The sequence below is a fragment of the Nerophis ophidion genome, linkage group LG17 (assembly GCF_033978795.1).
Source record: "Nerophis ophidion isolate RoL-2023_Sa linkage group LG17, RoL_Noph_v1.0, whole genome shotgun sequence".
NCBI classification, from domain to species: Eukaryota; Metazoa; Chordata; class Actinopteri; order Syngnathiformes; family Syngnathidae; genus Nerophis; species Nerophis ophidion.
In genome coordinates this window covers 33,913,397-33,980,838 of record NC_084627.1, presented here as the reverse complement: position 1 = coordinate 33,980,838, position 67,442 = coordinate 33,913,397, and the positions used below count along the sequence as shown (strand labels likewise).

General features: G+C 39.8%; 1 protein-coding gene across 2 annotated transcripts; it reads left to right on the top strand.

The window, feature by feature from the left end:
* Positions 1-7,533: 7,533 nt before the first annotated feature.
* On the top strand, positions 7,534-64,886 carry lrsam1 (leucine rich repeat and sterile alpha motif containing 1). Of its 2 annotated transcripts, XM_061876782.1 has the most exons (25): positions 7,534-7,781; positions 12,693-12,860; positions 17,783-17,839; positions 21,886-21,930; positions 24,341-24,418; positions 24,978-25,046; positions 25,132-25,216; positions 25,295-25,416; positions 25,507-25,597; positions 29,858-29,967; positions 30,507-30,536; positions 35,427-35,549; positions 35,702-35,841; positions 35,912-35,956; positions 37,961-38,031; positions 38,778-38,877; positions 39,075-39,162; positions 39,252-39,326; positions 41,573-41,653; positions 47,944-48,039; positions 49,652-49,750; positions 49,827-49,958; positions 51,821-51,887; positions 54,930-55,132; positions 58,380-64,886. In XM_061876782.1, exons 2-25 carry the CDS (start codon positions 12,789-12,791, stop codon positions 58,500-58,502), a joined length of 2,202 nt encoding a protein of 733 aa, XP_061732766.1. In that variant the 5' UTR covers positions 7,534-7,781; positions 12,693-12,788; the 3' UTR covers positions 58,503-64,886. The 2 variants fall into 2 exon arrangements, with proteins under 2 accessions (XP_061732766.1, XP_061732767.1); XM_061876783.1 differs by lacking the exon at positions 24,341-24,418.
* The last annotated feature ends 2,556 nt before the right edge of the window (positions 64,887-67,442 follow it).

Below are 67,442 nucleotides of genomic sequence, written 5' to 3'. Positions count from 1 at the left end.
TTCAAAGTCCTCATGTGTCCAGGGACATATTTCCAGAGTTTATAAAGATATAATAAATTTAAAAAAAAAAAACGAAAGAAGATTTTATGATGTTAAAAATTATCGTTGTAATCATAGTAGTATCGACTAGATACGCTATTGTACGTAGTATCATTACAGTGAGTGTTAGGTGTAGATCCACCAATGCCGTTTCTTTATATTGTAGCGTCCCAGAAGAGTTGATGCTGCAGGGAATTCTGCAAATTTGTTCTGTAGTGTTAATGTTGTGTTGCGGGGCAAATATTCTTCCAAAATGTGTTTGTCGTTGTTGTTTACTTTGGTTTCACTATATGGCACATATTTATGACAGTGGCATTTATGGCATTGTTCATACTGCCACCCTTAGTGTGACATGTATGGCTGTTGATTAACTATGCACTTCATTCGCTCGGGCGCAATATGTTCAAGATCACAATAGTTGCGGCATAAGTTCCTTGTAGTGTATATCGATACCTTGGTTAGGCTTTATTAAATAGAGCCAACAAGGTGTGTGACCTAACCAATATGTAAAACGGGTTAAGTTGGTCGCTGAAGTAGCAATAAAGAGAATACCATCTATCCATCCGTTTGTCCCGTTTGGGGTGGCGGGGGTGCTGGAGCCTATCTCAGCTGCAGTTGGGTGGAGGACGGAGTACACCCTGGACAAGTCGCCATATCATCGCAAGGTCAACACAAAAAGACAGACAGCATTCACACTCACATTCACACACAAGGGCCAATTTAGTGTTGCCAATCAACCTATTCCCAGGTGCATGTCTTTGGAAGTGGGAGAAAGCTGGAGAAAACCCACACAGTAACGGGTAGTACATGCAAACTCCACACAGAAAGATACTGAGCCCAGGATTGAACCCAGGACCTTCGTATTGTGAGGCATATGCACTAACTCCTGTGCCACCCTAACGCCTATAGATGTAGTGCAAACAACATGGAGGAATACCGTATTTTTCGGATTATAAATCGCTCCGGAGTATACCTCGCACCGGGCGAAAATGCATAATAAAGAAGGAAAAAAACATATATACGTCGCACTGGAGTATAAGTCGCATTTTGGGGGGAAATTTATTTGATAAAATCCAACACCAAGAATAGACATTTGAAAGGCAATCTAAAATAAATAACGAATAGTGAACAACAGGCTGAAAAAGTGTACGTTATATGACGTATGTATAACTAACTAGAAGGTGCCTCATATGTGAACGTATCATATTATGGTAAGAGTCATTCAAATAACTATAACATATAGAACATGCTATACGTTTACCAAACGATCTGTCACTCCTAATCGATAAATCCCATGAAATCTAACCTCGATGTCGCTTCTAAACAACTCTGCCAACTCCAAAGGTATGCACCGCTTCCTCTTGTCGTTTTCTGCTGCATATTTCACTACGTCCAGCTTGTAATCTGCAGTGCATGATTTCCTTTTCGGTCCAATTTTTGTTCAGCCCTTCTCAGTTTTTATAAGTTACTGCCAATGTTGAAATGATCCATTTTAATAGCTAGGGCAGTAGCATATAGCATATAGCAGTTAGCATCCCATGACCCACAATGCACTTCTGCCATGACCCTCCCCAGCCGAATTCTTATTGGTTAACGTGGGTGTGACGATTGCTGACATTTTCTACGTCTCTTCCGCGAATGAGATAGATAATATTATGTAATATTTTACGGTAATGTGTTAATAATTTCACACATAAGTTGCCTCGGAGTATACTGTATGTCGCACCCCCAATAAAACTAGTAAAAAAACTGCGATTTATAATCCGAAAAATACGGTACATGAGCCACGTTCTCAGAATTTTCTCTCTATTCACTAAATGTCTGTGGAAGTAGTGGTGATGGAAACTTCTTCCAGCTTTTCGGGAATGTAAAGTTTGATTGTAAGATACATCCTAGGATGCATCTGGGACACATCATCAGTAATATGCCTAAAATCATTGGGGGTTTCGGGTCTTTCAACATCATGCTTTCTCCCTCAGGTGACCCAGCCAGGGTTGATCAGACCCCAGCTTGTGTCCCAGTATGGCCCACAGATCTCTTCTCCTGATCCAAAGCCATCTAGAGCAGTGTATCTTAACCTGGGTTCGATCGAACCCTAAGGGTTCGGTGAGTCGGCCTCAGGGGTTCGGTGGAGCCTCCGCCGCTGAGGTCAAGACACACCTAACTCATCGTGTAAATAAAAACTTCTCCCTATCGGCGTATTATGGATACCCCCAAACAATTTTCCCTCTAATTTTCCATCAGATTTGCAGGTGTGTAATTTGTTGTGAGTTCATGCACTGTTTGTGTTGTTCTTTGAACAAGGTGATGTTCTTTTTGTGCACCAGTAAAAAAACATAACTTTGTCTTGAATTTGAATAACATTTTTTTTCATTTTTCACCAAAGAAGGGTTCGGTGAAGGCGCATATAAAACTGGTGGGGTTCGGTACCTCCAACAAGGTTGAGAACCACTGATCTAGAGGCTCTCCGGCCCCTTGCACAGTGAGCGGCCAGCAAAGCCTCTACACCCCACTTCAATGGGCTCACAGCGTGCCTTCCAGCCTCCTCTTCGGCATTGCTCGACAACCTCCTGGTACTTTGACCGCTTCGGCTCGTTCGCCTCCTCTAAGCGATCTTCCCCAGGAACTCTATCAGGAGCACCTGCCGTGAAGATACTGACGTAAGCAAGATGTCTGGCCTCAACAAATTTTACCTCTTAAGATCCTTGGCTAAGTATTTCAGTTCTTAGTCTGTCAGTCAAATGGTGTTGACAGTCAGCAGGATCAATGAGGGCAGATTTGAGCGATTCTACGGCATCTGTTGAATCTGACAATGTGTCCTCAGGTTGTTGGATCGTAACATTGAGTCTGCTGGTGCTGCTTCATTATCCTGTAAGAAAATTAAACACACACACACAGGTAAACTTTGAAATATATACTTTATATTACCAAAAGTATTTGGACACCCATCCAAATGATCAGAAACAGGTGTCCTAATCACTTGGCCCGGCCACAGGTGTATAAAATCGAGCACTTAAGCATGGAGACTAATTATACAAACATTTGTGAAAGAATGGGCCGCTCTCAGGAGCTCGGTGATTTCCAGCGTGGAACTGTCATAGGATGCCACCTGTGCAACAAATCCAGTCGGGAAATGTCTTCGTTACTAAATATACTCCAAAGTCAACTGTTGGCTTTATTATAAGAAAATGGAAGAGTTTGGAAACAACAGCAACTCAGCCACAAAGTGGTGGACCACACAAACTGACAGAGAGGGGTCAGCGCAGAGAGGTCGCCGACTTTCTGCACAGTCAGTTGTTACAGAGCTCCAAACTTCATGTGACCTTCTAATCAGCCCACGTACAGTGAAGTGAAGTGAAGTGAATTGTATTTATATAGCGCTTTTTCTCTAGTGACTCAAAGAGCTTTACATAGTGAAACCCAATACCTAAGTTACATTTAAACCAGTGTGGGTGGCACTGGGAGCAGGTGGGTAAAGTGTTTTGCCCAAGGACACAACGGCAGTGACTAGGATGGCAGAAGCTGGGATCAAACCTGGACTCCTCAAGTTGCTGGCACGACCATTCTTCCAAACCGAGCTATAGTACGCAGAGAGCTTCATGGAATGCTTTTCCATGGCCGGCTGCTGAATCTAAGCCATACATCATCAAGTCCAATGCAAAGCGTCGGATGCAGTGGTGTAAAGCACGTCGCCACTGGACTCTAGAGCAGTGGAGACGCCTTCTCTGGAATGATGAATCTGAATCCGATGGACGAGTGTAGGTTTGGAGGTTGCCAGGAGAACGTTACATTTCGGACTGCATTGTGCCGAGTGTAAAATTTGGTGGAGGAGGAACTATGATGTGGAGTTAATGTTCAGTAGTTGGGCTTTGCCCCTTAGTTCCAGTGAAAGGAACTTTGACTGCTCCAGGATACCAAAACATGTTGGACAATTTCATGCTCCCAACCTTGTTGGAACAATTTGGAGGGGGCCCCTTCCTCTTCCAACATGACTGTGCACCAGTGCCCAAAACAAGGTCCATACAGAGATGGATGACAGACTCTGGTGTGGATGAATTCGACTGGTCTGCACAGAGTCCTGACCTGAACCCGATAGAACAGCTTTGAGATGAATTAGAATGGAGACTGAGAGTCCAGGCCTTCTTGACCAACATCAGCGTGTGACCTCACCAATGCGCTTTTGGAAGAATGGTGGAAAATTCCTATAAACACACTCTGTTGTGGACAGCCTTCCCAAAAGAGTTGAAGCTGTAATAGCTGCAAAAGGTGGACCGAAATCTTATTGAACTCTATGGGTTATGAATGGGATGGCACTTCAAGTTCATTTGTGAGTCAAGGCAGGTGGCCAAATACTTTTGACATTATAGTGTATGTACTGTAGATGTATTAATGATAATGATTTTAGTTCAATTATAAGACCAACATTTTCAATTTTGACTCTGCTATGAGTGTTCTTTATGCCCTGTTAATATAATGAGTATGTATGATATACTGTAATTACAAAGGGCTTTTGATTGATTGATTGAAACTTTTATTAGTAGATTGCACAGTTCAGTACATATTCCGTACAATTGACCACTAAATGAAAACACCCGAATAAGTTTTTCAACTTGTTTAAGTCGGGATCCACGTTAATCATCCCTCCATCCATCCATCCATTTTCTACCGCTTATTCCCTTCGGGGTCATGGGGGGCGCTGGAGCCTATCTCAGCTACAATCGGGCGGAAGGCGGTGTACACCCTGGACAAGTCACCACCTCATCGCAGGGCCAACACAGATAGACAGACAACATTCACACTCACATTCTCACATTAAGGCCAATTTAGTGTTGCCAATCAACCTATCCCCAGGTGCATGTCTTTGGGAATTGGGAGTAAGCTGGAGTACCCGGAGGGAACCCACGCAGCCAAGGAGAGGACATGCAAACTCCACACAGAAAGATCCTGAGCCTGGAATTGAACCCAGGACTATTCAGGACCTTCGTATTGTGAGGCAGACGCACTAACCCCTGTTTCACTGTGCTGCCCCCATGTTAATCAATTCAAGGTAAAGCACGATCAGTAACAGGGACTGGTGCATGATGGGCCTTACAATACAAAGACAGTAACATTTTGGGCAGTGTGGGAAATAAATCACAAAAAAGTGCATTTAAAGGCCTACTGAAATGAGATTTTTTTATTTAAACGGGGATATCAGGTCCATTCTATGTGTCATACTTGATCATTTCGCGATATTGCCATATTTTTGCTGAAAGGATTTAGTAGAGAACATCGACGATAAAGTTCGCAACTTTTGGTCGCTAATAAAAAAGCCTTGCCTTTACCGGAAGTAGCAGACGATGACGTCACCGGTGTGAGGGCTCCTCACATCCTCACATTGTTTCTAATGGGAGCCTCCAGCAGCAACAGCTATTTGGACCGAGAAAACGACAATTTCCCCATTAATTTGAGCGAGGATGAAAGATTTGTGGCTGAGGATATTAAGAGCGAAGGACTAGAAAAAATAAAAATAAAAATAAAACGTTTTTTAAAAAAAAGGCGATTGCATTGGGAGCGATTCAGATTTTTTTAGACACATTTACTAGGATAATTATGTGAAATCCCTTATCTTTCTATTATGGTGCTAGTGTTTTAGTGAGTTTAATAGTACCTGACAGTCGGAGGGGTGTGTCCACGGGTGTTTTGATGCCAGTGTCCGAGGGAAGTCACGGCAGCTACAAATGTCCGGTAAGAGACGACTTATTACCACAATTTTCTCACCGAAACCTGCCGGTTGACAAGTGGTCGGGAACCATGTTCACTTGACCGCTCTGATCCATAGTAAAACTTCACCTACGGGAATTTTAAACAAGGAAACACGGTGTGTTTGTGTGGCTAAAGGCTAAAGCTTCCCACCTCCATCTTTCTACTTTGACTTCTACATTATTAATTGAACAAATTGCAAAAGATTCAGCAACACAGATGTCCAGAATACTGTGTAATTGCGCCATGAAATGAGACGACTTTTAGCCGCAAGTGGTGCTGCGCTAATATGTCCCCTCCAACTCGAGACGTCACGCGCACGCGTCATCATACGCGTCATCATTCAGCGACGTTTTCAACAAGAAACTCCGCGGAAAATATAAAATTGTAATTTAGTAAACTAAACCGGCTGTATTGGCATGTGTTGCAATGTTGATATTTCATCATTAAAATATAAACTATCAGACTGCGTGGTCGGTAGTAGTGGGTTTCAGTAGGCCTTTAAAGCAGGGGTCTCAAACACGCGGCCCGCGAGACGTTATTTTGCGGCCTACACCTTGATGTAAAAATTTAATGTTGGTGCGGCCCGCAAGTTTAATATGAATGCCCCTTTATAGATTCATACTTGTATACGTTCGACTTTTCAGAGAGACTACCAATTTTCACTGCCCCCCCAAGGGTGTTCTTTCCCCCGAACTTCACCCCAAACAACAACATAAAGGGGGTACCGTGCCTTTATCACACTCTATACATCTTGTATGAACAGCGTGCCAGCCCAGGCACATGCTGACTCTGACTTTCGAAGATTCGGTAAGCGTCTGCAAAACATACTTGATCAACAGCCATACAGGTCACACTGAGGGTGGCAGTGGAAACAACTTTAACACTGTTACAAATTTGCGCCAAACTGTAAACCCACACCAAACAAGAATGACAAACACATTTTGGGAGAACATCTGCACCTTAACACAACATAAACAACAAATACCCAGAATCCAAAGCAACCCTAACAATTCCGGGCTACATTAGGGGGCAGGGTATTGGGGGGTGTATATTGTAGCCCGGAAGGGTTAGGGCTGCATGGGATTCTGGGTATTTGTTCTGTTGTGTTTATGTTGTGTTAAGGAGCGGATGTTCTCCCAAAATGTGTTTGTCAATCTTGTTTGGTGTGGGTTCACAGTGTGGCGCATATTTGTAACAGTGATAAATTTGTTTATACGGCCACCCTCAGTGTGACCTGTGTGGCTGTTGATCAATATGTCTTGCAGTCGCTCTCGACGTCCACAGATGTCAAATACAACATGTGGCTGGGCTGGCACGCTGTTTGTATGGTGGAAAAGCGGAGGAGAAGGCGCGTCGTAGAGGACGCTGGAGGCAGTCCCATCACAGCACCTCCTTAATAATATCGTCTGGGTGAAAACCGGGAGAATGAATGCGTCGGGAGGGGCACTGATACTCGTGGTTTCCCGGAAAGATCGCAAGAGTTGGCAAGCCTGTTGCTAGGGCGGGAAAGCCCTTCAAAGAAGGTGAATACATTAAAAACTGCATGTTAGATTGTTATAAAAAAAACAGTTTCTGCATCCAGTGGCCCCCAGGTAAACTGAGTATGAGACCCCTGCTTTAAAGTATTTCAGATCAGTGTGGTGCCCGATAATGCACACCACAAGGTTGCTTGCCAACCTGCCTGCATTTACACAAACTGACCAACAGGTAGCAGCACACTATTGTAAACTGCAGTACAACACATAACAAAGAAGAACGATGCCCGTCTGTGTTGACAGTAGCGCCCTGAGTGCCTGCTGAGTATTTTGATGGCAGCGAAATACTTTGCTGGTTTGGAGTGAATTAGGCGATTAATGTTGGAGGAACTAATGGTGGATGATCAGCTTTTGTCTACTGTGTTGTTTAAACGATAGTTAAGTGGTATTTTTTTTTAGCCAACATTAGGGCAACATTGGAATCAGTTCTTTTCCCCCAAGAAACATTTATCCAGCGAACTTGTGAGTATGACACTTGATTATTAAGAATATTTGAACAAATATCGATCCAACCTTACATGTGTGGTAGACATCACGGTCTTGCTGTTGTTTTGGTGGTCATTAGCTATGTTGTGGCAACGTGTAAAGTAGACATTAGACTATATGTATTGCGAAAAAGACAAACACGTGGAATTTAACATGGAGAGAATTAAAAAACGCAGGCTTTTTCCGAGGCAGTTACTATAAAGGATGACTAAGTTATTTATTTTGACCTAGCGGGAAGCGGCGTCTTTAGCTACGACATAACCACGCCCACACGGAAGCCTGAAACCCATCAAATTAAATGTACAGGATAGAAAAATGCATATACGTCATTAAAATGTTCTAATTATTTATATACATGGTGAGTTAATGTGGTTCAACCTACGCAGTCATAAATAAAACGGGAATACAGTAATACAGTATGCTTTAACAGTATCGATAGACACGCCCAACCATTATCATATTAGTGAGGGAAACCCTATGTAAAGTACACAATAATACAGGCCTGGGCAATTATTTTGACTCGGGGGAGAAAAATTTTGAGGAAAAAATGTGTCCGGGGGCCGGTATATCTGATTTTAGGAACACTAATACAGTGGCAAAAAAAAAAAAAAAATCTGATAAATTTCCTTGTATTGCCGCCCGGGCGCTAATTAATTTAAAACCTCTTCTCACTCCTGCGCTTATCAAAGCCATGCGGTAAAAGTAAGCATGCGCTCATTGTTTTAAAACCTCTTCTCACTCCGGCACTTACCAAAGGTATGCAGTAAAAATTTGAATGTGATGTAAGCTTGGACCTTAAATCCTACTGAATAGCTCTTAATCTTCTTCCCTTTATGCGAGTTCGAATTACCGGTATTGAAATCAGCCTCCTTCATTTTGAAAATGATGACAGGGGAAAAGTCACAGTGATGTCACGAGTTTGACCAGGCGGTAATACTAAGCATGCGCTAATTATTTTGGGAAGCGAGTTTGACCCGACAGTAATTGAAGGCAGGCGCATACTATATGCCCTGCGGCAATTCAAGGAAATACGGTAATCAGATATTTTTTTTTATTTAAATTTTTTTAGGAACACTAATACGGTGGCGGGCTTCACGGTGGAAGAGGGGTTAGTGCATCTGCCTCACAATATTAAGATCCTGAGTAGTCCTGGGTTCAATCCCGGGCTCGGAATCTTTCTGTGTGGAGTTTGCATGTTCTCCCCGTGAATGCGTGGGTTTCCTCCGGGTACTCCGGCTTCCTCCCACCTCCAAAAACATGCACCTGGGGATAGGTTGATTGGCAACAATAAATTGGCCCTAGTGTGTGAGTGTGAATGTTGTCTGTCTATCTGTGGTGGCCCTGCGATGGGGTGGCAACTTGTCCAGGGTGCACACCGCCTTCCGCCTGATTGTAGCTGAGATAGGCACCAGAGCCCCCTGCGACCCCTGAGGGGAATAAGCGGTAGAAAATGGTTGGATGGATGGATAATACGGTGGAACAGGGGTTAGTGCATGTTCCTCACAATACGTAGGTCCTGAATAGTCCTGAGTTCAATCTCGGACTCGGGATCTTTCTGTAGGACTGTGTGGGTACTCCGGCTTCCTCCTACCGCCAAAAATATACCCCTGGGGATAGGTTGATTGGCAACTCTAAATTGGCCCTAGTGTGTGAATGTGAGTGTGAATGTTGTCTGTCTATCTGCTTTGGCCCTGTGATGAGGTGGCGACTTGTCCAGGGTGTAAACCGCCCTCCACTTGACTGTAGCTGAGATAGGCTCCAGCACCCCCCGCTACCCTAAAGGGAATAAGCGGTAGAAAATGGATGGATGGGATGACCACGCCCACACAGAAGTCTGAAACCCATCAGGTTAAATGTTCAGGATAGAAAAATGCATATACGTCATTTAGATGTTGTAATTATTTATATACATGGTTAGTTAATGTGGTTCAACCTACGCAGTCATAAATAAAACGGGCATACAGTAATACAGTATGCTTTTATAGTATAGACTAGACTAGATTAGTATAGATTAGTCGTTCTGCCCCAGTGATCTGAACGACTACAGACCAGTGGCTCTCACCTCTCATCTAATGAAGACATTGGAGCGGCTCTTTCTCAGCCTCCTCAGACCACAGGTGCAACATGCCCAGGACAGCCTGCAGTTTGCGTACCAGGCAGGCGTTTGTGTGGAGGATGCTATCCTTTACCTGCTGCATCGAGCCCAATCACACCTGGATGAGGGAAATGGCACTGTGAGGATCCTGTTCCTGGACTTCTCGAGTGCCTTTAATACCATCCAGCCCCGCCTCCTTCAGGACAAGCTCTACAAAAGGCAAGTGGACCCCTGCCTGGTTGCCTGGATTTCAAACTACCTCACCGACAGGCCACAGTACGTCAGACTGAAGGACATCACGTCTGACACTGTGATCAGCAGCACCGGAGCACCGCAGGGAACGGTGTTGGCCCCTCTTCTCTTCACCCTGTACACCGCTGACTTCTGCTACAACTCAGAGATGTGTCACATCCAGAAGTACGCGGATGATACAGCCATCGTCGGGTGCAACAGGGACGGCAGAGAGGAGGAGTTTCGGAATCTGGTGAGGGACTTTGTTGTCTGGTGCCACACGAACCTCTTGCAGCTCAATCCATCAAAGACCAAGGAGCTGGTCATTGACTTTGGGAGGTCGAGTCCACGGTCACAACCTATTGTGATCGAGGGAGTTGAGGTACAGACCGTGGACTCATTCAAGTACCTCGGGGTTTGGGTGGACAATAAGCTGGACTGGACTGTTAACACGGACCACCACTACAAGAAAGGACAGAGCAGGCTGTACTTCCTCAGGAGACTGCACTCCTTCAACATTTGTAAAAAACTCCTGTGGATGTACGACCAGTCTGTGGTTGCCAGTGTTCTGTTCTACATGGTAGTGTGCTGGGGGGGCAGTACATCTAAGAAGGACAGCTCCAGACTTGAGAAACTGATCAGGCGGGCCGGTTCTACAATCGGAATGAAACTGGACTCACTGGTGACGGTGGCAGAGAAGAGGACTGTTGACAAACTAGTGAGCATCCTGGATGATGCCAGTCACCTTCTGCATAGCGTTATCAGCAGCCAGAGGAGCCTGTTCAGTTCTAGACTGCTTCATCCCAAGTGCAGGACTAATAGACTCAAAAACTCATTTGTCCCACACGCCATTAGACTGTACAACTCCTCGCTGGGGCGGGGGGCGGGGGGCGGGGGGTACTAGGATGACAGGGGATGCAAAACAATAACAGTGCAATACGTTTTCATAACATGGTCACTACTGCCTACTTTGTCTTGTTATATTTTTATTTTACTGTTATATTTTTATTCTCATTGTTGCTTTTTAGTTTTTATTCTCATTGTAATATTTCTCTTTTTTGTTTCCATTTAAACCCCCATTATTTACTTTTTACTTTTATTTAAATTGATCTCAACTCTGTACACTGCTGCTGGAATTTTAATTTTCCTAAAGGAACTCTCCTGAAGGAATCAATAAAGTACTATCTATCTATCTATCTATCTATCTAGACACGCCCAACCATTATCATATTAGTGATGGAAACCTTATGTAAAGTACACTATAATACAGGCCTGGGCAATTATTTTGACTCGGGGGAGAAAAATTTAGAGGAAAAAATGTGTCTGGGGGCCGGTATATCTGATTTTTAGGAACACTAATACGATGGGTCAAAAAAAAAAAAAAAAAAAAAAAATCAGATATTTAATCAGATATTTTTTAATTTTTTTTATTTTTTAGGAACACTTATACGGTGGCGGGCAGCCCGGTGGAAGAGGGGTTAGTGCGTCTGCCTCACAATACGAAGGTCCTGAGTAGTCCTAGGTTTGGGATCTTTCTGTGTGGAGTTTGCATGTTCTCCCCGTGACTGCGTGGGTTCTCTCCGGGTACTCCGGCTTCCTCTCACTTCCAAAGACATGCACCTGGGGATAGGTTGATTGCCAACACTAAATGGTCCCTATTGTGTGCATGTGAGTGTGAATGTTGTCTCTCTATCTGTGTTGGCCCTGCGATGAGGTGGCGACTTATCCAGGGTGTACCCCGCCTTCCGCCCGATTGTAGCTGAGATAGGCACCATGGAAAACCATTCCATGAAGCTCTCGGAGTTGAGTTTTTTTCTTAGCGATAAGATCCAAAGCGTGGATTTTTTTACCATTCCACCTGTATTTTTGTTCCAAAGCAAAAGATGAGTCATTTGAGTTACCAAGATTAATTTTTAGAGACGTAGCCACATGGAATTGATTTTAATATTGTGTAGACCGTAAGCACATTAGAGTGATTCAACCATTTTGTTGTAAATTGTAATAATATATAATACAAATAATTTCAATAACAAGACCGTGCATAGATTTTAACCAGAATGCAATTTTTTTCATTGTCAAAGATAGTTTCAACCGTCCATCCATCCATTTACTACTGCCTGTCTTTTGGGGTCACGGGGGTTGCCGGAGTCTATCTCAGCTGCATTCGAGTGGAAGGTGGCCTACACCCACAGACAACATTCACACTCACATTCACACACCCAATCTTTTTTTAAATTATATTTAAGAATATGCAATCCGATTAATTTGCAATTGTGTAGTATACTATTGTAACTGTATTTAAAAAAAAAGACATTTTATATACATCTATATAATAAATAATATAATATGAATAAATAATGTTTTTATTTAAATTTTATGTTTTTTGCATTAGTCGGACACACACACAAACTTGAATTATTTAATGCCATTAAAAAAAAAAAAAAATATATATATATATATATATATATTATTATTGATTAAATTGTATGACTGTATGAATGTATGTATATTATGTGTGTAAACTGTATGATGATGTATGAAGTGTCTTGTGTGTTTTCCAGTTTGTCAATCTGCCTTTTAACTGGGTCTAGTTGAAGTGAACTGACTAAAGTGAAACCCAGTCGGCCCAGCGGGGAGCAGGACAGGCAGGACACAAGATGCCTCTGTTCTTCAGAAAGAAGAAACCCAGTGATGAATCCCAGAAGAGACTTGAGTATCAGCTGTGTCGGGTATGAAAATGTTTAATTAGTATACAGTGTATTAATGTGTGTCTGCAGTCAATGGTTCTAACCAGTTTGTAAATGAGACAATATGCACAAATGTACACTGTGGTCCAAATGTATCAAACACACCTATCACACCACACTTCAACATTGACCTCTCGAACCATAACGAACAATAATCATAGATGACTTTATAGACATCCGTCAGTTTTCATAATCTATGACGGAAACTACAAAAACCGGAACATAGATGACAAAAAGTAATTTCCAAAGAATATGCACGAAACAAAGCATGACAGCTTTCAAGAATGATCTGAGAGATCAAAGTAAAGACATTGGATACAGTGAAATGATGTAGATGATGCCTATAGTAGGTAAAAAAAAAAAAAAAGATTGAGATTCTTTGTGGCAAACATTGTCCATTGAAACAACTTAGTAAGAAGCAAAAGAAAAAAAAATCAACCACGGATGACAAAAGGACTGCAAAATGCTTGCAACAAGAAAAATACATTATAAAGAACATTTATGACACAAAAATCTACAGAGACAGAAAACAAGTACACAATGTATAAGAACAAGCTAACCAGCATGCTACAAACTCATAGAAAAGAATATAGCTCGGTTGGTAGAGTGGCAGTGCCAGCAACTTGAGGGTTACAGGTTCGATTCCCCTTCCGCCATCCTAGTCACTGCCGTTGTGTCCTTGGGCAAGACACTTTACCCACCTGCTCCCAGTGCCACCCACACTGGTTTAAATGTAACTTAGATATTGGGTTTCACTTTGTAAAGCGCTTTGAGTCACTAGAGAAAAGCGCTATATAAATATAATTCACTTCACTAATTCACTTCACTTCAATTATTGGGACGAATCAAAAACAATATGAGAACAACATGTGACATCCTAAATAGCGTTTTTAAAATGGAGCTAAGGAGGAATATCCTAAATACTTCTCAGATAGAAAAGTAAACAAATTACAATATTAACGAAGTAATTGAAAGCTTTAATAAGTACTTTGTGAACATTGGACCAAATCTGGAGGAAAATATTCCAGATCCCGTGTCAAATGAGGACTTGAATGACACTATACACACAAATCCCCACTCAATGTTCCTCGAAGGTGTGACAAAAGAGGAAATAATTCATCCATCCATTTTCTACCACTTGTCCGTTTTGGGGTGGCGGGGGATGCTGGAGCCTATCTCATTATTGGGGTGGCGGGGGATGCTGGAGCCTTTCTCATCATTGTAAAAACATGACAATCCAAGACCTCAACTGATTGTAATGGAATTGATATGTAAACTATCTATCCATTTCTACCGCTTGTCCCTTTTGGGGTCGCGGGGGGCACTGGAGCCTTTCTCAGCTGCATAACTATGAAAAAGGTTATTGAAGCGATTTCAGAACCTTTAACATGTATCAGCAACTTATCCTTTAAAACAGGCAAAATCACAGATAAAATGAAAATGGCAAAAGTCGTACCAAATTATAAGACTGGAGACAAACACAAGTGTACAAACTACAGACCTGTTTCTCTGTTTCCACAATTTTCTAAAATTATTGAAAAATTGTTTAACAACAGATCGGCCAAATTCATGAATACAAATTAAACACAGTCAACCAATACGGATACCGAGCCAACATTTCAACATCAATGGTATATATAGAATTATCGGAAGAGATAACCAATGCAATAGAAAGCAAAAAATGTGCTGCTTCATTGTTTATGGATTTAACAAAAGATTTTGACACAATCAACCATAATACCTTAATATAAACATTAGAAAGGTTTGGGTTGGTCGTTAACTGAGTAATAAGCTACTTAACCATCAGGAAGCAATACATGAAGCTAGTCCACAGAGCTGAAATATCTTGTGGTGTACCTCAGGGATCAATACTAGGACCAAAATGGTTCAATCATTACACAAATGACATTTTTAAAGTTACAAAGGACTTAATGTTAGTATTATTTGCAGATGATCCAACTGTGTTTTTGTTCAGGAGAAGCTAAAACAAATAATAATAAAAACAAATGAACACATTAAAAATAGGGTTAGCTTCTTCCTACTCCTTTTCGGACATGCTTCAATGAAACAACTGGAAATATGTGATACATTGTTTCATGTGCATGTTCGAAATAACTGAACTGAATACCTTGTTTTGAATCCATTATGGTGTTGTGAAAAGGCAACATCATAAACCATACAGAAAATCAAAGGATGTGTAGGCCTTTTTGATTTAAGGCAAGGCAAGTTTATTTATCAAGCACAATTTGTATGAGGTGCGTTTAAAGAAAGCTACGAGAAGGCATAAATAAAATCATCATAAAGCTATTATTAATTCTTATTTAAATCATAAAATAAAATCATGATAAAAAAAAAATCATATGCACAATTAGAAATGTTTTGAGCTTGGTTTTGAATATTGCCAACATTGAGGCTGGTCTCACAGCTTCTGGAAGACTATTTCAGACTTTAGAAGCATTAAACTGGAACACAGTCTCACTATTTTTGTCCTGACTTTGGGCACCAGCAGGAGACCACTCACTGATGTTCACAGAGCCCAAGATTGTTCACAGGGTTCTAAAGTGTCAGAAATGTACTCTGGCAAAAGACCATGAAAAGACTTGGACACAAGCAGATATGTTTTAAAGTCTATTCTCTGAACAACAGGAAGCCAGTGCAGCAACTAAGCACTGGACTAATATGCTCATAATTCCTGGTTTGTGACAGGACTCAGGCAGCAGTATTCTGGATGTACTGCAGTTGCTTTACAGCTTGTATACAATTCTCTAACCTGCTGGAAACAAAGGCATGGATTAGTCTTTCTAAGTCTGCTTTGGACATTAGTCCTCTGATTTATCTTTTTCTTTTCATTATTAACCCAGATTTCTAACCTGATTAGGTTTCAGGGAGTGAGTCTCAAGGTGACTAATAATAGTTTATATTTGCTTCTATGGGCCAAAGACCAATGATTTCAGTTTTGTCTCAGTTTAGCTGAAGAAAATTGTTTTGCATATGCACACTGATCTGTTCAATGCCGTGACAAAGTAACTCAACAGGCTGATGTTATTGACCTTTTGTCAGTGACACATAGATCTCAGTGTCATCTGCATAGTTATGGTAGGACACATCATCGCTGCTTATTAGCCGATCTTGTAACAGCATGTACAAGTTGAATAATAGGGTCCCAGAATTGAGCCCTGAGGAACCCCACAGGTCATAGCCATTTGTTGCTAATTTCAACAAAGCATGTCCTGTAATCGAGATAGGACTTGAATCAGTTAAGAGCAGAACCAGATATTCCCACCCAGTTTTCTAACCTTTGAAATAATAGTTTGGTCACCTGAGTCAAAGGCAGTGCTCAGGTCCAGCAGAACCAATACTGATACTTTTCCGACATCTGTGTTCAGGCGGATATCATTTGTCATCTTGATTAGCGATTTTGCAGTGCTGTGATGGGCCCTAAAGCCTGATTGGAAAGTATCAAACACATTGTTAAACAGGAGAAATCCTCTAAGCTGTTGGTATTCAACTTTTTCCAGGACTTTGCTCCAAAATCGCAGGTTTGAGAGTTGTTTTAATACTGTGGCATCAGTTCCAAGGGAAGTGAAACTGGAGGGTTTTTTTCATCTGTTTTCTGTAGCAAACAGGATCTGACAGTTGTAAATCTTATAATGAGATTGAAGTTATTGACTTGCAACATTTCCATTCAGCTTGGCGGCACTCCCTCTTCTGTGCCCAGACAGTCTTCATTTCTCTGTGGCTTCTTTTATCTACTTATAGCCATTCTAACATTGCTCCTATCTAACTTTGATAGGAGCAATGGTATATTCAACATTTACAACACTTGATGTATAAGAGTTCAACAGATCAACATTAGCACATGAGGTGTTTTCAATCCTAACAATTTCCACCATCTGTGTGCGTACCCTGTCATTTGAGTCCACCCCAAACAACCGCATACTAAACAGCTGGTTTGGCTCTAAAAGACAAAGAATCAGGAAAACCGAAAAATGATTCGATAATGCAGCACCGAAAATATTCTCGTTTGAAATAGCAATTTGTAAACCAATCCATCGTATTTGGGCCTTTCTATTGAATCCTTGTGTCGACTGGAAATAAAATGTTAACAAGCCATCTAGAGCTGATGCGAACCGGGCAATTAGGCATAGTACAGCCCAGCGCTAACAGGTATGTCCGCGCCATTTAAGTTATCTTGTTACTCTGCTCAAAATGGTCGACACTCTATAGAGGACAACCTTTCCAAGAGATGTGCACAATTGGTACATGAAGCCATACTCACTTTTATTCACTGAGTTGAAGTCTAAGGGTCTTGCCATGTTTTCAGTCAAAGAGTGCTTATTCGCATTATATGTTGAGCTGGTTAAAAAAACAATGTTTAATACTGTAAGCAAACATTTGCATAAAGCAAACACATTGTACAGTCCCATGTTGATAGTAACAAAAGCTGTAAAATGATCTGTCCAAAGTACACTTTTTAAGGATAAAAAATTATATAGATCTGCGATTAATTACAATTAAATATTTTAATCGTTTGACAGCACTATTTTTTTTACTAAACAATGTACACATATATCTAACTTAATATCACAATCACTGTCTCAGATGGTAGAGGTGCAACTTAAGGGTTCCTGGTTCGAATCCAGCTTTCACTATCCTAGTCACAGCTGTTGTTTCCCTGGGCAAGACACTTCACCCACTTTGCTCTAAGTGCCGCTCACACTGGTGTATGAATGTTTGGTGGTGGTCGGAGGGGCCGTAGGTGCAAATTGGCAGCCATGCTTCCGTCAGGCTACCCATGGGCAGCTGTCATTAAATATGTAGCTTACCACAATCAAAGTGTGAATGTGGAGTGTATGAATAATCTGTAAAGCGCTATATAAATCTAACCCTTTGTTATTTTGCAGTCTAAAGAGGCAGGTGCTGATGACATCCTGGATATCTCAGCTTGTGAGCTCTCAGAGGTGAGAATTTTGATATTTTAAAGTGTGCCCACTTAAATTTCTTGGTTCTCTATGCAACCTACAGTCGTGGTCAAAAGTTTACATACACTTGGAGAGAAATATAATGTCATGGGTGTCTTGAGTTTCCAATAATTTCTACAACTCTTATTTATTCTTGTCACAAAAACATTCATGAAGTTTGATTCTTTTGTGAATTTATTATGATTCTACTAAAAATGTGACCAAATATAGTGGGTCAAAAGTATACATACAGCAATGTTAATATTTGATTACATGTCCCTTGGCAAGTTTCACTGCAATAAGGCGCTTTTGGTAGCCATCCACAAGCTTCTGGCAAGCTTTTGTGGAATTTTTCACCACTCCTCTTGGCAAAATTGGTGCAGTTCAGCTAAATTTGTTGGTTTTCTAACATGGACTTGTTTCTTCAGCATTGTCCACATGTTCTCAGTGGGGTTTAAGTCAGGACTTTGGGAAGGCCATTCCAAAACATTAATTCGAGCCTGATTAAGCCATTCCTTTACCACTTTTGATGTGCGTTTGGGGTCATTGTCCTGTTGGAACACCCTACGGCACCCAAGACCCAATCTCCAGTCTAAAGATTTTAAGTTGTCCGAAAGAATTTGGAGGTAATCCTTCCTTTTTATTGTCCCATTTACTCTATGTAAAGCACCAGTTCCATTTGCAGCAAAACAGGACCAGAGCATAATACTACCACCACCATGCTTGAAGGTAGGATGGTGTTCCTGGGATTAAAGGCCTCACCTTTTCTCCTCCAAACATATTGCTGCGTATTGTGGCCCAACAGCTCATTTTTTGTTTCATCTGACCAAAGAACTTTCATCCAGAAGGTCTTATCTTTGTCCATGTGATCAGCAGCAAACTTTAGGCCAGCCTTAAGGTGTCGCTTCTCGAGCAAGGGCTTTCTTTTTACACGGTAGCCTCTCAGTCTATGGCGATGCAAAACACGCTTTACTGTGGACACTGACATCTCTGTTCCAGCAGCTTCCAATTTATTGCAGACCTGCTTTTTGGTGGTTCTCAGTTGACTCTTGATCATCCTTACCAATTTTCTCTTAACAGCAGGTGATAGCTTGCGTTTTCTTCCTGATCGTGGCAGTGACAAAACTGTGCGAAGCCCTTCATACTTATGAACAATTGTCTGCACAGTTGATCTTGGAACCGACAGCTGCTTTGAAATGGCTCCAAGTGACTTTCCTTGACTTGTTCATGTCAATGATTCATTTTTTCAGATCTGTGCCGAGTTCTTCCTTTCCTATTGTTGCGTTTGTAACTGAGTCTAATGACTGCATATGAGCCTTATATAAATGGGTTCAGAGAAGTCAACAGGTGTCGTAAATCATAATCACTCACATGAAGTTAAGAGGCCATGCCATGAAGCTAATTGGATTTGATAGTAACTTTTCCACATCACCAAAATTGATAATATATGTTGCTGTATGTATCATTTTGACCCAGCAGATTTGGTCACATTTTCAGAAGACCCATAATAAATTCATAAAAAAAACAAACTTCATGAATGTTTTTGTGACAAACAAGTATGTGCTCCAATCACTATATCACAAAAAAATAAGAGTTGTAGAAATGATTGGAATCTCACGACAGCCATGACATTATGTCCTTCACAAGTGTAAGTAAAGTTTTGACCACGACTGTATATTGTAATATTGGACTACATTTGAGGTGCACGCATGCCTGTGTGTAGTGTGTGTGTTTGGGTAGGGGAGACTGTGCCAACAAAACCATTCCAAATACACACAAACATGCATACATGGGAAGTCAATTCTAAAGTGATTGATCCTCTACAGTTACATTTTGTTGTGCATAAGTGCACGTGTGTGTGTTTGCATGCATGTGTGGGTGTGTGTGTGTGTGTGTGTGTGTGTGTGTGTGTGTCTGTCTATTTGGGGTGGGGGTGGGGGGGCTGACAGGTGATTGGGCTGAAGAAACCAACAGAAATATGCACAGGTGTGTTAATGTAGGTACATGTGCGTTTGTGGATGTATGTGTACGTTATGAAGATTGGGTCGATTAAACCGACAGAAAATATGTTGGTCAATAGTTGTGAGAATGTGTTTGTGGATGTCTGTGCGCAAGTGCATGTCCTCCCAGTAGAACAAGGGAATCACCTGAGGCAGCACTCTCCAGTGCTCCCTAAAAAATGACTCCAAATGACTCCAAACTGCTGTTTGGTGCATAAGCACAAACAGTCAGGACCCCCCCCCCACTCGGAGGCGAAGGATAACTACCCTTTCGTCCACCGGGTTAAACTCCAACGTAAAGGCTCTGAGCCGCGGGGCAACAAGTATAACCAACCCCTGCCTGTCGCCTCTCACTGCTGGCAACGCCAAACTGGAAGAGAGTCCAGCCCCTCTCGAGAAGACTGGTTCCAGAGCCCTTGCTGTCCGTCCGTGAGACCGACTAGATCCAGCCGGAACTTCTCCACCTCGCTCACCAACTCAGGATCCTTCCCCCCGAACGAGGTGACGTTCCACGTCCCAAGAGCTAGGGTTTGTAGCCCAGGATCACACTGCTAAGATTCCTGCTTTTGCCGGCTGCCCAGCTCACTAAGCACTCAATTTCTATGGCCCCTCCTATTGGTGTTGAGCACATTGGAGGGGGGGCCCATGTCGGCTCTTCGGGCTGTGCCTGGTTGGGCCGTGTGGGGGAAGGCCAGGCCACCAGGTGCTCGCCATCGAGCCCGATCTACAGGCCTGGCTCCAGGGGAGGGCCCGGGTGACCCACGTCCAGGCGAGGGAAAACTCGATCATTGATTATATCTTTTCATAGTATTCTCCGATCCGCTACAGTTAGATTTGGGGAGCGCACATTTGCATGAGTATGTGCCTGTGTTTGTGTGGTTTGGAGAGTTTGGGCGGACAAAACCAATTCAAATAAACACACACATGCATGCACGTAAGTAGCATAGCTGTACTGTGTCACGATTGCTTCTCCAAAGTTACATTTGACAAATGTTCATAGTAGAATACAAAACAATAGAATGACTCCTCCATAATAATCCTCTAAGTCAAAATAGAAATGTGTAATTTGAGTGATCCTGGATTTCTCCTTCATGATAAAGAAAAAAAGATGTGAAATTGTAAACAGCTGTTAATGGAGGGACAGAGATCCCATGATAATGTATCAGATAAATCGACCAAGGATATTGAGGTAATTTTAATTAAGTATTTTTACTAGGGGTGTGGGAAAAAATCGATTCGAATACGTTGTGCGATTCAGAATCGATTCTCATTTTTAAAAAAAACGTTTTTTTTTTTGTTTTTTGTTTTTTATATCAATCCAACAAACCATTACACAGCAATACCATAACAATGCAATCCAATTCCAAAACAAAACCTGACCCTGCAACACTCAAAACTGCAATAAGCAGAGCAATTGAGAGGAGACACAAACATGACACAGAAGAAACCAAAAGTAGTGAAACAAAAATTAATATTATCAACAACAGTATCAATATTAGTTATAACTTCAGCATAGCAGTGATTAAAAATCCCTCATTGACATTATCATTAGACATTTATAAAAATAAGAAAAAAGAACAATATTGTCACAGTGGCTTACACTTGCATCGCATCTCATAAGCTTGACAACACACTGTGTCCAATATTTTCACAAAGATAAGATAAGTCATATATTTGGTTCGTTTAATAGTTAAAACAAATTTACATTATTGCAATCAGTTGATAAAACATTGTCCTTTACAATTATAAAAGCTTTTTTTTTTTTAAATCTACTACTCTGCTTGCATGTCAGCAGACTGGGGTAGATTCTGCTGAAATCCTATGTATTGAATGAATACAGAATCTTTTTGAATCGGAAAAATATCGTTTTTGAATTGAGAATCGAATCGAAAAAAATCGATATATTATCGAATCATAACCCCAAGAATCAATTTTTGAATCGAATCGTGGGACACCCAAAGATTCGCAGCCCTAATTTTTACACATGTTGTATGATAAGTGTGTTTTTAAATGACCTCCTCTGGTGTGTATTTTGCTCTTACATAGGTTCCTACAAGTGCCATTTCCATTTGCAAGATTGTACAGAAGAAGGTAAGAATAACACACTGAAATGAAGAGAATGTACACAATATATTTTCTATGGCAGGTTTTTACCACTTGAAGACTTTTTGTATGTACAGTGGTACCTCGGTTTTTGTCACTAATTTGTTCCAATGGGTCAGACGACAAGCAAATCATATGAAACTTGAAGCATTTTTTCCCATAAGAAATATTGTAATGCATTGCAATTAATTCATTCTAGACATCTAAAAGTATGAACACAAAACACATTTTAGGACAGCTACTCACATGTTAGCAAGAAACGGCACAGCGAATCATTGAGATTGTGGGCAATCTACAAAGGGGTAACTGTAGCCAGGAGTCCGTGGTCATCTACCACTGTAAGTTGTTAATGTTCGTTCTGCCCAGGTCACAAACGCTAGAAAGAGCGATTTAATGTAATTTAACATTTGAATCTGTCCGTGTGCCTGCATATGTTTGGTACTTATGCACAGTTATTATTTGTATCCCTCTCACCTCTGAAATCAGAATTCCATCAATGGCGGAGAGCCAAATACAAACCCCGTTTCCATATGAGTTGGGAAATTGTGTTAGATGTAAATATAAACGGAATACAATGATTTGCAAATCATTTTCAACCCACATTCAGTTGAATATGCTACAACGACAACATATTTGATGTTCAAACTGATAAACATTTTTTTTGTGCAAATAATCATCAACTTTAGAATTTGATGCCAGCAACACGTGACAAAGAAGTTGGGAAACGTGGTAATAAATACTGATAGCGCTGAGAAATACTCCTCAAACACTTATTTGGAACATCCAACAGGTGTGCAGGCTAATTGGGAACAGGTGGGTGCCATGATTGGGTATAAAAGCAGCTTCCATGAAATGCTAAGTAATTCACAAACAAGGATGGGGCGAGGGTCACCAATTTGTAAGCAAATTGTCAAACAGTTTTGGAACAACATTTCTTAACGAGCTAGTCCAAGGAATTTAGGGATTTTACCATCTACGGTCCGTAAAATCATCAAAAGGTTCAGAGAATCTGGAGAAATCACTGCAAGTAAACGATGATATTACGGACCGTTGATCCCTCAGGTGGTACTGCATCAAAAACAGACATCAGTGTGTAAAGGATATCGCCACATGGGCTCAGGAAAACTTCATAAAACCGCTGTCAGTAACTACAGTTGGTCGCTACATCTGTAAGTGCAAGTGAAAACTTTGCTATGCAAAGCAAAACCCATTCATCAACAACACAAAGGAACGCCGCTGGCTTCGCTGGGCCCGAGCTCATCTAAGATGGACTGATGCAAAGTGGTAAAGTGTTCTGTGGTATGACGAGTCCACATTTCAAATTATATTTGGAAACTGTGGACGTGGTGTCCTCCGGAACAAAGAGGAAAATAGCCATCCGGATTGTTATAGGCGCAAAGTTCAAAAGCCAGCATCTGTGATGGTATGTAGGTGTATTAGTGCTCAAGGCATGGGTAACTTACACATCTGGGAAAGCACCATTAATGCTGAATGGTCCATTCAGGTTTTGGAGCAACATATGTTGTCATCCAAGCAACATTATCATGGACGCCCCTGCTTATTTCAACAAAACAATGCCGAGCCATGTGTTACAACAACGTGGCTTCGTAGTAAAAGAGTGCGGGTACTTTCCTGGCCCGCCTGCAGTCCAGACCTGTCTCCCATTGAAAATGTGTGGAGCATTATGAAGCTTAAAATACGACAACAAGATCCCGGACTGTTGAACAACTTAAGCTGTACATCAAGCACGAATGGTAAAGAATTCCACTTTCAAAGCTTTAACAATTAGTTTCCTCAGTTCCCAAATGTTTATTCAGTGTTGTTAAAAGAAAATGTGATGTAACACAGTGGTGAACATGCCCTTTCCCAACTACTTTGGCACGTGTTACAGCCATGAAATTCTAAGTTAATTATTATTTGCAAAAAAAAAAAAGTTTATGAGTTTGAACATCAAATATCTTGTCTTTGTAGTGCATTCAACTGAATATGGGTTGAAAAGGATTCGCAAATCATTGTATTCCGTTTATATTTACATCTAACACAATTTCCCAACTCATATGGAAACGGGGTTTGTAGTTCTTTGTACTTTGCTACAAGTTGTCTCTTAAAGTAAATAGTGTTTCCAACATTCTTTTTTAAAGTGCTGCCATTCGCAACTTTCTTTGGCCTCATGATAGATTATTTTGCAGGTGTACTCAATACAAAAAGCACAGAAACTGAGTCAACAACATGCGGTATTTTGTGTTTGTTCACTCATTTTCACTGAATGATGCACGGGCAAACAGGCTTGTTTGTAACGTTTGGCCATAAAAACGGGCAAAAGTTTTGTCGAACACCTAGGTGCTACTATAATATGTTCACACTGTAGCAGTCAGAAATTGTGTCGCTTCCCTTCCAGGTCCTCATCGTACACAACAACCAGCTTAGGTCACTGCTTCCCAAAGGAAGTGATATCCTCTCTCTCGCCACTCTAAAGGTAAAGTTAGGTTGAAGCTAATCCAACAAGGGACACACAACATTGCATACATTTAATTGATATTATCAAATGCGCTAAAACAAATCAGATGTTGGCTTACATGTCAGATCATTACAGAACGCATGAAAATGATCAAAGAACATATGCCGTCGTCTAATTTGTTTTGTTGGCTAAGACACAAAACTCAGTGTTTGTGTGTGGACAGGTAAAACTGAGCTTTTAGAATCTTTGACTCCAAATTTTGGTTTTTAGAAATGTGTAGCATTATCTCATGTTTTTAAACCTTATTCAACAAAACATGAAATTATTGACTTATTTGTTTTACTTTCATGCAGCGAAAGGTCTTTTAGGACAAACTGAACAGTCCGAATACAGAGTAATGATGCCATCTATTGTCCAAAGTTGTAACTTCAGGCAGATTCTGTCAAAAAAAAGCAAAGATAGTCCCCAAATCATGTGGCAGTTAAAGTGTATCCATAGTTGTCCGCCACAAATAAATGAATGTGCAGGAAAACACTGACCACTTACCAACATTTTCCTTCTCTTTCTTCCTGTCAAGGTTTTGGATTTGCATGATAATAAGCTTAGTTCACTTCCAGAAGACATCGGGAAGCTGGCCACATTGCAGGTAGAATGTAAACATTAACTGCTGAACTTGCCATGTTTTTGTTTTTAATCATTTGTTTCCATGTTGTCAATTTGTGTCTTTTCAGGTTTTAAATGTTGAAAAAAATCGTTTAAAAGTCCTTCCAGACTCCATTGGGGACCTGAAGCTGCTGCAGTCACTTAATTTAAAAGGTTCAGGTCTTTCCGAATGATAGATTGAATATGTCAGCGTGTGTTTGAATTTGGTGTGGTATTTCCCCCATTCCATAGGAAACTGTGTCAGTGAACTGCCGTCTTCTATAAGCTCTCTGTGCAGCTTGCGTACCTTGGATGTGAGTGACAACCTCATAATACAGCTTCCCAAAACCTTTGCTTACATTCGCACACTAGAGGTATGTATTTGTTTACCTTTTAAAGTCAAACAATACAGCTTCAAAAAGTCTGAACCATATCTGTGTATGTCTGTGTGTGTGCTGTGGCAGAGCATTACACTTGATGCAGCCACTATGACCTATCCCCCTGCATCTGTGTGCATGGAAGGTACTGAGAGCATCCAGAACTTCTTGTGCGCTGGTGAGGATTTATTTGGTAACCCTATCATATCTCATCTGCACGTCCTCTTTGTCCCTGGATCTGCTGCTCGTTGAGTGATGGGTCGTTTCATTTTAGACTCAACAGTGTCCAGACCAGAAAAATTATTTAAAAAAAAAAAGACAATTTAGAATGTCTGATTACTTGCTGAATATAGTGTCAAAGTCCTTAATTTGGCAACACCAACTGATTCCTGCTTCTGCTTTTTAGACCACGTGCGTATGAGGTGTTTTAAGGAGCAATGTTACAATGACATCAACTGTACGGTGTTGTAACGACAAGCTACAGTATTTTACAGACTATAGAGCGCACCGGTATGGAGAGTTGTTGCCAGAAGTCAGACGTGGGCTGCTATGGAAACAAATCAATGCGCAGAAAGAATAAATCCCGGAAATTATTAAAATGAACAAAATACGGTAAATATTGAAGATATTACATATTGTTATGAACATGTCTGTTACTACATTATATATATATATACTTGCATCATGTATATAAAACGTTGCTGGAGGGTTTTGACTTTGTTTTGGAAGGCTTTTAAGGCTACAACGGTGACTGCCTTTAGGCAAAAAAAAATTAAAAAGACGTGTCGTCTTGTCCCTCATAAGGATTGAAACCTGCAGCTTTTATGTTACTGAGGCTAATTTATGGATTTTTCTTTGCTAAAAGCAGTAATGTTTAAAGGGGAACTTCACTTTTTTTTTATAGAAAAAAAAGTGAAGTTCCCCTTTAAACATTACTGCTTTTAGCAAAGAAAAATCCATAAATTAGCCTCAGTAACATAAAAGCTGCAGGTTTCAAAGCGTACGGAAAAAGTAGCGATTTATAGTCCGAAATTTACTGTACACTGACCGACAATCCCGTTATAATGTGTTTAGGGGCGACTAATCTAGTTTTTGCAGTCACATTTTTTTTAATTTTGTCCTTTCGTTTAATTGGTTGCGACCTGCCACAAACACAATTATCATTATTATTAATATTACATACTATTATTCAGGAGTTGCCGATCAATCGGCCACCAATTAGTACCGATTTTCTTGAAAAGTATATGATTGCCATTGTCGATTAATGCCTTTCAATGCAGACCACAAACAGCCAAATACAACACTAGCTTCTGGCTAGTACTGTATTTATTTATACATGTAGCCTCCCGGCCCACAGCAGCTAGTTGAGTATCTCCATATACAGTGTGGAGCCGCTTCCTTAAGTTAATGATAATCACCTTCATTGCTGCATTCATCTCTCCCTCTATTCTGACTAGCCTCCCAGTTTCTGCTGCTGAAAAACATCACCACAGCGTTATGCTGCCACCACCATGCTTCACTATAAAGATGGTAGTGGCCTGGTGATGAGCGGTGCCTGGTTTCCTCCAAACAGGACACCTGGCATTCACATTGAAGAGTTCAATCTTTGTCTTATCAGAGCAGACAATTTTGTTTTTCATGGTCTGAGAGTCATTCAGGTGCCTTTTGGGAAACTTTTACGAGGAAATGGCTTGAGGCCAGCCACTCTACCATAAAAGTCTGATTGGTGGTTTGCTGCAGAGATGGTTGACCTTCTTGAAGGTTCCCCTCTCTCCACAAAGGAATAATGTAGCTCTGGTTCTTGGTCACTGGACTTCCCAAAGGATTCTTCCTCTGAATTCACCAACAACTTCAGGTGCCACAGACAAAGAAGGACTCTTTTAGAATATGCAAATGATGGCTTTGTGGACATGTGACTAACTTTTGAGCATCATGGAAAAGCCTGTGGATACTTATGTACATGTGATTTCTTATTTATTTCTAATACATTTGCAAAAAACTAAAAAGTTTCACATTTCATTAAGGTGTATTGTGTATTGAATTTTGACGACAAAATGTATTACATTTCGGAATAAAGCTGTAACGTAACAAAATGCGGAAGAAGGGAAACGCTGTGAATATTTTCCGGATGCACTGTACTATAAAAAAAACTGTATGTTACACCAAAAGCAAGCAGGAGCAGGCATGCTAATAGATAAGCTAGCTGTTTAGTATATGATGGCTGATGCAATCGTTTGTGCGCAATAAGCAATTTTTAATGCTAATCTTTGTTTTTTTGTTTTGTAGCTGTATCTAGAAATGTCGCTGTTGAAGTAATAACTAGTTACCTCAGCTCACGATCTTTTATTGTATTTTATTTACTTTGTTTTCTTTAATGTTTCCCTCTTGTTTTCATACCAAGATGGCACCATGGCACCGAGTCAAATTGCTAGTGTGGAAACATACTTGGCCAATGAAGCTGATTATCATTCTGATTCTATTGCGCCACTGCAATTGACCATGGGTCTGGTGTAGCATCCTTGTTTATTCTCTCAGTGATGACGGAATCATTCACTGAAAGCGCCCTGTCATTTACATTTTACGAGCTATTTTGAATTCCCATGGTAATGGGGATAACGCGTGTCTCTTGTAGAATAAATACGGGGTAATTCCGTTTTTAATGGGTGGTTGGCAACCCTATTAGATTGATAACTTTCGTGACATGAACCGGTACTGAAATGGCTGTCCACATGCACTGCAAAAAGTGAAATCTAACTAAGATGAAATATCTCAAACAAGGCCGATATTTGCTTATTTTCTGTCTGATAAGATAATTCTTCTCACTAAGCAGATGGGGTGCGAGGTTCATATGTTGTCAATATTCAGTGTTTTATCCTTCATAGTTACTGTAATATTGTAAATCCCACATTCATTGTCTCATTCAGGAAAAAATTTTAAGTACCATTCCGTTTTTTAAGGTGGTCCGTCATAACGTTTTTAGCTTTCAGACATTATTGTGAGGTTTTGTATTAGTGTTCTTAAAAAGAGATATATTGGCACCCAGACACATTCTTTTCTCTAAATTTGGGCCTGGTTTAAAGAAATAATATTTTTATAAGTTCGGCAAACATGACCGTATTTTGCCTTAGGACCTCAAGTGTGACTTTTTGTTTTAAATTTGACAGTGTAGAAAACAATAATGAAATAGTAATAAAATGCCAATCATAATTAATGGAATGCTGCAAAAACGGAACCCTAAGTAAGATGAAATATCTCAAATAAGGGTGATATTTGCTTATTTTCTGTCTAAAAAGATAATTCTTCTCACTAAGCAGATTTTATGTTAGTGTTTTGCTAACATGATCCTAAATGATCTCAGTAAGATATTACAGCTTGTAGCTGAGATGTGATGACCTATATTGAGTAAAATATGCTTGAAACTAGAATATATCAAATGTTGTTAAGCTGTGTCATCAACACTCACAAGTATGAAACTACTTTTTTAAAGTAATCATTTCTTACTTCAAGCATGAAAAAAAAATCATGATGCCGAGCGCATATCATTATGTCAAGATGATGGCACTAGCATTTGCTTAATTGAAGAATATTTTTCAACATATTAAGCAAAAATGTCTAATTTTTTCTGCCAAGAAAAGTGCACTTGTTATTAGTGAGAATATACTTATTTCAATGTATTTTTGGCTTCATTGAGGTTAGCTAATTTTACTTGTTTTGGAAAGTCTTGACAAGCCACATTTTCTTGTTCTATTGGCAGATCATTTTGCTTAGTTCAAATTAAATACCCCTCATTTTTGTATTTTTTTTCTTGTTTCTGAACACTGACTTTTTGCAGTGTGGCATCTTTTACTGCAGTCGCCTTGCAAATAAATGGTAAAATGGCTGATACCTGTAAAGTGCTTTTCTACCTTCAAGGTACGCAGATCACTTTGACCCTCTTTCCACATTCACCCATTCACACACACCTTCAAACACTGAGGGCGGGACGCTGCCATGCAAGGCCCTAACCACGACCCATCAGAAGCAAGGGTTGAGTGTCTTGCCAATGGACACAACAGACGTGACTAGGTTGGCTGTAGCCAGGGATCGAACCAGAAACCCTCAGGTTGCTGGCACTGCTGCTCTACCAACCGAATAAGACACACACCGGTTTCTTTTACAGTCGTAAAAATAACTTCCATTCGCTGTGAAAATTAAAGTGTTTCCTTGTTTTCTCTGCCACGTTGATATGGGTAAGAAAACTGTTAAGCTCCTCATCGTTGCACCTTCGCCACTTTGTTTTCTCTAAATGACTGCAGTGGTTTTGTCTTGCATACAATACTGACTTTTAAACTTGACTAGGTCTGAGTTCATACTGTATGAAGTATGTTTATGAAAACTGCTGGTTGTATGTCCTCAGGCTTTAGAGGTTTTGCTAAATATAAATCAATGTTTTTTCTAGAACTGGGAGAGGAGTATTGCCCTCCATCCCAGTATCTCCTGCCAGTGCTGGAAAGTGACTGCGGGAAGCAAGACTCAGACTGTGTGGACAGCATGGATGAGGCCTGGCAGGTAGATGTCTCACATAAACCACGGCATGCTATAGAAAAAAACTACAGTATTTCCTTGAATTGCTGCCGGGGCGCTAATTAATTTAAAACCTCTTCTCACTTTTGCGCTTACCAAAGGCATGCGGTAAAAGTAAGCATGCGCTAGTTGTTTCAAAACCTCTTTTCACTCCGGCACTTACCAAAGGCACGCAGTAAACATTTGAGTGTGATGTAAGCTTGGACCTTAAATCCTACTGATTAGCTCTTAATCTTCTTCCCTTTATGCGATTTCAAATTAACGGTATTGAAATCAGCCTCCTCCATTTTGAAAATGATGACAGGGGAAGTGTCACTCGTGACGTCACAATTTTGACCAGGCGGTAATATTAAGCATGCGCTAAATATTTTGCGAAGCGAGTTTGACCCGGCAGTAATTCAAGGCAGGCGCATACTATATGCCCTGCGGCAATTCAAGGAAATATGGTAACTTTGTATTACACCGTATTGCATGTTTTTTATGCACATTTTGTTTACTAGAAACTCTGTGACTTTTTTTTGCAGACTAAATTCAGTGATTATGAAAAGAGAAAGGTATGTGTTCAGATACTTATTTGTATTTACATCGGTTGTTTTGTTACTTAACCTTTGAACCTGTGGTTCCATGCTTGATGCCGTATGTAGTGTCCAAATGACAGAAGAATTACAGGCAGAGCCGCTCACTGAAAAACCAAAAGAAGCAGGTGCCATTTTACTATTTTTAAATTAGGAAATGACTCAAAATCATCTAATATGCTGATAAGTGGTGTAGTGGCAATTTGATTTTTGTCCTGGTTCTGTTTACACATAAAAAGGTTCGCGAAAAAGTGGACCACAGTTTTTGTATACAGTCTGCGTCGTCGTTTTACCAATTATTACGCGTAACAAACCAGTCCGTTTTCCTGCATGTCATTAAGCGGAATGGAGTCTCCAAACAAGAAAATCACATGTTGGTCACTCAGTCTCTGTTCTTTTTTTCTATTGAATATAACTGCAAAATAACGCACCAAGATGGGAAGGTGATCTGTTAAGGCTAGACACACAGGTCAGTGTTTTTTTCATACCTACCATTGTCCTCTGAGTAATTTCCCTTGATTAAACCATTCCTAACATTCCACGCAACAAAATAATACAAGTATGTATGATTTGTGCTGATATCGTATCCAATTAAGACAGATATCGGCCAACACTCTATGCTCCAATATTGGTATTATATCGTAAGTGAAAACTTATATTAGCACATCCTTGGTGATTACAAACAGCAAGACACTGTAGCCTCCTCAGACAAGAGTAAAGAGGATTGCGATCCACACAAATCATAAAACAGATACAAAGTAAGAGAACAAAATAAATAAATAAATTAATAATAATAAATAATACATAGTAATGATAATAATAATGATAATAAATAATAATAATCATAATGATCATAATAATAATAGTAAATAAAGCAAAATAAGAGATCAAACTCAACTAATAGATAATTACTGACAAAAGAAAGTTGCGAGTACCAGCACTTTTATAAAGACGGCGTATATAAGACGGAAATCGCAGCAAAGTACGAAAGTGGCGTCTGCATTGTTCTCCGCGCTCCACCTCACTCTGTTCATCGCCAACATTAGTATTCAGTAAAGGTAAACATGATGTTAACTGTTCATTTAAATATTTCATTCCTCATTCACATGTATTTATTGTTTTCTGCATGTCAGCCTACTGCCGTGCCTCGGCTTACGAGTTTAATTTGTTTCTATGATGGAGCTCCATAACTTAAATTACTGGTAAATGTCAAATACATTGTTTCCATTGAAATTAATTAAAATCTATTTTATCCTTGCTGTGCCATCAAAATTATCACAATTTTAACATGTAGCGTGCTTTTGGATAAGGAATATTTTATAATAAATAATACTATAAAATGTACCACAAACATGTCATGCCAGGTGGCAATCACATGACCTCAAGGCACATCCGGGCCATTCCAGGTTTAGGCTAGTTTGTGTTTAGCTGAATCAGTGCATATTTGGGCATATTTTGAAAGGTTTAGAGGCAAATTTATTAACAATAAAGAAAAACATATTTCAAATGGGATTGAGTGGATTAATACACTCCACCACCCATCCATCCATTTCTACTGCTTATTCCCTTTGGGGTCACGGGGGGCGCTGGTGCCTATCTCAGCTACAATTGGCCGGAAGGCTAAGAGAAATATATTTTATTAAGATTTAAAGTCAAACCATTAATCATCACCAAGACGTTATTGCTCAATATGACCTCACTTCATTTGACACTTACTGTATTTAGAGAAGGCCCTGCGATGAGGTGGCGACTTGTCCAGGGTGTACCCCGCCTTCCGCCCGATTGTAGCTGAGATAGGCGCCAGCGCCCCCCGCGACCCCACAAGGGAATAAGTGGTAGAAAATGGATGGATGGATGTATTTAGAGAAGAAAAGATTGGAAGCACATTATGTCATTACATCAAAGGGATGGACAAAATAAACATTAGTCCGTGAAAGACAAAGTTGGAATTATTGGTGCATCGCTAAGTAACGTATTTGATTGACATAACGAGTGCCAGGCTGCCGTTATCATGACGCTAATAAGGAAAAAGGATACGTTTGTTTGCAGTTAAATTTCCTGCTACTATAATTAGTCTGATCTACAATTCATGTCTGCGGTTGTTTTTATGGTATGAAGTTCATATTTTGTCCAATTATTTAGTTATAAATTACTTTGTTGTTCAGCAATGTTTGCTAGCGATATCAAGATTCAGTATATGCTGTTGAGCTTACGAGAGATTTATTCATCCAGTTAAGTAATATTATTAACTATATTTATTTGACGCTAAAGAATATCAACAAAGACGCTATAATGTGGTCATCCGTGTCGAATAAAGCACTTGGCTCACCTACACAACAACAACTAAGCTTTTAGTTTTTCTCATGAAAATTGACAATGAAATTAAAATATGATGGATTGGACAGTCACAATAGTTATTACCAGGACCTAACACGACATTAGTTTATTTGCACAAGCAGATCTTTGAAGTTATATTTAGACATAGAACCACAAAAAAACACAAACTAATGATATTATCCTTTTCCTACATTTAGTTCAGCTTTTAAACTCTAATATAGTAGAGGATAAAAATAGAGAGAACAAAGTTTCTCAAAGAAATCAATTGTTCAAACACACATTTTACAAAGTAATCGCTGCAGACACAAGCGGTCCAATTGCATTCCACAAGATGATGAAAGTTATATATTTGAGAGCCATTTTCTTCGACACGTTCGTTTTTTTCCTGTCTTTTTGTTACCTTTATGAGCCCCTTATTTTGGGACTGTATAAAGCTCTTTCCTATCTCTATATTTGAACAACTGCAACACCCAAGAACAGAACAGCAATACTGCATTTTCTGCTCAAACTCTACACTCGCTCTCACTTGTTTTAATGCTACGCTCAAGCTGCTTAATTATCATGTGAATTAAGCCATGAAGACAAAAAACGGATATGCCATCATATGCAACCCAGCTATAGCAGTTTTATGAAGTAATCTAATAATAATGTACGGAATTTACCATGAAAAGTGGACTTTAATGGTATCTGCTTACAGCTGTTTCGCCGTCAAACATACCATCAGCAGCTTTTCCATAGTGTCATTCAGAAATGTCTGCCATTTAAAACATATTTGTAACACCCTTGGCTGGCGTTTATTGTAGCCATAATGGATCTCCTCTTTGGTATGTGCAGATTGTGAAGTCCTATGCGTCGACTGCTTCACCAAGTCTGCTACGAGCACATATTGGTATTTCGATGATTGTTTTTCTCTAATTTATATTATTTGCTCTTATTTTCAAATGATCTGATTCTTCTTTTTAGTCAGAACTGTCTATCACACTCATATAGTTGGGAAAACAAAGTTTTGTCTTTGTCAGATATTATCTAATGCTAGCGAGTCAGACACCACAAAATTTTTGGTTGGATCTCACAGTGTTCAGTCCGGCATTCGCTATGCAACCCAGCGGTGAGCAGGTTGTAACCTACATTTTTGCTCGCAACTTAAAATTAGCAAAAATTATCCAAGAGGCAGCCCTATTTCAAACAATTTCTAAGATGAGGCACAGAGTATTGTACAATTATTCTTAGTGAAATAGTTTTTGTGTTGATATTTTTGGTGGTCTGAAATGGACTACAATTTTTTTTATGAGAAAAATTTAGTTTTTGTGCCATCACTAATAAAAACTGTCAACAATTCTGTTTTTTCACATTTTTCCGTAGTTTTTTAGTTATGGTTTTAAAATATGCTGTGGGCCCAAAAAATGAATAACTATAGGCTGTACTTTGCACACCTTCTACTGTGGTTCCACTCACGGTTTAATGCAAACATTTCTGTACTTTTTTTTTAATGTAATACTCTCTGTTTCTTTCTACCAGCAGCTTCCATTCAAACATGTTTGCTTATAAAGGACATATTTGTCAGGGCGGCGCCTCGTGTGAGACGGCGTAGGTTGTTGTGATTTTAATGCAGACAGTCGAGGAGGCAGCGTGCATGGGAAAAATATTTAATAACTGAACAAACAAAAGGTGAGAGCTAGGAAGTGTTTTGAAAGCACAGAGGAAGCTATGCACGGAAGCAAAACTACACTGGACAGTTAAAGTTAAGTTAAAGTACCAATGATTGTCACACACTAAGTGTGGCGAAATTATTCTCTGCATTTTAACCATCACCCTTGATCACCCCCTGGAAGGTGAGGGGAGCAGTGGGCAGCAGCTGTGCCGCGCCCGGGAATCATTCATGGTGATTTAACCCCCAAATTCCAACCCCTTAATGCTGAGTGGCAAGCAGTAGGTAATGGGTCCCATTTTTATGGTCTTTGGTATTACTCAGCCGGGATTGGAACTCATGACCTACCGATCCCAGGGCGGACACCTAGGCCACTGAGCAGGTGTAAACAAAAACAAAATATAATGCTGCAACACAGCAAACCCATTTACAAAGAATGGGGAGCAGACGGTGTCCACAAAGTACATCCGTACAAGAGCTCAGCATAGAAAGAATAACCAACAATGTCCCAACGGCCAACAAAGAATGGTGGCTCAGACTGTACTTAAATAGACCGAATTGCTAACAGAAAGCAGGTGCGTGGATCAGTGCTCAGAGAAAGATGAGAAGTGGTTACGGAAAAACACAAAAAACAGGAAGTGCCCACAAAATAGGGGCGCAGGACAAGAACTAAAACATTAAACACAGGAGAACACTAACAAACTCAAAATACGGCACAGCCAGGTATAACCAGCCATGACAATATTTTTGTAGTTTTTTCACGGCTTAGCTTTTTTTCCTCACGTGTTCGGGTCACACATAACGGCCAACTCTGCTTTTCAGCATGTTTTCATTGAAAAATTACAAAACACTCCCTTATTTGCCCGGTTTTGTTTCTCCTTCAGTTGCAGAAACAGCAGGAAAAGCTGGCTTTCGAGCGGCACAGAGATGAGAAGCAAAACGAGCACACCCAGCTTCTACTCATGAACACCTCTCGTAAAGTAAACATCCTCAACTCTGTTCGCCAGGTACGCACTTCCCTGATTTCATTGTTGTCGCAGTTTTATCAATGAGATTTAAACCTGCTCAATGTTTTTTCATCTTTGGAGTGTACAGTAGGAATTTGCAAAACTATAAACTGAAAGGAAACTAAACTGATCATCTCTTTGCCTGCGTGTAGGAGCAGGAGCGCTTGGAGCAAGGGGTCAGCATGCAACAGAGAGCCCAGGAGACTGAGAGGGTGCTGTTGTTGGAGAAAGTTAGACAAGCTGAAGACAACATCAGCTGTCGCATTAGCAACATGCTGGGGGATGACAACCGGTAGGACGTGAAGACAGCTTCTCACTCCTTTAATGCTTGGTCATACTTAAAAAATGTTGCTTCTATGCAGGCAGAAAAAGAGTGCCGAGTTTCTTCAGGCCTTGGAGGAAGATCGGTGAGTGAAAAAAGATCATCTTTGAAATCTGTTGGGGCAATGATTGTAATCCACACACAGTGTTTCCCCTAAATTTACAGCTGTGTGGGTGTGTGGGTTCAAACAAAGCATCACCAATTGTTATATGACATGCTGCCATATAGATAGGATAAGCCTATCTAATTTAATAGAAGAACAATGTATAGACATACATCTATATGAAAGATAACCCTAATTTAACAATAGAAGAAAAACTGACTTGGATTTGGACTTGAGTAAAACAATGAGACATGACATACTGTATATAATCAGTCTATTTCCTAACAGGATTACTTAAGTACCGTATTTCGTTGAATTGCCGCCGAGGCACTAATTAATTTAAAACCTCTTCTCACTTCTGCGCTTACCAAAGGCACACGGTAAAAGTAAGCATGCGCTAATTATTTTAAAACCTCTTCTCACTCCGGCACTTACCAAAGGCATGCAGTAAAAAAAATGAGAATGATGTAAGCTTGGATCTTAAATCCTACTGAATAGCTCTTAATCTTCCTCCCTTTATGTGATTTCAAATTACTGGTATTGAAATCAGCCTCCTCCATTTTGAAAATGATGACAGGGGAAGTGTCACTCGTGATGTCACGAGTTTGATCAGGCGGTAATACTGAACATGCGCTAATTATTCTGCGAAGCGAGTTTGACCCGGCAGTAATTCAAGGCAGGCGCATACTATATGCCCTGCGGCAATCCAAGGAAATACGGTTTGTGTTTATTTATTTACATATTTATTTATTTACAAGATGTCCCTAAAGTCTGGACACGTTTAAAAAAATCATTAATAATACAATTAGGACAAAATATTATAATATTGACATTTAAAAAATAAACTATGTACGATGTAATACAGTAGTACATCAATTTATGTTTAACGGTTTAAGGTTATTTTGAACATGCTTACAATTACAACAGGATACATTACAATTTCCGGTTTCTCTTTACAAAATAATCGAAAGGGAAGCAGAGTTTTTTTAATCCTACTCCTTTTTCATTTCATAGCAATTACTAACACATTTGTTCACTTTTTGTTCTCAATTTGTACACAATGTACCTCCATAAATAATAGATAATGCAGTTCTCAAGAAAAAAAATTGTGAAGTTGTTAATGATATAGTGAGATGAATAAGATTGTCATTTTCAATAAGGTTCAAAATGTTTAGCAGAATTTTTCTCTGTATTTTGTAAACAACTTGAGTTTCAACAGTTTCTTGAACTGCATCATATTAGTATGTTATTTAACTTATTTGCTTAATCCATTCCATGATTTAATTCCACATACTGGTGTACTAAAGGGGGCATGTGTAAAGTATATCATTTAGTTAAGAGGCAGCTCTTATCTCAAAACATAAGTTAAGGTACCAATGTATGAACACACATTTTGAATATTATTGTATGATGAGGGCTTCACGGTGGCAGAGGGGTTAGTGCGTCTGCTTCACAATACGAAGGTCCTGCAGTCCTGGGTTCAAATCCAGGCTCGGGATCTTTCTGTGTGGAGTTTGCATGTCCTCCCTGTGAATGCGTGGGTTCCCTCCGGGTACTCCGGCTTCCTCCCACTTCCAAAGACATGCACCTGGGGATAGGTTGATTGGCAACACTAAATTGGCCCTAGTGTGTGAATGTGAGTGTGAATGTTGTCTGTCTATCTGTGTTGGCCCTGCGATGAGGTGGCGACTTGTCCAGGGTGTACCCCGCCTTCCGCCCGATTGTAGCTGAGATAGGCGCCAGCGCCCCCCGCGACCCCAAAAGGGAATAAGCGGTAGAAAATTGATGGATGGATGGATGTATGATGACTTTCAATATATTGTAGAGGTTTATTTATTCAACAATTTAATTTAGAGAGTATTAATTTGTTTAATATTAATTTAATTAATATTTATTTAATTAAACTTTTTTGGGGATATGACACACTTCTATGTAAACCGGTACCGCATATTTGAGGGCTCTTTGAAACTGTGTCTTTTCATTCAGAATCCGCTTGGAACATTTGACTGCCATCACACAGGAAGAAACCAACTCTTTGAGGAAGCGAGAGGTGGCCTGTATGTAGCTCACATTCTACTTCATTGTCCTGTGGCAGAATCAAAAGGAAACAGAATAAGCTGTGATTACCTCGAGACTACATAAAAAAAATTAAATAAAGTAGTAAGTAAGAACAGGTAGTTATGGGGCCGACCATATAGAATGACATACTGTAGCAACTGCGACTTGTCTGAATATATATCTAGTAATATTGGGATGGGCTGCTGTCTCTTATTGTTTTGTTGACAAGGAAAATGGTTGTAACACTTTTTATTATTTGGCATTTTCATTTCTTGTGGAAGTCAGCCTTCCTTTTGGAGGTATAGATCGATTCGCGCCAGGACCACCAGAATGTCTCACAGTCTGTATTCCCAGGCTGTGAGACTGCTGAATGAACAGCCTGCCCCTTTACTTCCCCCGACCATCTCATTACCTCACTCTTCACCACCTCAATAATTGTGCTCTGGACTTTGTATGTCAATGCAACACCCATCACACATCTGACTGTTCCCACCCCCAAACCCTTCTATACGCGATCTTCTTGACAATGCTAAACTGTAAACTATGGTCAATCTGCACATCAATGCAGTTTCTATGCCGCTAGACAAAGCTCAAACAAAATCTCGTTGACATGTATGACTTAAGTGTTATTATGACAATGACAATAAAGGAATCGATTGATTGATTGATTGATTGATTGATTGACTGATTGATTGATTGATTGATTGATTGATCGATTGATTGATTGATTGTGTGTCATCAATAGCGGCCATGCAGAAGATGCTGTCAGACAGCTGCGCTGTGAGCCTCCTCCAAGAGGCCAGTGACTATCGCAGACGGAGCCTTGTCTCTGAGGCCTACAGAAGGTTTCAAACACAAACACACATACACTTACACACACACACACACACACACACACACACACACACACACACACACACACACACACACACACACACACACGCATGGACGCACGCACGCACACAATCTAATATTATTGCTGTATTTTAATAAACAAGTGTTACGAAATGTAAGGTGCTCTTTTCTCCCTTTTGTGTAACAGTATGGAGAATCTAGAGAGAAAGTTCGATAGGATGTTGTCCCTTCAAGTACTAGACAAATCGAAAGCCATTTCTCACATTTTACAGGAGGTATGTAAAATCAAATGCAGCTTTTAATTGATAAAATGACATTATTTCAATCTGAGTGAGTTGTTTTATGCCTTCTGTTTATACAAAAGGAAGAGATGCAGAAAGCAGCATTCCAAGCTCTACAGTTACAGAAAGACTCTGTACACGGTTACATCCGCAGCCAGGTGTGTATTTAAAGTGATTCAGGGAAAATCACTCTGTGACCTACAAAAACTTTTTGCCATGTTTTACTATTATTATAGGAACCCTTTTGCATTGTGTATCAGATTCTGTGTTAGTCATTCTTGGCAAAAAGTTGTATGTGTACTTTAATTTTAGTAGGCTTGCCTTGTCATTACACATTAAGAACAACACAATTTTAATGGGCTACTTAAGATTGTCCATACAAGATATTTGGTATGTCTCGCATAGCATTTGTATTATCACTAGGGCTGTCGAATAATTCTTTTTTTATTAATCACTCTTTTAACTGGATTTCATATGATTAATCACAGGTTAATACTTGCTTTATTGCTTTAATTAAAAAAAAGTACCCCAATATTTAGACACATGCAATTTTATTGTCCAAATGTCTTTCAAGACATCCTTTTTTTGTTTTACTTGAATGCACGTCATTTAAAACTAGGTAACAGTTTTATCTAAAGTCCAGTCATGGTGTATTTTGAAGTGAAATTTTCCAGCAAGCACGGCAGTCTCCTCACTCCTCTTTGCACTGAAGTATGCTAGATCACTGACCGTATAACAACCTTGGCCTTTGAAATAATTATCTGCGGTTAGGGAAAAGAGCATATACAATCAAAATAAGTTTCAGGATTGATTTGCATATATACATAATTAATGCAGTATTTTTTGTGACTAATCACATGAGGTAACACTTTATTTTTGACACCCCTAATTATAACACATTAGGTAATTTAAGTATACCTTTCATATACATTTTATTAAACTAAATATCTCATGTATCTTGTTTACAGGATAGCATGTCATTTCTGTCTCTACATGCTCAAGTTTACAACTTATTATCTGCTCTCTGTATCGCATGTAGAGGAATGATCACATTTATTAGATGACACATCTTTATTTTGACATTGGGATTTTCGATAATGGAGTCTTTCTATTATGAAAGTTTGGGAAATATACGGTTACTGTGGAGAAGTGATTGCAACACAGGTTGTATTTTTGCATGTATGCATTTTGCGTGTATGTTTTGTATAGCTGTTCACCAAACACACTTTACCCTCGCAAAGACATACACGCTGTATAGATGCGTGCGTGCACCACAAATGTATTTATAGATGAGCAATCACATTACAGTCGGTTATGCTGTGCGTGTCAGGTTCTGCAGGGGGTCTATTTAAACCCATATCATTTTAATTTTTTAATTTTGGAGTGTCCCCTTCCAATAGTAATATCAGTCCGATATCAGCAAAAAAAAAGAAACAAGTATCAAATATATCGGCCAGCCTGCATGAAAATCTCTGCTTTGAGAACTGTGATAAAGCAATTTGTTCTTCCTCTGTTAACATCTCTTCTTGCCAGCTTAGCAGAAAGATAAGAGTCTTTACTTCAAAAGTCTGTAAAACCAAACATGCAGAAATAAAGTATGTCAATATATGAGATACATGAGATACTAAATAACATACTGTATATGTGACTGTGACATTTCATGATTAAAGAAATGCATCAAATCAAATGTGCCAGCTAAATGCTAATTTATGTTGTATACATGTTAATAATTAGCGATTTTAGATGGCAATTTCATCCATCCATCCATTTCTACCGCTTATTCCCTTTGGGGTCGCGGGGGGCGCTGGTGCCTATCTCAGCTACAATCGGGCGGAAGGCGGTGTACACCCTGGACAAGTCGCCATCTCATTGCAGATGGCAATTTCAATACCTCAAAATTTTAACAACCAAAACAACAACTAAGATGTATGTTGTAATTAAAAATACACATAGCACGTACAAAACTGTACTTCCTGGCAAACACTTTGTAGGTCTCATTAAAAGACAAAACTGGCAAATTAAACTAAATACTGCCTGACTTCAACAAACCACCTAGGATAAATTGAAATAAATGCGTACTGGCAAGTGAAACTCAAAAGTTTACTTCTTCTATTCAGCATGGCCAGGATGCAGCATGCAAAACCCACAAAATCACAACAAGATATTACTTGATCAAGCCTTTTATAGCAGTCCACACTACACAATTAAGTAAAATTATGTGTTATTTGCGCTTATTGGTATCAAATCGATATCAGTATTGGACAATAGCTAAGGCTGCAATAGTGGTATGTTATAGAAAATGAAACAGTTGTTTCAGAACTCCCAAAGTTTTGATTCTTAACTTTGCATTACACATCATCCTGCTGCTTCCTGCTGGCTTCATGTTGCTTTTCTACTGTTTCAGATCAAGCTCATAGAGGGAGAATTAATGCAGCTGACAAAACTGGAGGTTAAAAGACGCAGTTTGGATTCTGAAAACCTGCAGGTGGGGGTCACGCACTTTTGATACATTCACTTTTATTTGGTCTTTATTTAGATTTGTCTGTCTTTTTTTCGACTCTTGTAGAATTATATAGATGTTACTTTCATGTTTTGTTAGCTTGGTTATAGTAAAACATGACATGAAAATCACAGTAAAGTGCAAGAATGTTGTTACGATACAAGCACTGCACACAACTCTGACGCAAAATGTTTACACCACTAATACTGAAACACAAGGGTTGTGGAGGCTGGGCCACCAATATTACATACACTATTTAAGTGAGCCATATGGGTCACTTGAGTCTAGACAAGACACTGTTTCTTCAATCGTTAATCTATCAATTTTTTTTTGCGTTTAGTCTGTTGATTATTTTTTTTCAAACAAGGGTTGTATGATATACCAGTACTAATGGGTTAAATGGTAAATGGGTTATACTTGCATAGCGCTTTTCTACCTTCAAGGTACTTAAAGCGCTTCGACACTATTTCCACATTCACCCATTCACACACACATTCACACACTGATGGCGGGAGCTACCATGCAAGGCCCTAACCACCACCCATCAGGGATGGCTGGAGCTGCCATGCAAGGCCCCAACCACCACCCATCAGGAGCAAGGGTGAAGTGTCTTGCTCAAGGACACAACGGACATGACGAGGTTGGTAGAAGGTGGGGATCGAACCAGCAACCCTCAGGTTGCTGGCACGGCCACTCTCCCTACCGCGGCAGGCCGTCCCCGTAATAAAGTACCACGGTACTAGTGGATTAAAAACGGTATTGTAGTGCCTCTGAAAAATACATGTACTATTGTTTTTGTTTCTTTTATGGAAATTACGGCGTGCTGTCGTCACATCGTGACATTGCTGGAGCAGAGTCGCATGTTTGGCAATGCACACGCACGGTGTATCTACAAGCAGACACATTGTGCCTCTCATGTCTCCACATTGTGGAGACATGAGAGGCAGAATCAGAGCTGGCCCAAAGCATAAGCAAACTAAGCGCTTGCTTAGGGCCTCGTGGCTAATTGGGAACAGGCGGTTACCATGATTGGGTATAAAAGCAGCTTCTATGAAATGCTCAGTCATTCACGAACAAGGATGGGGTGAGGGTCACCACTTTGTGAAAAAATGCGTGACCAAATTGTCCAACGGTTTAAAAACAAAATTTCTCAACGAGCTGTTGCAAGGAATTTAGGGATTTCACCATCTACGGTCAGTGATATCATGAAAAGGTTCAGAGAATCTGGAAAAATCACTGCATGTAACATTAAATGCCCGTGACCTTGGATCCGTCAGGCTGTACTGCATCAAAAACCGACATCAGTGTGTAAAGGATATCAACATATGGGCTCAGAAAACCACTGTCAGTAACTACATTTGGTCTGTAAGTGCAAGTTAAAACTTTACTATGCAAAGCGAAAGTCATTTATCAACAACACCCAGAAACGCCGCCAGCTTCACTGGGCCTGAGCTCATCTAAGATCAATCAATCATCAATCAATGTTTACTTATACAGCCCTAAATCACTAGTGTCTCAAAGGGCTGCACAAACCACTACGACATCCTCTGTAGGCCCACATAAGGGCAAGGAAAACTCACACCCAGTGAGACGTCGGTGACAATGATGACTATGAGAACCTTGGAGAGGACGAAAGCAATGGATGTCGAGCGGGTCTAACATGATACTGTGAAAGTTCAATCCATAATGCATCCAACACAGCCGCAAGAGTCCAGTCCAAAGCGGATCCAACACAGCAGCGAGAGTCCCGTTTACAGCGGAGCCAGCAGGAAACCATCCCAAGCGGAGGCGGGTCAGCAGCTCAGGGATGTCCCCAAGCCGATACACAGGCAAGCGGTCCATCCTGGGTCCCGACTCTGGACGAGCGGTCTATCCTGGGTCCCAACTCTGGACACCCAGTACGTCATCCATGGCCACCAGATCGGACCGGACCCCCTCCACAAGGGAGAGTGGGACATAGGAGAAAAAGAAAAGAAACGGCAGATCAACTGGTCTAAAAAGGGAGTCTATTTAAAGGCTAGAGAATAAAAATGAGTTTTAAGGTGAGACTTAAATGCTTCAACTGAGGTGGCATCTCGAACTGTTACCGGGAGGGCATTCCAGAGTACTGGAGCCCGTAATGAAAACGCTCTATAAACCGCATACTTTTTTTGGGCTTTGGGAATCCCTAATAAGCCGGAGTCCTTTGAACGCAGATTTCTTCCCGGGACATATGGTACAATACAATCAGCAAGATAGGCTGGAGCTAGACCGTGTAGTATTTTATAAGTAAGTAGTAAAACCTTAAAATCACATCTTAAGTGCACAGGAAGCCAGTGCAGGTGAGCCAGTACAGGCGTACTGTGATCAAACTTTCTTGTTCTTGTCAAAACTCTAGCAGCCGCATTTTGTACCAACTGTAATCTTTTAATGCTAGACATGGGGAGACCTGAAAATAATACGGTACAGTAATCGAGGCGAGACGTAACAAACGCATGGATAATGATCTCAGCGTCTTTAGTGGACAGAATGGAGCGAATTTTAGCGATATTACGGAGATGAAAGAAGGCCGTTTTAGTAACGCTTTTAATGTGTGGCTCAAAGGAGAGAGTTGGGTCGAAGATAATACCCAGATTCTTTACCGAGTCGCCTTGTTTAATTGTTTGGTTGTCAAATGTTAAAGTTGTATTATTAAATAGAGGTCGGTGTCTAGCAGAACCGATAATCAGCATTTCCGTTTTTTTGGCGTTGAGTTGCAAAAAGTTGGCAGATATCCATTGTTTCATTTCATTAAGACACGCCTCCTGCTGACTACAATCCGGCGTGTTGGTCAGCTTTAGGGTCATGTAGAGTTGGGTGTCATCAGCATAACAGTGAAAGCTAACATCGTATTTGCGTATGATGTCACCCAGCGGCAGCATGTAGATGCTGAAGAGTGCAGGGCCAAGGACCAAACCCTGGGGAACTCCACACGTTACCTTAACGTAGTCCGAGGTCACATTGTTATGGGAGTCGCACTGCATCCTATCAGTAAGATAAGAGTTAAACCAAGACAGGGCTAAGTCTGACATACCAATTCGTGTTTTGATATGTTCTAATAAAATATTATGATCGATGGTATTGAAAGCAGCGCTAAGATCGAGGAGCAGCAACATAGATGACGCATCAGAATCCATCGTTAGCAATAGATCATTAGTCATTTTTGCGAGGGCTGTCTCCGTAGAGTGATTTGCCCTGAAACCGGATTGAAAGGTTTCACATAGATTGTTAGACGCTAAGTGTTAATTTAGCTGCTCCGCAACAATTTTCGAGGATTTTTGAAATAAAGGGAAGGTGAGACACTGGTCGGTAGTTTACCATGAGGTCAGGATCGAGGTTAGGTCTTTTAAGGAGAAGATGAATAACCGCTTTTTTGAATGCTGTGTTAATATAACCCAGTTGTAGCTGGGACGCATTGTCTTTAATCTGCTTTCTAGTAAGTTCAAATTTCTTATTAAAGAACATCATAAAGTCATCTGCCGAATGGGTGGAGCTACTGGAAGGAGTCCCTTGTTGGGTTAGCGATGCTACTGTACTAAACAAAAATTTTGGATCGTTTTTATCAAGGCGGATGAGATTTGAGTAATAATTACTTTTAGCTAAGGTAAGCCTGCGTTTATAAGTTATTAAACTATCACTCCATGCTTGATGGTGCACCTCAAGTTTAGTCGTGCGCCATTTGCGTTCCAGCTTTCTACATAATAATTCCTGAGCTCTAGTTTCTTCTGTAAACCCCGGGGTACGCTTTTTTGGAGCCTTTTTTAACTTTAGCGGTGCTATGTTATCAATGGTTTCGCGCAGGGCGTCATTAAAGTTGTTAGTGAGGTTATCAATAGAGCCCACATACTTTGGGAATGGCGCCATGGGGGACGGCGTGGCGCAGTGGGGAGAGCGGCTGTGCGCAACCCGAGCGTCCCTGGTTCAATTTCCACCTAGTACCAACCTCGTCACGTCCGTTGTGTCCTGAGCAAGACACTTCACCCTTGCTCCTGATTGGTGCTGGTTGGCGCCTTGCATGGCAGCTCCCTCCATCAGTGTGTGAATGTGTGTGTGAATGGGTAAATGTGGAAGTAGTGTCAAAGCGCTTTGAGTACCTTGAAGGTAGAAAAGCGCTATACAAGTACAACCCATTTATTACCGAGCGCAGTAGGTCAGCAAGAGTTGTCGTTGTGGCCGTATTAATGTTGCAGCTGCTATAGCAGTTATTATTATTATTAGTTTGACGAACATGCGTCTGAACTTCGAATTTTATAAGGTAATGATCGGACAATACTTTAGTATACGGGAGTATCGTAACTTTGGAAACGGTGATACCCCTGACAAGCACTAGGTCTATTGTATTACCGTTGTGATGCGTGGGTTCATTTATTGTTTGTGTAAGACCACAGCTATCAATTATAGTCTGGAGCGCTACGCACGGTGGGTCCGATGGGGTATTCATATGGATATTAAAGTCCCCCATTATAATTATATTATCGGCCTGCGTCACTAGATCAGCAACAAACTCTGAGAATTCATTGATAAAGTCCGAATAGGGCTTTGGGGGGCGGTAGATAACAGCCAGGTATAGAGGCAGCGGTGTGACAGACCTCATAATAAGCACCTCAAAGGATTTATATTTATTATTTATGTTAGGACTAAGGTTAAAGTTTTCGTTGTATATTAGTGCGATCCCCCCACCCCTTTTAAGGGGACGGGCAATATGCGCATGTGTAAAGTTAGGAGGACATGCCTCATTTAGCGCAAAAAAGTCGTCTGGTTTAAGCCAGGTTTCGCTGAGACCACTGACGTTAAGATTGTTGTCTCTGATAATATCATTAACTAACAACGTTTTGGGAGACAATGATCTTATGTTTAAAAAACCTATATAATAGGTAGTGGGCTGTTTTAGGGAATTTTTTATCAGATTGTCCGTAGTAGCAATATTAATAATGTTGTGTTTATTATGCCCTGTGCACTTAAAATAATTACGACCATATCTATGAATTGAAACGACGGGAATTTTCCGATTGTTTGTTTGTGGCTTTGATAAAACGCACGCATCATAGTTTGCCACTTCAGTAGAACGCATGTCCAACTCTGAAACAATCAAAGCAGAAAAAACTTGTTCTAATTTAACTGATTCCTTACCCAGACCAGTAGTCTCGTATCTTCCATTTAAATCCGGCTTCAGGATGGAGGGAAGTAGTGTACTGTGGGGTTTAGCCCTTAGCTTTGTTTTTAGCCCCGCTCTGCATCCGCGTTTCCGATCACACCGCTGGCGTCTGCTCCGTAGACGGCCCCCGCTGGTACTGTACTCCCCTGCTTCACAGGCCACTGGATGTAGCCGGCGAAGTATTCCCGTGCTAGTTAGCAGGTCTAGCAAGCACGCGTCTATCAGTCCAAAACGGCCCGATATGTCCACATCCAGAAGTGTCTGGCGGTCGTAAGTGATCACGGAGTGACCACGATGTGAGCCAGCCATGAAGTTTGCAGAATTGTCCGGTATTTTTGCCAAATGTAAAAGTGTACTGTGGTCTGACGAGTCCACATTTCAAATTGTTTTTGGAAACTGTGGACGTTGTGTGCTCCGGAACAAAGAGGAAAAGAACCATGCGGATTGTTCTAAGCGCAAAGTTCAAAAGCCAGCATCTGTAATAGTAGGGGGTGTATTAGAACCCGAGGCATGGGTAACTTACACATCTGTGAAAACCCCATTAATGCTGAAAGGTAAATACAGGTTTTAGAGCAACATATGTTGCCATCCAAGCAACGTTATCATGGACGCCCCTGCTTATTTCAGCAAAGAATTGCCAAGCCACGTGTTAAAACAGCGCGGCTTCATAGTAAAAGAGTGCGGGTACTAGACTGGACTGCCTGTAGTCCGGACTTGTCTCCCATTGAAAATGTGTGGCGCATTATGAAGCGTAAATTACAACAATGGAGACCTCGGACTGTTTAACAACTTAAGCTGTACATCAAACTGAATGGGAAAGAATTCCACCTGAAAAGCTTAAAACATTGGTCTCCTCAGTTCCCAAACATTTACTGAGTGTTGTTAAAAGGAAAGGCCATTAACACAGTGGTAAAAATGCCCCTGTGCCAATTTATTTGCAGTGTTGCTGCCATTAAATTCAAAGTTAATGATTTTTTTGCCAAAAAAAATGTGTTTCTCAGTTCGAACATTAAATGTCTTGTCTTTGCTGGACTGTGCTTGGATTTTGATTATTGTAGCGTCATTGCACATTGCTAACAAGCTTATGTGTCTCTGCTTGAAGGAGGTGCTAGTGAAACAACGCACGGCTCTTGGTGATATGCTGCAGCAGCTACTGAAACAGAAGCACCAGAGAGAGCAAGAGCTGCAGCAGGTTCTGGTAAGCAAACACAACTTCTGTATAGTGCTGTGCAATATAACAATATTTAAAGTAGTACGACATTGAAAGGTTTATCGTACGATATAATTCTCTATTGTTGTAATTTTATCGTCTGGGCCGCAGCTAATGTAACTGCATTTTTACATCACAGTCTGCAAATAGCAGAGACGGAAGGCACAATGAAAGCAAAACCAACAAAACCCAAAGATAAATTGGTGCCAACCAAAGGAAGTATAATTAATTTGTTTGGCTTTGGTTTGGGTTAAAAAATCAGACACCAACCAAACAACAGTAATCTGCAAATAATGCCGCCAACAAGTTATGACTACCGACTTGAACATATACATCTGTTTTTTTTCCCGTCACTGGCACTGTTCTTTTCTTCTCTTCAACTCAAGCAAATGAGATAACAATGTGCATTTGAATTTGTTATATTTAATTCAAAGTGAAATTATGATGCTTTTATCATCATCTCAATGGATGGTTATAGTAAAGTTTTCCGAGAGTTTCTTTTATCATTTTAATACACTGTATCCAAACTTCAAATGCAACATAGCGTTTCACTTTCCTTGGCGCTGGACCTATCGCAGAGTAAAGTAGTTAATGGGGACCTGTTATGCAAAACTTAACTTTCCTTACCTCTTGGTACCTGTTTTTGTGTAACTGGGATTGCATAAGTATTGAAAATTTGAAATCAAACCATGGAGTCATGACGGAGATATTTATAAAATTGCCTTCCTGCATACTTCTTCTTAAGAAGCCGTTTGGAACTTTCCTAATTTATGACGTTTTTCCAATTGGTGACGTCAGCGGAAACCTCCATATTTGGTAGAGATTTACCCGAAGAGCTTTGCATTAGAGTGTCCACCCTGAGATCGGTAGGACGTGAGTTTTAACCCTGGCCGAGTCATACCAAAGACTATAAAAATTGGATACATTACCTCCCTACTTAACACTAAGCATCAAGTGTTGGAATTGGGGGTTAAATCGACAAAAATTATTCCCGGGCGTGGTCATCGCTGCTGCTCACTGCTCCCCACACCTCCCAGTGGGTGATCTAGGGTGATGGGTCAAATACAGAGAAGAATTTCGCCACACCTAGTGTTTGTGTGTGTGACAATCATGGGTACTTCAACTTAACTTTAACAAGTCTGTTATTGTAGTGATCACTGTGGTCAAGTTCTGTATTTTTCTCTATCGTCTTGTTCTGGGGCAGACTTGCCTGTACATGTACATGCATCCTGTGCTGTTGCAATGTCTAATACAAAGTAGCGTGTAGTTCATGCTTATGTCTGTCAGTATGGAAGCGCTAAAACTAAATCATGTCTGGCGTAGAAAAGATATAGTCGAAGTGGCTGTAAATAGGACCGCCCACAAAACGAAGCATCATGAAGAGACAGTCAGAAAACTGTTTGAATACGCTCTGTAAAACATAATCTATGCTAAATGTTGACCAAATAACTACCATTAAATAGTATGTCGACCAAAAGGAAGTGTTTAAAATGTAGAAAAAAAAATGCCCCTTTAAATCGACGGGAGAATGCTGCGCAGCCGGAATCCACACGTTTGCTTTTGCCTTGTAGTTTAATTACACTGACTTTGGGTTTTCTAGGTGGAAATGGAGCTGAAGTCGGAATCCAACCAGCAGAACTACTGGATGATTCAGTACCAGAGATTGCTGGATGCTAAGCCCTTGTCTTTACGCATGCAGGTACTTAGCAGGACTGAGCACGTTTGACTTGCTGAAAGATATGGAAACAAACTGTACTGATGTGTGTCCACTGCAGGAAGCAGGTGTGGAAAAAGAGCTTGTAGATCTACTGTGTAAACTGTCAGCTCAACATTATCTGCCCATTATGGCTCACCACCGTGTAACAACAGAGGCCCTTCGTCACATGAACCCCTCTGACCTAAAGAAGGTGTGTAGACAACACAATTTCATTTACCTGGTGTGTGACGTCTGGACCTCATACCTCACTTTATTGGTCAGAAAAGTCAAGCCAGAGCTAAAGTCAAATTTGACACTGGCCATCATCACCATCACTTGCAAACAATTGTTTTCTTCTATCCATCCATCTAGTGTCGGATGCAACAAGTTAATCGACATCGTGTTGTCAAATTCCTGGCCTTGTATGCACTCATGCCATTTACAAACCCGATTTCCATATGAGTTGGGAAATTGTGCTAAATGTAAATATAAACAGAATACAATGATTTGCAAATCATTTTCATCCCATATTCAGTTGAATATGCTACAAAGACAACTTACAGTATTTGATGTTTGAACTGATAAACATTTTTTTTTTGCAAATAATCATTAACTTTAGAATTTGATGCCACCAAAACGTGACAAAGAAGTTGGGAAAGGTGGCAATACAAACTGATAAAGTTGTGGAATGCTCATCAAACACTTATTTGGAACATCCCACAGGTGTGCAGGCTAATTGGGAACAGGTGGGTGCCATGATTGGGTATGAAAGGAGCTTCCATGAAATGCTAAGTAATTCACAAACAAGGATGGGGTGAGGGTCACTACTTTGTAAGCAAATTGTCGAACAGTTTTAGAACAACATTTCTCAACGAGCTATTGCAAGGAATTTAGGGATTTTACCATCTACGGTCCGTAAAATCATCAAAAAGTTCAGAGAATCTGGAGAAGTCACTGCACGTAAGCGATGATATTACGGACTTTTGATCACTCAGGCGGTACTGCATCAAAAACCGACATCAGTGTGTATGACCACATTGACTCAGGAACACTTCATAAAACCACTGTCAGCTGGTCGCTACATCTGTAAGTGCAAGTTAAAACTCTACTATGCAAAGCCAAACCCATTTATCAACAATATCCTGAAACGCCGCCGGCTTGGCTGGGCCCGAGCTCACCTAAGATGGACTGATGCCAAGTGGCAAGGTGTTCTGTGTTCTGACGAGTCCACATTTCAAATTATATTTGGAAACTGTGGACGTGTTATCCTCCAGAACAAAGAGGAAAATAACCATTGGGATTGTTATAGGCGCAAAGTTCGAAAGCCACTATCTGTGATGGTATGGGGGTGTATTAGTGCCCAAGGCATGGGTAACTTACACATCTGTAAAGGCACCATTAATGCTGAAAGGTCCTTACAGGTTTTGAAGCAACATATGTTGTCATCCAAGCAACGTTATCATGGTTGCCCCTGCTTATTTCAGCAAGACAAGTGTTTCAACAGCTTGGCTTTGTTATAAAAGAGTACGGTTACTTTTTCTGGCCCGCCTGCAGTCCAGACCTGTCTCTCATCGAAAATGTGTGGCACGTTATGAAGCATAAAATACGACAGCGTAGACCCCGGACTGTTGAACGACTGAAGCTCTACATAAAACAAGAATGGGAAAAAATTCCACTTTCAAAGCTTCAACAATTAGTTTCCTCAGTTCCCAAACGTTTATTGAGTGTTGTTAAAAGAAAAGGTGACATAACACAGTGGTGAACATGCCCTTTCCCAACTACTTTGGCACGTGTTGCAGCCATGAAATACACAGTTAATTATTATTTACAAAAAAAAATTAAGTTTATGAGTTTTAACATCAAATATCTTGTCTTTGTAGTGCATTCAATTGAATATGGGTTAAAAATGATTTGCAAATCATTGTATTCCGTTTATATTTACATCTAACACAATTTCCCAACTCATATGGAAACGGGGTTTGTAACTCCGACATACCAAAAATCTAAAAGCATTGGGCATTTGTAAAAAATGGAATGTTATCTCTGTTTCACATTGTTATGTTTTGTTTTTAGCTTGGCATTAATGAAATTGGCATCCAGAAAGCTCTTCTGAAATGGGCCCAGGAACACCTGCCTGGAGGTAAATTCTACACACACCTTAGATGGCCTTGGTTTATACTGTACATTTGTATTTGTATTGGCATTTTCCTCTTTGCGTTGTGTGATGAGTTTTAAGGCCACGACCGACACCAGGGTTGCTGTGCATCTGCACTTCACATGTATGTGGCGAATTCAACATAAAATACAACAGGTTGTGGGTAACATTTCGCCATATGTTGTTCCTCTATCAAGGACAAAAAGAGTGTTAGATGCAATAAAATAGTAATATTAAAATAGCGTACCTGATGGAGTCAAAATTTTGTAGTCAATATTTTCGCCATATATTGTATATACCGTATTTTTCGGATTATAAATCGCTCCGGAGTAAATGTCGCACCGGCCGAAAATGCCTAATAAAGAAGGAAAAAAACATATATACGTCGCACTGGAGTATAAGTCGCATTTTTGGGGGAAATTTATTTGATAAAATCAAACACCAAGAATAGACATTTGAAAGGAAATTTAAAATAAATAAAGAATAGTGAACAACAGGCTGAATAAGTGTACGTTATATGACGCATAAATAACCAACGGAGAACGTGCCTGGTATGTTAACGTAACATATTATTGTTAGAGTCATTCAAATATCTATAACATATAGAATATGCTATAAGTTTACCAAACTATCTGTCACTCCAAATCGATAAATCTGATGAAATCTTCTTCCTCGATGTCGCTTCTAAACAACTCTGCCAACTCCAAAGGTATGCGTCGCTTCCTCTTGCCGTTTTCTGCTGCATATTTCACTACGTCCAACTTGTAATCTGCAGTACATGATTTCCTTTTTGGTGCCATTTTTGTTCAGCCCTTCTCAGTTTTTATAAGTTACCGCCAACGTTGAAATTATCCATTTTAATAGCTACGGGAGTAGCATGTACCAATTAGCATCCCATGACCCACAATGCACTTCTGCCAAATTCTTATTGGTTGACGTGTGTGTGACGATTGCTGACATTTTCTTTGTCTCTTCCGCGAATGAGATAAACAATATTATTTAATATTTTACAGTAATGTGTTAATAATTTCACACATAAGTCGCTCTGGAGTATATGTCGCACCCCCGGACAAACTATGAAAAACACTGTGATTTATAATCCGAAAAATACGGTATACACACAATGCAAAGACACTGAACAAGAAAGGATAATAAAATAATGCTATTAATGAAACAATAAACACATTTTTCTGCAGTAACATGGACCTCTCACGTAGAGAATGTGGACAAAAAGAGAAGTAGAAAGGTGTTTCCAACAGATATAAAGAGGCATGTGTCACAACAATTAATGGTGTAGCACTGATTAAAGTTTCCACATATTGATATAACATAAAACAAACACCAGTTATTTTAATGTAATATACACATTTTGTGTAATTGTAACAATAATAAAACATGATATACTGGTAGTATAATGTATAATGTAGTCAGAACAGTAGTATTTTGTGGCAGGAAGTAGAACGATTAACCTGGATGAAACATTAATCGATAGCCTCTGGAAACGGATGTTTAAACTTGATTCGCCGTAGACCACATACAGAGACATTGACTTCGCTTTTGTTAACTTTTCTTATCGTATATTTTTAATGTATTTTTTTTACTACACACATAGTGTGTACAACTTTTTCTTTTTTCATGTGGTCAGAATCTTCATGTGTTAATTTATTGTCTATGCACAGCAAAAAATAAGAAATAATGTATTTCCTTTCTACAATGTAGGCCAGTAACATAATAATTTATATAAAAGAAAAAAACTAGGTAGATGCTCCGCAGACTGTAAATTATTTTATGTCTGGAATATTCCCCTGTGGCCATATAAAGCAGTGGTCCCCAACCTTTTTGTATCCGCGGACCGGTCAACGCTTAATAATTTGTCCCGCGGCCCGGGGGGGGGGTGTCTTTTTTGTTCTTTTTTTTATTTTTTTCTTCTTTGTCATGAAAAAGGGACGTTTTTTGTTGTTGGTGCACTATTTGTAAGTGTATATTGTGTTTTTTATGTTGATTTAATTTAATTTAAAAAAAAAAAACTTTTTTTTTTTTTTTTTTTTTTTTTTTAAATAAAAAATTCTTCTGCGGCCCGGTACCGATCGGGTCACGGCCCGGTGGTTGGGGACCACTGATATAAAGCAAGCTGCGGGCCACATTTTGGACACCCCTTCTCCAGGATAACCAATTTGGATTGAGGGGCATCTTATACAGGGAGAGTTAGGGTTTTTTTATTTTATAGAAAGAAAAACATTGCTATCTGGGTTGAGAATATTTTTTTCCATCTATCGTGAGAAAACAATCAAAAATAATAATCGTTTTTGGTGGTAAAAGTTTAAGAACCAGATTGACCTAAAAGTCAACATCCATGTTCAGCATGAAATGCATGCTTGGCTCTCGGGGGGCAGAGGTTTTCATGGTTGGGTTATATTATGGTAGTTTATGATTGTGTGTATTTGTAGTTATTGTTGACAAGCCTAATATATTGATTTATGAACTTGTGTAAATGTATATGATCACCTCAACCAAGGGTGGTATGTTTTTTTTTTGACACTTCCCTTACATTTCTTTTCCTTTCAAACTACAAAATTGATCATTTAGATGTTTTTGGATCATGTTCAATGATGTTCCAGTAAAATATTGGTCAGAATCCTCACTTTAATTGTTAAAATGGGGTTGCTCTGTTTTATCCTACTCGCTTTTGGATATGTAGACTTGTGCAGATGTTTAATTATTCTACACAATTAACATGTCTAAAACAAATACACCATAAACAGACTATTAGACAAAATTTTGGTGTGCACATTTTATTCTGTCAAAGCATGTTTCATGTCTTTCTAATTCAGGTTGTGCATTCATCTGAATTTAAAATTTAACGTGAACATTAGACAAGATGCTTTCCTCCATTAGGTCAAGTTGCAACTTACTATAGGTTTGTCACGATAGCTGTGAGGGGGGACTTTTCACAGTAAAAATACATGTAATTTCACAGTAATAATAGCACTGGAATGTATTTCTTATCCAAATTATATATCTCCTTAGGTGCCTGTAAGATGGTCGAGCAGAGCGAAGAAACTGAAGTCATCCCATCAGAGCCATCTTCCTTCTTCCCTCCAATTCCCGACACCTATAGCATCATGACACCCAGCCCACCACTGACTCCCGGTACCCCCATCACCCCATCAGCACCCAGCCCTGTGGAAGGACCAGGGGGCTCGGAGTGTGTGGTCTGCATGGAGACCACGGTAAGAGGATAAGCCATGCTTGTCTGAGTATTTACAGTTGTGGTCAGAAATTTGGATCGTGTACACCAGTGGTCCCCAACCACCGGGCCGTGGCCCGATTGGTACCGGGCTGCAGAAGAATTTTTTATTTAAAAAAAATAAATAAATAAATAAATATATATATATATTTTTTTTTTAAATTAAATCAACATAAAATACACAATATACACTTACAAATAGTGCACCAACCACAAAAAACTCCCCTTTTCATGACAAAAACGTCCCTTTTTCATGACAAAGAAGAAAAAAAAAAAAGGACACCCCCCGGGCCGCGGGACAAATTATTAAGCGTTGACCGGTCCGCGGATACAAAAAGGTTGGGGACCACTGATGTACACTACTAAATAGAATCCTGTGATTGGGGAAAAGTCATTTTGACTCCTTACAGTCAAATCTCAGTTTTAATTTGGGTTAGAATTTAAGTTTGGGTTGGCGTTAGGGTACAATCGTCCCTTGTTTATCGGTAAACAGATTGGTACTTGGTAAATGATTTCTATAAAGTCAGATTATTATTATTAAATCAAATATTTACATAGTTAGAATATAAAAAAACATTTGTTTGACCTTTGAAATACGTTTGTAACTAATTAGAGCCCTCTAAACATGAAATAACCCATATAGTCACCTTAACACTAGTGTCACTCAATAGCGAACTGTGACCTTGACTGTGGTCTACTGTAGATTGCAGTAGTCACCTGTATCCCAAAGGATCCCTTACGCGCTGGCTACTCTAGCACAACCTCTACGTGGAACTACTTCGTCACATCCTGGGTAATTCCTTTAATTTAGAACTGGGCTTCCGGGCACTGCCACCTAGAACTGCTACCCTTGGGCAGACGCTATAGGGTGCTAAAAGCGGGCACAAATAGACTAAAAAACAGTTTTTACCCAAGAGCATTAAACAGCCACTGAGTGAGCAAAATGTTTCCGTCATGTCCTCATTTGTCATGACGTTTTATTTTTTCGGACTATAATGTGCAATAATGTTATATGTGAATATGTATATATTAGGGGTGTAACGGTACACAAAAATTTCGGTTCGGTACATACCTCGGTTTAGAGGTCACGGTTCGGTTCATTTTCGGTACAGTAAGAAAACAACAAAATATACATTTTCTGGTTATTTATTTACCAAATTTGTAAACAATGGCATAGCATACATATACACACAGGGTCCATTGCCAAGGTTAAAGTGGTCAACATATATAAAATAAAAACTAAATAAGATAAGGCTCAGAATGGTTTCTTAACAAAACCTTTTTACATATAAAGTGCTTTTTTTGATTGATTGATTTAGACTTTTAATAGTACATTGCACAGTACAGTACATATTTCCCTACAATTGACCACTAAATGGTAACATCCCAATAAGTTTTTCAACTTGTTTAAGTCGGGGTCCACGTAAATCAACATTAAACTGCCTCCAGTTGTTGCTCAGAAGAAATAAAATGACAAAACTTTTCTTCTACATATAAAAAGTGCAACACTAAACAGTTTCAAGTCAACTCAGCCTCAGATTAACTTTTGTTCCCCCTCCCCAGCCTGGCTAACTTGGTAGTAAGAGGATATAGCGACTTATTGTTCTTCCACCATAGAAGTGGGTCAAAATCTAGTTTTAATGCAATACAGCAACCCCCCGCAACCCCGAACGGGACAAGCGGTAGGAAATGGATGGATGGATGATCTTAAATGTACTGCTATAAAAACATTTGTTATTGCCTTAGCCCTGCCTGGCTGGCCGAGGAGAGGCTGCTTGAATGTGGTGTTTGCACCACGTTCCTCTTTCTCTTCCTTAAAGCGAGGTTGACTTGGGGGTGGTGACGCTTCAAAGGGGTTAACATGTTTGACGTGTTGGTAGAAGCATACCCTACTGCTGCTCAACAATGTCGGCAAACCTCTGTCCTCCATTGATGTATCGCACCGCGAAGCCGAAGTGTTCCCAAAGGACAGATGTTAACGAGGCAGGAGGGTCTTCCAGCTCTGGCTTTTGCATGTTGTTCTAGCCCGGTCGCTGCTAGCCCGCCGTGTGTTGTGCCTCGCTCTGCATTGTTTACACAATGTGCGGTGCGCTACCTAATATGTCCGTGTAGAAACTCGTTCGGTACACCTCCGAACCGAACCGAAACCCCCGTACCGAAACGGTTCAATATAAATACACGTACCGTTACACCTCTAGTATATATATGCATATGTATGAATATGTGCATGTGTGTGGATATATACATATATATAGATACATATCTTCTTTTTTTATATTTTTTTACTAATTATATTACTAAATTATTGTTTATGCACCTTAGGGGATCTGCTCCAATTTTGTTGTTCCTTGAACCTGTTCACTGTAATAATGACAATAAAACTCTATTCTATTCTATTTATAGACATAAGTTCTGTAAAAAGTTGGTCAACTTGACAACCGCAGCTACAACCGTTGGCCGTTTTGTTAGCATTAAGTGTCCCGTGTTGTCATTTCACATCGCTCAGGTCAAAGGCTCACCAATGCAATGTGGCGTTGATGATATTGAAGATGAAGTGCATCAACAGAGTTGTCAATCATTCACACTGTCATGACCTTCTGATGGAAAAGGCAGGAGGCTTACTGTCTTTGGATAACGCAGGATTGTTGAAGGCCTCTTGCAACACAGCAATCGTAAAAGATTCTGAGTGTTATCGGACAAAAAAAAATCATGCGGTAAACCCAAAACAAGTTCATCATCATCTTCCGCTTATGATGATGAACTTGTTTTGGGTTTACCGCATGATGTGTACCCCAAAACAAGTTACCTGACATATTTTAACGTTCTGTTTCTTTGATTTTGTCTTTCGCTTCCTCTTTTTTTCTTAGTTCTAATGGTCGGAGGTGCTCACACGCACTTCAACTGTTGAATTAAAACTTACGTTTGTTTCTTGTCTAAAGGAAGCAAAAACAGCAACTATTTATTGCCCAGTGACAAATACTACTTCAAATAGTAACTCAAGGTGGCTCCCAACTTAAAGCGTAACCAAAACCTGAGAGATTGCTCGTATCTGAAAACACTCGTAAGTTAGGGGACTTTTGAATTGAGGTACCACTGTATATGTCCAGACTTTAGGGACCCGCAGCATAATCACACTTTAATTTAATTAATGATGAATGTATGTAAAATTCTGAACACAACTGGATAAAGCTGGACAGATGAGAGATGGTGTTTTTTTCTTTCCTCTCCAGGCTCAGGTCATCTTTTTGCCATGCGGCCATGTTTGCTGTTGTCAGGTGTGCAGCGGCGCCATGCAGAACTGCCCTCTGTGTCGAAGCGCCTTATCCCAGCGCATACGCCTCTACCACAGTTAGAATCCGCTTTTATTTGTTGTGCATGACTGCCGTGCTGCTGTGTACACGTGCTTGAGGCAGTTTTCCTATACTAACCAAAAATATGTTTATGATATTTATGTCCACACCCCCACAGACTCACATGGACACAAGTGTTTGTCGACATATACAGGACTGACTTAAGCGGACTCTACTGCACTTTTGCAAAACATTTCAGCATTTGGTTGGTTTGTAAAATCATGATAATGTGAGTATTCACTGTTGTGTTTATGGATGTTCTCATTCATCCCGGTCATTGTATTCTCAGGGGTTTCAATCGAGAGCACCTGGACTGTTTAGTTTGTCTTAAAGGTCGTTCTGCCTCTCATCCGGCAGGCTTCATCAGTTCATACTAATAGAATTAGATTGGTCAGATGTAGTCTTAAGGCTGGTGTCAAAGCCCCAACTAAAAAAGTTAAAGTACCAATGATTGTCACACACACACACACTAGGTGTGGTGAAATGTGTCCTCAGCATTTGACCAATCCCCTTGATCACCCGCTGGGAAGTGATGGGAGCAGTGGGCAGCAGCGGTGCCGCGCCCGGGAATCATTTATGGTGATTCGACCCCCAATTCCAAACCTTGATGCTGAATGCCAAGCAGGGAGGCAATGGGTCCCATTTTTTTATAGTCTTTGGTATGACTCGGCCGGGGTTTGAACTCCCAACCTATCGATCTCAAGGCGGAAACTCTAACCACTAGGCCACTGAGAGGGTCAGAATAGAATAGAAAGTACTTTTTTGAACCCTGGGGGAAATTCAGCACCACAGTTCGCTCAGAATAGACAATAATAATAATAAGTAATATATAACATATATTATATATATAATATTTAATATATGAATAATATAAATATATTGTACACATAAGTGCAGTCAAGAAGGATTGCATTATACAGTCTGATGGCTGTCGGTGTGAAGGACCTCCTGTGTCATTCAGTGTTGCATTTTGGGAGCCTGAGCCTTCCACTGAACGTGCGCATATGTATCCTCTAACCCAGGGGTCGGCAAACCAACATGTTGAAAGAGCCCATTTTGGACCACAAATACAAAAAACAAACCTGCCTGGAGCTGCAATTAAATGAAAAGCCTTAAATAAGTGTTATAATAAAGGCAACACATGATGTAAGTGTTTATATATCAAGATACAGGTGATTCCTGCCGGGCATTGCTGCCTGACACACCTCCTCTAATACCCTTTGAACAGGTGTGCTGTGACACCTCACTGAACACCTCTGTGGGCAGAAATGGGTCGTCAGTTATATTAGCCTACTATAAAAATGACTATGTGTCTCAATACTTTGTTGACAGAAATGTTGAAATGTAATATTTATTCTACACATTTTTACAACATTAGAAAACATAATTAAAACTTGTCAGAGGGCGAGATAATTCTTGGAAATGACTGTCTTAAAACGGCCGAAGGTATAGATGTATGTTTATCCAAGTTGAAGGACACACAAATGGATTTATTACATTCTTTGCAAGCTGAGTAACGTTTGCTGTGGTCTGGAACAACATGGCACAAAAACAACTATCAGAAATGCAGCCAATACTACATACAGATAATGTGCCATGAGACATGCAAATATAAATTAAATACACAGAGGACATAAGTAAATGAGCTCAAATATACTTACACACAAGGTATCATGATTCTAGCCCAAATAGAATGTTAGTATGGGTTAGCTTGCAGTCATGCAGTGACCAACTATGTCTGATTAGCACTCCACACAAGTCAAGAACATCAACAAAGCTCACCTTTGTGTGCTCACGCACAGCATAAAACGTTTGGTGGACAAGATGAGACAAATGAGTGGCATAAAACACGTCTGAGAGAGTAAACAAACAGTAAGTTCAAGGACCGCCTAAATTAATTGGACAAAACGGCGCTCGCCAATTACGCTCATCAGTGAAGCATGTTAAATATAAACAGTGGGATTTCTAACAATTCAAAAGGTTTGAGTCATGTTTATCCTCCTACAGAAACCATATTAAAACAAAAAGTATATTTTTTTCCCCCTCATCTTTTTTAATTTTCATTCATTTTTGACAAAGCTCCAGGTAGCCACTCGGGCAGCGCTAAAGAGCCGCCGCGTGTTGCCAAACCCTTCTCTAACCAGAGATGGGCCTCAGACAAGGATGGTTTTGCTCTATTGTGGTGAAAAAAACATATTATTCCCTTAAGTTGTATGAAAGTCACGAAGAAGGACACTTTGAACCAGAAAGTTCCTACTCTATCTCCTGTTATTTGTTAATGGCTAAAATTGTTAAGTCTCTTAGAAATGAAATAGTTTGAATATTGGGACAAGCGGTACTAAATGGATGGATGGATTGTGTTGATATTGTTACACTGCCTTCCTGTGTTGGTTATAATTGTGAATAAAATGACCAATATCGCCCCTGTAACTACAATGTGTTGGATCGAAACCCAACTCTATAGTATGAGCCACTACTATAATTCACTTCCCAAACAGTAAAGTGACTTAGTTTTTTTTTTCAGATTATAAAGTCAATAAAACTTACCACAAATAAGTCATAAAATGTACAGGTAATACATATTGGCTTACCTCACTTATGATGGATCAGTAAGGATGGGTACCAATTTCCGGTACCTGTGAAACGATACTAGTACTCAACGGTACCAATTTTCGGTACTTAAGTGTGTGTTGATAAATATTAATAATTTTGATAATGAAATCTCATTTTTTATTGTAACATTTAAAAAATAGCTGATTATAGTAACTGCTGTACAGTTGTTATATCTTGTTTAATGATGACATTCCTATGTTTCAATTACAGTTGCAAGTCCAAGACGTTAGAAAGCTATAGTGTATAATTTATGGTGTGTTGGCAAGTCAGTTCAGTCTTTGCTGTCCGGTCTTTTTTTGTGTCCCAAAAAGTGTTAATAATGTAAGTATTGTACTTTTTACGCACCAGCTGTTTGATTGTAACGTGCATTTTAGTTGTAGTTTTCATTGACAAGTTTGGAGGTGTAGAAATCACCATGTAAAAGTGTTAATGCTAATCAGTAGCATGTCAATAGCAAAGCCAATGTATAATAGCATCAAGCTAGTGCATTTTTTGAAAAGTGGAGGCTTACTTTACTTCCGATGAAGTTTTTTTTTTTCCCATTACATTTCTTTGTTGGCATTAAAAATTGCAACATTCCCTAGAGGTAGTTTGGCTGAGACAGCTCTCAGTGCTGCTGAATTGATTTTCAAGTGCTTAAGTGCAAAAAGGCAAAACACCTGGGCATTATATCACGCGCAACCCAGGTACCGTAACATGGCACCATTGGATTTTGTGTGGATAAGTGCCCGGTAAGACCACCGTGATTCAGTTGGTGCCAAACAAGTACCAGATTCGGTACCCACCCCAATAATTGGTATTTAAATTGTCATCATAAAACCCCAATCAGAACCCCCCAGATGCCACTAAGGAAAACAAGCCTTTTGTAGCCCTCTGTAAATCTGAAAATTGAGAAATTACTTTTTACAACAGCACCGCTGCAAAGCCTCAGCAATTGAAAAGGCATTAATAGACAATTCTTTAGATAGGTGAAAGAAATAAAACGTCTCTTTAAGTGATTTACTTTTGTATCCCCTACCAAACAACATGTATTTAAAGTTTTCTACATACTGTACAAGAAAATTGTTGGTGAATTTTGGGGAATTAATTCATAAAATATGTTGTACCACTTTACCAAAAAACAGTTGTAAATGAAATCCATTCATCCATCCATTTTTAACCACGTGTCCCTTTCGGGATCGCGGGAGATCTTTGAGCCTATCAGCTGCATTCGGGTGGAAGGCTGAGTACACCCTGGACAAGTCGCCATCTCATAGCAATGGAAATGAAATTGACACATTAATTGAAAAATGTATCAATTCAAGAAATAATTGTGCAACCCTATCTTGTTGTAACATAAACCAACTTAGGCTTGCAATGTCCCCAATATATATAAATGAGTGCATTCGTCACTGCACTGGACAGCATACACCAAATTGTGTGGGGTGTCTGGTCTGGCCATTGTCTCAGAATGTTGCCAGGTTGGAAGTGTACTGGAACATTGCATTGGTTAAAAAACTGTTTCTCACATTGACCTAAAACATACAGAATGATATTGGTATTACGTCTGTCATTTTTTCCCTTCCTCGTGCACTTTGTTCTTGTTCCTCCACAAACTATTTTTTCACCATATTTTTTTCCCCACAAATTTCCCAAAGGAAAAACCATGCTATCCTGTGCACGCCATCTTCTTGTTAGAGCAGTGTTTTTCAAGCACACTAGTGTGCCGTGAGATACAGTCTGGTGTGCCGTGGGAGATTATGTAATTTCACCTAATTGGGTTAAAAATATTATTTTGCAAACCAGTAATTATAATCCGCAAATACTGTGCCGTTGTTTAGTGTCTGTGCTGTCTGGAGCTATACAGAGTAAACATGTAATATTCTTCCATATCAGTAGGTGGCACCGGGTAGCAAATTGCTTTGTAGATGTCGTGAACATGGTTTGTCGTGATCACAATATGCGGGAGGCAGCGTGTAGGTAAAAAGGTATCTAACGCTTAAACCAAAAATAAACAAAAGATGAGTGACGCTAAGAAAAGGCATTGAAGCTTAGGGATGGCTATGCAAAACTGGCTGAAAAGTAAACTAAAACAGAATGCTGGACGACAGCAAAGACTTACAGCGTGTGGAGCAGACGGCGTCCACAAAGTACATCCGTACATGACAATCAACAATGTTCACACAAAGACTTACATCGTCTTGATTGTGTAGACAAAGCCGGTGCGGGGAATTTTCAAAGAAGACATGAAACTACTACAGGAAAATGCCAACAAAATAGGAAAATCCACCAAAATAGTAGAGCAAAACAAGAACTAAAACACGGCACACAGGAAAAAAACAAAAAAATAAGTCACGACGTGATGTGACAGGTGGTGACAGTACACCTACTTTGAGACAAGAGCTATAGTGATGAATGGTTGGGTGTGGTTTGAATTCATATCCAACAATTGTCAATATCGGCTGCTTAGTTTCATTTTTCAATGATTTCTACTGGTTGTGTGCCTCAGGATTTTTTCATTTGTTCAGAAAAGGTTGAAAAACACTGTGTTACAGTATAAAAAGTTGGAACTTTGGCACCATCATCTAGACTAGATCTGACAATCTAAGTCTGTGAGCGTGAAGTGATGAAACCTGCTCAGATGCAAAGCGAAACATCTTCTAGGACAAACTGAACAGTCCAGTTGCAATCGATTAAAAGCCCTGAGAATATTTAATGTAATTTTAAAATGACATAACTCAAAGGTAGGGTTTAAAATGGACTTTGTTGACCTTTTCTTTCATCCGTATGAGTTTCGATGTGAATTTAGCTCTAATGCTACTATAAGGGAATGTAGTATTTTAAATTGACTAATGTACACAATTTGGGACTTTTTAATACACTTTATCAGCGTGTAAGTGCGATTCTTTAAATCTATTTCGAAAAGGTGACTTATTGACCTATATTAACTGTTCTTATATCTTACTGCTAAAAATGTTGGACTCAATAATTGCTATTATTCACTAATCATATATATATGTGATACTTAAGCAGGCATTTGAAAATTATTAACAATGGCTTTTAAGATGTCTGCTGTTAAGTGCTTAAGTGTATGTAGTCTCCTCCTTGACAAAAATATATTCCATCCATCCATCCATCCATCCAATTTCTACCGCTTATTCCCTTTGGGGTCACGGGGGGCGCTGGTGCCTATCTCAGCTACAAACGGGCGGAAGGCGGCTGTACACCCTGGACAAGTCGCCACCTCATCACAGGTCCAACACAGATAGACAGACAACATTCACACTCACATTCACATACTAGGGCCAGTTTTGTGTTGCCAATCAACCTATCCCCAGGTGCATGTCTTTGGAGGTGGGAGGAAGCCACGCAGTCACGGGGAGAACATGCAAACTCCACACAGAAAGATCCCGAGCCCGGGATTGAACGCAGGATTACTCAGGACCTTCGTATTGTGAGGCGGACGCCCTAACCCCTCTATCACCGTGCTGCCCCAAAAATATATTATTATATATATCATCAACAAGCTTTGCTGGAAAATAACTTTTGTCTTTTTGTTTTGTTTGATCACTCGTGTATTTATAGAGTCTAACCCCCCTTTTCTGACCATCACTAATGCTATTCTATTCTCTCAAGTGCTCTTATATAGTCAACACCTGATATTTAAGATAAATATAGAACACACATAACCATCTTGTTTCAGTGTAAATATTCATGTTGCATGGGAACACTCCTACTTTTGAAAATGTACACTGAAAAATATACGGGTGACACAAATTAAATGTATAAACTGCTTGTGGAGTTTTCTTACAGACTATAAATGCAGTGTGGTTTGATTAATAACTATGCAATAGTTATCTCCTACAACGCATGTTTGTTTTTATGAAAATGTGCTCAAAAATATTTGGTACTTTATATGCTGTATGTATCGACTGAATTCTAACGGTACTATCGGGTACCAGTTCACGTAACATCAAATGGTACCATATTATGATACCTTTGCAGCACGTGACATTATATTTACATGCTGATTTGAATACCTCCAAATTTGGTAATCAAAATGTATGTTACAATCAAATAGCTAGTATGTTATAAGCACAATACTTACAGTATTAACATTTTGTAGGGTTCTACAAAACACCAAACTGGCACATTCAACTTGATAGCAAAGACTACTTCTTGACTAGCTACGACAAACTGAAATTAATTTATACAATCAAATAGCTAGTATGTAATAAGTACAATACGCACAGTATTGACACTTTGTAGGGTTCAACAAAAGATCAAACTGGCACATTCAACTAAATAGGAAAAGCTACTTCTTGAATAGCAAGGCCAAACTGAAATTAATTTATACAATCAAATAGCTAGTATGTAATAAGCACAATACTTACAGTATTGACACTTTGTAGGGTTCAACAAAAGACCAAACTGGCACATTCAACTTAATAGCAAAGACTACTTCTTGACTAGCTAGGACAAACTGTAATTAATTTATACAATCAAATAGCTAGTATGTAATAAGCACAATACTTACAGTATTAATATTTTGTAGGGTTCAACAAAAGACCAAACTGGCACATTCAACAAAAAGCTTCAAAAATTGGTCTCCTCAGTTCCCAAACGTTTACTGAGTGTTGTTTAATTGAAAGGCCAAGTGACACAGTGGTAAAAATGCCCCTGTGCCAACTTTTTTGCAATGTGTTGATGCCATTAAATTCTAAGTTAATAATTATTTGCAAAAAAAATAATAAATTCCTCAGTTTGAACATTAAATATCAATCAATCAAAGTTTATTTATAAAGACCTAAATCAAAAGTGTATCAGAGGGCTGCACAAGCCACAACAACATCCTCAGCTCAGATCCCACATCAACATTAGGGCAAGAAAAAACAACCCAATGGGATACAATGAGAAACCTTGGAGGGGATTGCAGATGTGGAGACACCCCACCTGGGCGATCGGTGCAATGGACGTCGAGTGGCTGTATTTAAAAGTGTGAGAGTCCAGTCCATAGTGGGGCCAGCAGGAGATCATCTTGAGTGGAGACAAGTCACCAGCTGGGGGTGGGGGCTGTGTTCATCAGATGAATGTTCTGCTTCAGGTGAGCTGGACAAAGTCTGGTACAGGGGTGGTTGCTCTTTGGAAAAAAGAAAAGAACAGATTATTTTTTTGTGCATGGAAATAACATTCACAGTCTGTATCTAATGGGGGCTTTATCGAGAGTGTAAAAAGTAGCACAATCAAAGTTGAATTAAATACATTTCAACCATGTTATCGCCTTACACTACATAAATGTTTGAATATAAATAATACAAATGGTTGTTTTACTTGGATTCCATAGTTGGAGTCAGTGTCCTCCATGTGTTGAACTCTTTTTTAATGTTGATATTGTTGTTACTCAGCCAGCGTTTGTGGGTCTGATGGACCCGTTGCATTTTGTGGCTTTTAATGCCTCACAATCAAACATTTTTACATTGAAATACTGAACAGATGTTTACCTTATCCCAATAAACATCTGTTCAGTATTTTAACATAACCACTTTTAAGTTGAAATACTGAACAGATGTTTATAGGGATAAGGTAAACATCTGTTCAGTATTTTAACATAAAAGTGTTTGATTGTGAGGAATTAAAAGTCACAAAATGCAATAGGTCCATCAGACCAACAAACGCTGGCAGAGTAACAACAATATGAACGTTACAACGAACATTTCTCTGCCAGTTTCTGCATCCCACATCTTACATATAAGATGTCCGGGGCTAATACTAGTGTGGAAATTGATGTTTTGTGTGTAACACACGCACGCACGCACGCACGCACGCACGCACACACACACACACACACACACACACACACACACACACACACACACACACACACACACACACACACACACAGCAGGCCTAGACAGGAGAAGGAGAGATTGTAGGTACGCAGAACATCAAAGGGTCAAATGTGCGAGAAAATGAGAGCAGACAGTGTTGACAAACAATGTTAAAATACTGAACATATGTTTATTGGGATAAGGTAAACATCTGTTCAGTATTTTAACATAAAAGTGTTTGATTGTGAAGCATTAAAAACCACAAAATGCAATGGGTCCATTAGACCAGTGGTCCCCAACCTTTTTGTAGCTGCGGACCGGTCAACGCTTAATAATTTGTCCCGCGGCCCGGCGGGGGATTTTCTTGTTTTTTTTTTCCTTTGTCATGAAAAGGGAGGTGTTTTGGGTTTGTGCAATCATTTTAAGTGTATCTTGTGTTTTTCATGTTGATTTAATAATAAAAACAAAATTTAAGAAAACATTTTTTTTTATAAAAAAATCTTCTGCGGCCCAGTGGTTGGGG

Coding starts and splice junctions, on each gene's coding strand:
- lrsam1 (XM_061876782.1), top strand. CDS start 12,789: ATGCCTCTGTTCTTCAGAAAGAAGAAACCCAGTGATGAATCCCAGAAG. Junction 12,861..17,782: donor TTGAGTATCAGCTGTGTCGG/GTATGAAAATGT, acceptor GTTATTTTGCAG/TCTAAAGAGGCAGGTGCTGA. Junction 25,217..25,294: donor GCAGTCACTTAATTTAAAAG/GTTCAGGTCTTT, acceptor CCCATTCCATAG/GAAACTGTGTCAGTGAACTG.